The sequence below is a fragment of the Nicotiana sylvestris genome, chromosome 8 (genome assembly GCF_000393655.2).
Source record: "Nicotiana sylvestris chromosome 8, ASM39365v2, whole genome shotgun sequence".
In the NCBI taxonomy this organism is placed as follows: Eukaryota; Viridiplantae; Streptophyta; class Magnoliopsida; order Solanales; family Solanaceae; genus Nicotiana; species Nicotiana sylvestris.
The window spans coordinates 114,646,399-114,718,487 of NC_091064.1; the positions used below are offsets into that span (position 1 = coordinate 114,646,399).

Here is a 72,089-nt window from a genome sequence, read left to right on the forward strand (position 1 = left end):
GAAGCAAAGGTTCGGTCAAATCTTTTTCAAAAAAAATGCTTCACACGGAGTATTCGGATGGACAAAAATCGCTCACTTTATCTTTGCACGAAAACCCTTCGTGTCTTCGGGAAAAGAGGGGCAGCTGTAAGCACGTGATTTTTGCCCTATGAAAGAATTACTCCAAAAAAAAATTCAAAATAAAATAATTTTTCCTTGGTGTGCAATTTTTTTTGAATTTTTGTGTAATTATTTATATATTTGTCTGTGCATGTTTATTTGTTAAATTATTAAAAATACAAAAATATGTCACATTTTACATGTAGGATTTAATTCTACAATTGTTAGTAATTAATTTTGTTTTACAAAAATTGAAAATTACAAAAATAGGCATCTTTTGCATTTTTAGCATTTAATGTCCAATTGTACAATATTATGCTTAATTATTACTTAATTGTGCGTTAATTGTTATTGTGAGTTAATTTGCGCTTTTATAACTTAATTTAGTTCTTAATAATAATTTAAGTATTTTTATAATTTAGTTTTAGAAAAATAAAAGAAGAAAAGAGAGCAAAAATACAAAGAAAAATCGGATTGGGCCACTTCTTCAATTGTAAGCCACAGGCCCAAAAAATTGTCCAACCTTCCCCACGACCCGGTCCATTTCAAACCGGGTCGACCCAGTCCAATACCAAAAACCCAACTCCCCCTCTTCATTTTTCATTTTTTCAATTTTTTACCAAAAACAAAACAAAACAAAACCCTAAAAAAACACTACCTACCCGCCCCCCTCTCTATCTTCTTCTCCAAAAAAAAAAAAGCTCCAAACAAACCCATCAATGGCTGCCCTTCCCCCGCCTCTTCTCCTTCACATCACACACACACACAAAACCATGGCAACGCAACACACACACACACTCGCTGCCCGTGTTTCTTCTTCTTCTTCTTCTTCAAGATCACGAGGGTTTCTTCTTCTTCAAGTTCACATTGATCGTTGCTTCTTCTTCTCCTTCGCCATTGCTGCTGCGTTTCCACTGCTCCATCGACGACGAACAGCTCGTCGACCTTCTCCAAACAGACCCAGCTGCTTCTGCCTTCTGCTTCATCTTCATCTTCATCTCCTTCGTCAAGCTCGAAGCTTGCTCGACGTCCCCAGCTGCTGCCTCTGCGTCGACCTTCTCCAAACGACGAGCTGCTTCTGCCTTCTGCTTCATCGACCTCCATCCCCAGCTGCTACTGCTTCTTCTTCGCCGCATCCAAACAGTCCCCATCGCCATCACTACTTCAGCTGTGTTGCTGCTGCCCGCTGCTGCTGCTCACGCTTCTGCTTCTCCTTCTGCTTTCATCTTCTCTATCCAAACAACCAAACGACCTGCTGCGTCGTCCATGGCTGACCCTACTATTTCTGCTTCGCTATGTCCAAACAGACCCCATACAGAAATGGGTTCGTCGCTTCAGTCCGGTTCGAAAACGAGACTCAAACCATCTCGTTTGTTCGAGCTTTGGTTGGGGTCGTCAAAACAGTCCATACGAGTTCGTCGTTGGTCAGTCATTGTTCGTCGTTTCGATCTGGTTAGTGAGTTTTGAGTTTCATTTTGCCCGTATTTTTGTTTTGATATTCTCGGATCTAAAATCGATAAATGTTCGATTCTTGTTTTGTTCATGTTTATCGTTGAATTAATTTTTTTAGTTTGTTCATGTGTTTTGTTGATTTAATTTTCAGATTCAAATGGAAATTTAATTAATTATTTTTCATGTTTATTTCATGTTAATTTTGTTTATTTTTGTAAAAAGGAATTGTTAGTTTAATGTTTGTTAGATTCAAATTGAAATTTAATTAATTATTTCTTCAATTTGTTTCATGTGTTTTATGTATTTTTCAGAAATTGTGAATGTTGTTAGATTCAAGTTTAATTTCATAATTGTTTCTTCTTCGGTTTTGTTTTTATTTTTCTAAAAGAATTTAGTTGTAATAGGGAAATATGTTGGTTTAATTGTTAATGTTGTTAGATTCAAGTTTAATTTCATAATTGTTTCTTCTTCGGTTTTGTTTTTATTTTTCTAAAAGAATTTAGTTGTAATAGGGAAATATGTTGGTTTAATCATTTGAATCCGTCATGTTTTGTTGTTTAAAATAAATTTTAATGCATGTTTATTCTTTGTTTGAAGTTCATCCAGTAATTTAATTTGAGTTTGTTTTGGTTTTTGATTTGTTGATTTAGTTTGAATCATGTATTGTGTTGTTAGTATTGTTGTTTCCTTGCTCATCCATTTTTGGTCTAAGTTAACCAGGATTGGTTCCCAATATGGTTAATTTATTTCCATTAATTTGAAGTTGAATGATTCATCTGTGTTCATATGGTTTGTTGTTGAGTTTGTTTAAGAAATTGGTCTTATTGGCTATATTTTGGTTGAGTTTGATTAATTGATTGGTTATAGCTGATGGGGTAAAATGGTAATTGTAATAAGGTCGGAGGGGTAGTTTGGGAATTGTACATTTTGAATAATTCTTTATGTTAAGCATGGGGGACAAATTGTAATGGGGTGTGGGTGATATAATTGTTTATGTTAGGCATGGAGGACAAGACATAATGGGTTGGGAATAATTCTTTAGTTTAATATAGCGGGGGACAAAACATTAGATAGTGGGATTAAAAGGGGTATTTTGGGAATGGAAAATGGGCAGAATTAACTAAATTAATGGACCGTTAGTCAAGCACTAATAAGACAAAAGTTTATATATTAGTTTAATGTTAGTGGAGGACAAAACCTTATATCATGCCTTAATTTAGGGAATAAAATAAGGAAAAACATTCCTTAGTGGGATTTTGTTGAAAATGGGCAGCTTTTTTGGGATTTTGGTCGGGTAAGTGAAGTTTTTCAAAGGAGGACTAATCTGTTTTGTTATTATATATACCTAAGAGAGGACAGAAAGAGGGGAGACAGAAAAAGAGAGAACAGAAAGAGGACGGACAGATAGAGAGAGAACAAAAAAAGAGCTGAATATTTAAGAGAGAAAGAAAATTCTGAAAAATAGTAAAACTTTCAAGAAAAAGAAAAGAAAAGAAAAATACAAATAAAAAAGGAGCTGGAAATTAGAAGATAGAGTAGTACACACCTGATAAATATTCTGATATACGGGTTTAGAAATTAAGGGTTAAACATTAATTAGCCTTTCAAATCTGAAAATTCCCTTGGTTTCTGTTCGTTGTTTGTTGTCGGTGTTTCTGGATTTTATTTTGATTTTCAAATCTGTTCCTGGGCTGTTGTTGTTGTGCTGTATTATTATTACTGCTGCTGATTCTCATCTTCATCTTCTTTTGTTTCCAATACCAGGTACACGACTGTAATACTAGCTATTGCAAGCTAATAATGTAGAAGCATGAATACATATGAAGAATGAAATTTTGAAGTTTTAATTTTGTTTTTTTTGTTCCTTTTATTGATTGTATTTAAGCTATTTCATGTATTACTGAATAATAATTGGAATAAGGAAAATAACATAAGTTAGTCTTTAATGAATCGGTTTGGCAAAACGGGTTAATTCACTAGTTATGAATGTTTCAAGATTATCAACAGTAGGTTAATCATGAACAAGTAGCTAATTTAGCTAAGGCATGAATTTAAATTAAATTTCGTAAATTAGACATTAAGGCATGATTTGAGTTCAGGCAAGATTAGAAGAACGTTTAAGTCTAATAAACTTTCTAATAAGCTTTAGTAATTATGGTTAAATCTAGTTTCAAATGGTTGTGAATAATTAATCTCAATAGTTTTTTTTATAACAATGCTGAGTTTTAATCTAGCTGTATTTGATTCTTTTGAATATTAGTTGTCGGATTTTTATTTTATTTATAATTTCGAATTTTTTGAGTAAAATTCCTTTTCATCAATATTTGTATTAATCTAGCAATTAGTATGTCATGCTTTCTTAAATAAATAAAATAAAAACTCGTAATTAATTAGGATTTTCTTTCTTTATTTTAGAGACTAATTTTAATAGGAAAAATGTAGTCGCTTTAGGATTTGTCCATTTAAAAAAAATGAGACGAGCCTCGCCAAATAATACACACAGATTGTGGGGCCCTCACAAATGCATGCGTTAATTACTTAGAATTCGGGATCGGCCGCTTAGCAAACTCCACGGCCTTATCCAAAATAATAAATACGCTAATTGCTTTAGGCGCGCATTTTAATAATCTTACTTTCTTAAACTCGGGTGTGCATTTCATGCGACCCAAATCCAAATCCCAAAACATTGAATAAAAATGTGTTCGGGATTGCGGGTGCATTTCATGTGACGCAATCCAAAGACATATTTTTAAACGATGTTCACATTCTTTTGAAATATAATAATAAAAGCGGCTAAGGGATAAAATTTGCACATAAGTTTATAATATGTATTATATCAGATAATCAAGCCGAATATAACAGTTGAGCGACCGTGCTAGAACCACGGAACTCGGGAATGCCTAACACCTTCTCCCGGGTTAACAGAATTCCTTATCCGGATTTCTGGTTCGCAGACTGTAATACAGAGTCATTCTTTTCCTCGATTCGGGATTAAATTGGTGACTTGGGACACCCTAAATCTCCCAAGTGGCGACTCTGAAATAAATAAACAAATCTCGTTTCGATTGTCCTTTAATTGGAAAAAACTCATTATACCCTCGCGGGGGCGGAAAAAAGAGGTGCGACAAATACATTACAATTCACCTCCAGAAGAGTTAATATAATTGAGAGAATATATACTCAATATTTCGTATTTTAAATTTGCTCCTGAAGAAGTAACACAATTGAAATTGCCTCCTGAAGTGGAAAAATATTATGAAGAGGAGTTTTCGTGTGCTTAAACAATTGTTTTACATTGTTTATTTGATTGTGATTTTCTCTCATGACACCAGCAGTGTCTGAGCAATATTTGATAGTACAAAATGTATCAACAACTCCTGAAGAGCTAAATGTTTGCCTAAAGAATACATGACACCAGTAGTGCCAGATAAATATTAGATTGTGGATAATAAATGAAGGCTCTCGAAGAGCTTATATACAAATATGTCATTCATATTATATGATTATGGTCAAAACATATGTTGTAGTAAACCTGAAGTTTACTAATACAAATGGCTATCATATTGAGACTACAAATGATTGGAAGATTGATAATCTTCATGTTTCCACAATCATAGGGGGTAAAATAATATGTATGTGAGAAGTTACCCGCCTTATTCTTTAATTTGTACTATATCATGTATCACAGTAAACCAGAAGTTTACTAAAGCAAAAGTTTATGCCATAGTAAACCAGAAGTTTACTAAGAGATAGCACATGACATGATAAACTTGAAGTTTTCATTTGCCATTTTTAAATGAGCTATTTGAGAATTCAGATAAGCATATACTAAAGAACTAGAAGATTCTTCAGGAATTCTCATGTGTTGCTTGTTCTCATAATGAATTGATTATACCAGCTAAAGTTGGGACTAAGACCCCTGATTCTGAAATATATAAAAGGTGAATATGGGCCCGTTCACCTATCATGTGAACCACTTATAGGTGCATATATGAGATGGTTACATGTGTAATTATTGTCAACCTGCAGTTTGGCATTTGGAATTGCTTTTCTCGATTAAGAGCATAATTTTCAGATTATGAAATCAAGACAGTTCATCTTGATAATGCTGGTTTATATCCAAGCTGGTTTAGCATTGAATACCTCCTATTAATGGCTAAACCATTGCTTATGAGAACAAAGCTTCATGTGTTGGTCTAAGATTTTCTAAATTGCATATAGCAACACTTGTATGCATCAGATCAACAATATATGATAAGTCCTCCTTTCACAATTGGTTTAGGATCAAAAACCAAATATTTTTACCATATTTTGTTGCGTGGTATATGATTAATTTTTCTACCATAATACACAAAGATATGTTTCTCAAAGATGATTTGGGATATATGTTAGTTTTTCTAACATTTTGGGGATGGAATAAACAGTTGAAAAATATGCTATATGAATCGAATTATCATGATCCTCACTTAGAAGATAATTCAAGTCGAATGCTAAAAGCATTTGCTGATCCAAAATTAAATATCATATTTCAGCTACAAATGCTCCTATTAAAATTAAAGTCCCTGAAGGATAGAGTTTACTGTACGCATGAAGCGTGGTAGACCAATCGGTTCCAAAGGTAACAATCCTTGAAAAATAGTAGGAGCTAATGATCAAAATGATCATAATGAGGAGGAAATAAGCTCTAGAAGAGCCCACGACATAACATTTCATGAAACTCCCGAAAAAGTTCAGGTACCTGAAAATAAAGAAAGTGATGAGATCTCCACAAGTTATGTCGCTTCGGAACTGACACAAAATGATCGTCGACGATATATTTAATACAATATAGTGCACAATATTGTAAAAGATTGTGAGGATCGGACTAGCAGTCCAGACACTTGAAGATGTCATACCATTTAGATACAAGTCTTAACCTATATGACTTATTTGGCTAAATCTATATGAAGATCCTTGAAGGATTGAAAATGCCCGAAGCATATAATTCAAAGTCTTGAGAAATGTACTCGATCAAATTATAAAGATCTTTGTACGGTTTAAAGCAATCTGTGCGCGTGTGGTATAATCGCCTCAGTAAATATTTGCTGAAAGAAAGTTACATAAATTATGTTATTTGTCCATGTATTTTTATAAAGAAAATGTCATCAAAATTTGTTACACTTGCTGTTTATGTTGGTGACATAAATCTTATTGGAACTCCGGAAGAGCTCCAAGAGGGTCTTAAAAATACTTTTACATGGACAAAGTGTACCCATTAAGTACACCAATGAATATTCAATCACTTGAAGTGAATAAGGATCCGTTCCAACCTCTAGAAGAGGATGAGGAGCTCCTTGGTCCTGAAATACTCTATCTCGGTGTAGATGGTGCACTTATTTATCTTGCTAATGCTAACAAAAGTGGTGCAGATCGTATTGGTAATGCAGATGCAGGTTATTTATCCGATACCCATAAAGCTCGATTTCAAACCGGCAAACAGGGAGTGCATATGATTGAGATCAGTGATTCATTCGAGAAACATATGGGTTGGAATGTGATAAAAGACCTACAATAATATACGAAGACAATGTTTCATGCCTTGCACTATTAAAGGAAGGATTTATAAAAGGAGATAGAACGAAGAACATTTCACCAGAATTATTCTACATACATGATCTTCAGGAAAATTGTGACATTGATGTGCATCAAATTAGTTTAAGTGACAATCCAACGGATTGTCTTTACCAACATCAATTTTTGAGAATATGGTATACAAGATTGGAATGCGGAGACTCAAATATTTGAAATAAGGTTTTCTTCAGGGGGAGTAAAATGCGCGCTGTACTCTTTTCCCCTTACTAAGGTTTTTCCCACAGGGTTTTCCTTATAAGGTTTTTAATGAGGCAGCCAGCAATGCGAATTACTAAATATGTGTACTCTTTTTCCTTCACTAGGATTTTTTCCCACGTGGTTTTTTCTAGTAAAGTTTTGATGAGGCACATTATCTTTTAATGAACATCCAAGGAGGAGTGTTATAAATATATTATATTATGGATGTTCATTTAGTACTCCGTTGTAAATAAACTTCTGAAGAAGCTTATCCATATGTGACTCCACCGTAAATATGTTTATCTATTTAAGTACTCTATTAGAAATAAGCTTCCTGAAGAAGCTTATCACTTCGATACCCGGTTATGGATAAATATTACCCCGATAGAAGATTATCTATACCGGGTATAATAAGCTTATCCTTTCAGTACCCAGTTATGGATAAACATTACCCCCGGTAGAAGATTATCCATACCTGGTATAATAAGCTTATCCTTTCAGTACCCAGTTATGGATAAATATTATCCCCGGTAGAAGATTATCCATACCGGGTATTATAAGCTTATCCTTTCAGTACCCAGTTATGGATAAACATTACCCCAGTAGAAGATTATCCATATCGGGTATAATAAGCTTATCCTTTCAATACCCAGTTATGGATAAACATTGCTCTCAGTAGAAGATTATCCATATCTGATATAGTAGCAGCTTACACAACAACTTCCTTTCTTCTATAAATAGAAGAGATTTCAGTTCATTATGTACATCAGTTTGAATTCTAATAATGTATCAGTTTCTCTCTATACTTGTCTTTACTTTATAATCTTTATTTTATAACAAAATATGATTTTTGAACATTTTAATATTACCCATAACTTTTATTATTCTTAATCTGACCCCAACTCCTTTAATTACACGTTTTTATTAACCACAAAATGTGTCTTCTATTCTTCCACAACATTGAGAAATCTTTTTTACCACTTTTTTCCAACTCGGTTACCATATTTGAGAGGAGGAAGAACCTAAAAATTTCCCCCCAATAACCCCCAAGTGCCTCAGTAAAACCAACAAAACTACGACTTTGCCATTCTCTCCAAAAAACCTCCATTGATCTCAGTCCTAGGGTTTTACGAAAATCCAAAATAAATCAATGGCATCATCAACTCGGATCTTCGGTAACTGCTGTCGAGCTCTTTGTGGTGCTGCTAAGACTTCCGCATCCACAACCACAACCACAACTACAGCTACGGTGACGAAGAGCAGAGGTCGGCCCAATGGAATACTGAAGCCGCAACCAGTTTCCCCTGCTCTCGGAAAGTTCTTAGGTAATTCTGAAGCCTCCCGCACTGATGCTGTCAAAAAAGTTTGGGAATACATTAAAACCCATAATCTTCAGGTCCGTTTCCTTTTGCTCAATATCACTTCATTCTTTCGCAGTTCATTAGTAAACTTTATGAGCCTTTATGTTAATGATCTCATTTAGTATTCGTTTTCTTTTTTAATACTTTTTGTTAGTAGAGCATGGTAATAGATATTTTTACTCAAAACTTTTCTTTTTCCTCTCTTAATGATGGTGGTGTTAGGGCCAGCTTTCCTTCTCCCTCTTACCAACATAGATACCGGGCAACTTCGCTACCAAGGATTAGGCTGACGGAAAGAAATTACATACTATTATTTTTTTTGCCCCCATTGAGATTTGAAACCGATACCTTATGGTTCTCCTCCCACTTCGTTAACCGCTAGACCACACCCTTGGGTTGCCTTAACTTCTTATTTTTGATTGTTTCCAAATCGAATCATTTATGTTGTATCCTTTTGGAGATTCTTTTCTCCTGTTAATTACTTGGATGAACTTGAGAGAAATTTATGGTGGTCCATGAAGACATTATACTTCTATTTTGTGTAAATAAACATTTCTTTTTCAACCACTGAAGTTCAATCAGTCTTTCAACAATGCCTCTCTCCCAAATTTTGCCTATGACAAGGTCAAATGTGAAATTTAGTGCTTATGTACTTGTTTTGCAAATATTTTTGTCTTAATTGTCTTTGCCGAGGTAATCATTGTTAGCTATGCATTTTATAGTCTAGCTAGATATAATGAAAACTTGCATTATTTGTGGACAGAGGAATAGTGGACTAGTTGTCCAGTAGGCATCAATTGGTTTTGGCTACTATTCTGTTATACGATGGCTGGCGTTTATTGATTCTGTGGAAGCATAGCTGATGTATAGTGCCTGCTTCCAAATAAGTGCTACAAGGGTGTGTGCTATGCATCAGATTGGTAAAGTGTTACAAATTAGAGTTCTGAGTGTTGTAATTCTGAGATCTTCCTTAGATGCATGAGTGGAATCACAATGAAGGCAACTATGATTATCTACAGGTCCACTTATGCTTCTAAAGTTTGTTTCTTAGTTTCTTGTTTGAGATGAAATTACTTGTCGGGAATGCCAGGATTGCCTGGACAGAGTTTTTCACCACTTTTTGAATTTGGAATCTGTGCATAGGTCATAGCTATTAGCTGCATGTGACTGGGAAACTTCATATCTGCTATCCCTACCTACAGGGGCCTGCAGTAGGCTGTTAATGCAAAACAGTGCACTATGACCTTGTAGAGGGATTTTTGTAATCGTGGCACCCGCTTCCATTTATGACCAGATGATTGCCATGGTTCATCAAAGTATTCACTATTTAATTGCTCCTTTCACCCGTACAAAAATAAATGAAGAAATTATGTTTGGCATTTGCATCCAAGGGTATGGCGTAATGGTCAATGAGGTAGATGAAAGCCATGAGAGACCAAAGTTCAAATCCTAGCAGAGACAAAAAATACTAGTAGGTGATTTCTTTCCATTCGTCTGAGCCTTGGTTGACAGAGTTATCCAGTATCTGTGCATGTGGGAGATTGCAGGTATCAAGTGGAATTTGCGTAAGCTGCCCCAATCACCACCATTATAAAAAACATTTGGCGTTTGGGAGTTGATCTCTCTTGTCTATGACTCAACTCAATGACCAAGAGATTTCTGATGTGTACAAGAAGAAATTGAGTTTGTCAATTTGATCACTGCTAATTATTTTTGTTTCCAGTTTTTTCCTTTTTGGTGCAATGGTTTTCTTGTTTCAGCTGAAGTAAATGTTAATCACCTCCCTTTGGTTTAATTCCTGACGCGGTGCTTGTAACTTTGCTATTTGCAGAATCCTGCAAACAAGAGAGAGATACATTGTGACGAAAAGTTGAAGATGATATTTGATGGCAAGGACAAAGTTGGTTTTCTAGAGATTGCGAGGCTATTAACCCAGCATTTTCAGAAGGCTACTTAAGTTCCAGTCAGGCGGCAACTTCTGTAAACATTAGGCACCTTCTGGATATCGAACTTTGTTGTTTACCTAGCTGGCTAGCTTTTTTCTGTTTCTAGTAGCTCTTTGGTTTTCCTTCACCCTGGTTTGAGTTACCAAGGGGGTAGATCAGATGCTCTTTAAATCAAGTGTTTTGAAGATGAAACGAAAAGCAACAGGGTAATGGTAAAACTAACACCATCGTTGTTAATCCACCCCAAAGATCTCTCCATGTTCCTTTCACAATTTGAAGTTAAGCTAGGTATGTGGGATAAAATGCATTTGGAGCACAATTTGTACTAGTTGAAATGTAAAATTCTTGTTGCAGCAATATCAGTTCTCGTCATTTTGCTGATAAAAATGTTAGCCTATTCATAAGTGTTTTTCCCTGGTTTAGCTAATTGATATTCAGAGCCCATTAGTTTGACTAATCCAGATACTAGGGGTAGGGGGTTACCCGGGTTAAACGCTCCTTATTAGAAGGTTCTTCATTCATGTGTCTTGGACTCGAGACCTCTTGTTAAGGGTAAGAAAATCAAATCATCACACTGCATGTTTTAGTGATTATGCAACACGAGAATGTCTTAGGGAGTCACGTATCCTAGTACTTCTCTCATACAAGAATGCCTAGCTTCGGAGTTTTGATGACATATGCCAATACATCAATGTTGATTGTTGACGACATATGCCAATACATCAATGTTGATTGTTGACAACAAAGAGCACACAATAGTTAGTTATTACACACACATATATACACATACACACATATATATTTATATATGTATCCACACACACAAAAAAATATAGATACTGCATGATAAATAGATTCAATTGAACCTTTCAAACACTTGACTCCGCTCAGCTCCTAATAGGCAATTTTGCCCCTAAGTTGTATTTTTAAATTAAGCGATGATGTCACATATAGTAAAATACTTACTCATATTTAGTAGTATTTTTATTGAACATAATAACTTATAACTTTAAAAGGTAAAAATTCATTTGAATATACATTATAAATATATTTATGAAAAATAAATGTCTTAGCATTCATTTATAATTTTTAATAGGTGAATTGAAAACCTTTTCATTGGAAAAGAAATTGAAAACTTTTGGCGATTAGGCAAAATACCTAACGTACATTATTAGTCTTCTTAATTAAACGAATATAGCCTTTTACTTAAACGAATATAGGCTTTTTTCCAGGTGAATCATCCATTATTGTAGAATTTGATTCATCAGCATCTCTAAGCCTTCATCACAGGGAATATTTTATAGTGTCTACCTTCACCTTATACCCATTTTCTATACTAACCACTCACCAGTCACCACCTACCCTATTGAACGAATCCCCATTTACAAAGACGCCACGCAATACAAGTGTTAGAAAACAATCAGATAGTGTCAGTCAATGGCTGCCGAACATGATCAAATGCCAGTGAAGGAAGAAGAGTATCTGGACGTCCTTACTAAAACTGGAGAAAAAACTGGCATCTCTAAGCCCAGGTACCAATCCCACATCAAAAAAGAAAAAAAAATCATATGGGTTATGCCGAATTTTGATCAATTTTTCATTTCTTATTAGTTTGAATTCTTGGTGCTGATTGGAGTTTTGATTAAAATAGTTGGGTTCGAACGGACAGAATGATGTATTCATTATAAATTGACTACTTTTACTCGTCCATCAGCCTACTTACTGCTATTGGCTTCTTTTATGCTAGAGTGTGGCAACTCAGCAAGTTCTCACTGACACAGTCGTAAAATATATGCGGTTAGAGGCAGTGCTGTTGAGTAGGAGAAAGCAGCTTCCCATCTGTTGTAGTTTCTTCCAAAAGAAATAAACAGGAGAAAAAGTAAATTGAATCTTGACAAGATAGCTAATTTGTCAAATTGACTAATAGAATTTGATATATTTAAGCACATAGTTCCCTAAATATATCACGTTTTAATGATGTCTCAATACCAATTACCATAATTGTACTACTTGTTCAGAGGGGATGTTCACAGAGCTGGAGACTACCATCGCGCTGTTCATGTATGGATATTTGCTGAGAGTACACAAGAACTACTCCTCCAACGACGTGCTGATTGCAAGGATTCCTGGGCTGGTCTGTGGGATATCTCAAGTGCCGGTCATATATCTGCTGGAGATTCATCTCTTATTTCAGCAATGTATGTTCCAGCATGAAGCTGAACTTTCTGGATATAGTTTCACATGAACTGGGTTTATTTTTCCGAGTTTGCTTTCATCTGTTGATGCCTCAGGCAAATTCTTAAACATAACGTTTTCTGCATGTTCTTGAACCATTATTTGGTAACTTTTGTCCCATGATCGTAGATTGTCTCGTGGCGTCACTCAAATTTCAGTGATTCTGTATTCTCCTGCCTCTTTGTGTTGCTGTTTTTTTCATCTACCAATGGATTTCTTTTTCTTCCTTATCTTTCTCAAATAAAAAGAAGAAACCATATCTTGAACCAACTTTCTATGACGAGTGAAATGAAAGACTCTTTGCCCTCTATACTGTGAATCTTTTTACCATCATAAAGCTTTCTGTTTCTCTCTCTAAACTTTCTAATGGAAAATGCTGTATCTGATATTGTTTCACAATGAATGGATCTCGCAGCAATGACTCCTCTGATTTGCTATCATGCTAATTGATACAAACACGTCCCGTGCTGCATAAAGTGGAATAGCTTTTGCTGATGTAATTTCACACTTCACCAAATGCTCAGCTCTTACAACTTTCTTTTTTCTTTTGTTAAGTAATGGTCAGCTGTCACAATTTTGCAGTGCATATGATCATTCAAGTGTCAATGATTTCTTCCTTATAACAATGCAAACTGCAACTTCTAAACCTCTTTAATTATGAAGAAATACAAAATATGTTACTTTTTGTAATACACATTTATCATACAAAGAGAGTTTTTTCATCCCATAACCCACTTTGAAATGCTGAACGTTCTCTTCTGTGCTATTGCCTACATACTTCGCATGAGCACTCTCACTTCTGAATGCTTTTCTGCTGGGGCTTGTACTGTTGCTTACTAATACATTCTTGCAGGCGAGAGCTTCAAGAAGAACTTGGTGTAACTCTTCCGAAGGATGCATTTGAATTAATATTTGTTTTGCTTCAAGAGTGGTTGGTATACTAAAGCTCTAATTCATCATGTCTTCTTATTATACAGTATCAAGCAGACTGCCTGTTAGCTTCAGAGCTATGAATTTGTTCTTCTACTTGTTGAATCTTCTTTTGTATCTTCTGGACAAATGTATGGTGTGTTATCTGTCAACTGGTAAATAAGATCTCATTACATAATGAAAACATTTTTCTTTGCAGTTGACGAATACAACTGAGTTACCTAAATGTTAATTTTGATAATGATGTTTGCTATTTCGTATGCACCTTGAGCTGCCAGGGAGCTTGATGGCGTATAGAAGTGGGGCAACCAAAGAAAAGAAATATTGATAGCTACACTGTAGGAATGTTCATAAGGTTTTAATCCTATCAGTTTTCATTATTAACACTACCGCTAATTAGCTCCTAATAGATCGAGCATGTGATACTTTTGGCGATGTGTTTGAAGCCCAGAGTTAACAAAACCTCAGTCATTAAATTTGCGGTCCATCTGCCTAATATGAGTTATTGGTGCTGATTTTTTTGTTTGATCCGGTAGACTAGACTGTAGTATAATTTTTTACAGGGATAACTCAAGCATGTCTATAATATGTGATTATTACCTTAATATAAACTAATATTTCAAGCACATATCTATCAAATGATGCTCAAATTTCTGTGTCCATTTTGCCCAAAATTTCCAGGGCTTTTATACATATGCAATTTATTGGACTTTAACTATTTTTTTTTTTTAACTATTAGAGGACTCTCTTGATAGTTTTTTATTTTTTTATTTTGATAAATCAAATACTTTGTTGATAGTTATATCATAACCAACTAGGAAGGAAAGATAATAATACATACTCTAGAACATGTGCAATCATCACTTCAATAATATTTTCTCAAGTTATTGTTTTTCGAAGCATGAGATTCTGTTGGTCAATGGAGTACGCTTAATGTCCCATTAAATTGCAGCACTATCAATGATGGAAAGTTCATCAACAATGAATACAATGATGTATATCTAGTGACAACAATAGATCCAATTCCTTTGGAGGCCTTTACACTTCAGGTTAGTAGTTCTGTTTGTCGTTAAATTTTGTGGTAGTTGCTCAGATTGCCTGAGATTACTATGTGTTCATCACGTGGTATCTCATGTTTTGCCTTAGGTTTATTGTTCTTTAACTGGAAATGGAATTCCTGCAATAAGAATGAATGTAAAGGAACTAAGCTGTCTATAAGTGTAACGTCTTCACAGTTTTTGTCTTTTATCTTAAATGTGTTGGAGATGAATTCTTGAAATTTTATAGATTATTCATTTTTTTAATTTGATAAGGTAAATAATTTTATTAATGATGGGAAAATCTCCCATTTACACGCAATATACCAAAAGGTATAGAACCTATTGAAGAATATGGTTCTCTACGGAAGCATCCAACTAATGAAACCTCATGGGCGCACAAAAAAAAAATGAGGAGGTGATTTTTGGATACCAACCAACTAGGGATGGCAATTGGGGCGGGGCGGGGCGGGGCGGGTGAAACTCTTAACGAGGCAGGGCAAGGGATCAAGTAAATAGGGCCGGGCGGGGCAGGCTAGGGCAAACTTTAATTTTTGAATTTTTTTAATGGGGCAGGGCAGGTGGCAGGTCAGCCCTTAGTCCAAATAGTGGGCCATTTGGTAGCTTGAGGTCCAGTCATTCCTTGCTTTCTGTAACTTTCATTTCTTCTTTTGTTTTATAAATTGGTAAATTTGTACTTGAATATGTAATATTCTGTGTATGTAACTACGTATATCTCAAAAGAAATAATAAGCTCATGCCAAAAAATGGTGATAGCTTTGTAAAATATGGTGTGTGGTTTTCGATTTTTTCATCTAAAGCTAAAAATAACCTCGTCAAATATTTATTCATTTAAATTAAATGCTTGTCTTTCATTATAGTATCTTTTAAATGTACAATAATCACCCAACGTTAAATGAAACAAACTTTTACTCATTTCTATATACTTCTTTCTCTATTTTGTTTTAAAAACACCAAAATGAACTTATTAGACTTTAAGAACATCCTTATAATAAAACATGCTCTCAGGCACTACTCCCGAGGCATCTCTGTACCATGAATCCTAGGATTCTATCAACACCCACAGATAGCCACCCCATTGTGACCAAAACCCAGAAAAAATCTCCGACGAACAGCCTCCCACGCGCCCTCACACGCAGCCCACTTCCGGCGATCTCTATGCCACGCACCGGCGCGTGAGGCAAATTCCGGCCAGATCTCGACTGGTCGCCTTCAGACAGCCTCTTCACGAGGCTATTCCGAGCCTACCCATCTAACTTTCTCCAAAATCCGACGACTTTCACTATTTTCCGGCGACGGGGGAGGTTTTTTTCCGACCAGATTTCAAATTTTCTTCTTCAGTCAGCCTTTTAGAAATGATGGACTCTACAGTGAGAAACTCCTACTTCTCTCTAGAATCTAGAAAATTGGAAAAAATGTCTTTTATCAAAGCTGCCTCTTGGCCAACCCTAGAACTTGAGGGAAGATGTCATCGAAAGCTCGACGTAGGGCAGGAGCCGCACTTCTCGCTGTCTGAGGAGCAACTCTAAGGCGCAAGGGTTTCTTGAAATCTTGTCTGATGGGATGTTTCTCCAAATGGGTTGGTTCTCTAGAGGCTGTTAGGAATTGGGCAGTTGATGCATGGAACGTCAATAACGGGCTGAAAATAACGCAACTAGGGGATACATAATATCTCTTTCCATTTCTCGACGAATCTCAAGCTTCAGAAATTCTTTTTAGAGGAAACAGATGGTTTGATGGGAACTTTTTACACCTAGTCAGATAGGTGGAGCACGATGGGTGTCTCGACCATCGTTTCACCGGCGAAACATTGGTGGTCAACATGGTGGGTCTCCCGGTACATCTTTGGTGCCTTGACCTCTTCAAGAAGATTGGGGAATCTGTGGGGGCTTTATTGATGTCACTTGCAGCCTACATGATCTATCGCGAGTGAGGATTGTGGTGAGGAAAGGGGGCAGAATCCCTGTTTCCACTGTGGTGGAAGATGGCTACTTGAGTTATAGGGTGTGGTTGAGCCCTGAATTTCGCCCTATCTTTATGCCTATGATAGTGGCGGAAGAAAAGGGAAGGTCAAATAGAAGGGAAGGGAAGGGAAGGGAAGGGAAGGGAAGGGAAGGGAGGGAAATCAGTCTCTGAGGGGAGGGGAGGGCTCACCGGATCAGTGGTCTAAGCCGGAATCAGATGTTAGATCGAGAAGAGACGAGAGGTTTGAATTTGGGAGAAGAAGACAAAATTTCAACAGAAGGGGAAGACGTGAATGGATTAGTGATGCGGGCTGGAAAGGTAGAATGGGTCGGTCATCTTCTAATTATACTAGGGCCAAACAAGTTTTCATCAAGTATAGGCCTGGGCCTCCTCACATGGGCCCAACAACTTTACCTAATTCTATTAGAATTGATCCTAAGGGGCCAGATTATTTCAAGCTGCGTCTGTTAAGGCTCCTAAGCATATGGGAATAGTCGTTCTTCCTTCTTCTGCCAATGGTGCTACGCACAGTGACATTTTTGCACCGAGCTCTAGTGGCCTTCGCCCTTCTTCGATGGCCGTTGTTTCAGGGGCGGCACCGACTATAGATGGTGCTGTTATTCCATGGCCTCCCGCCTCTGATGGACCCAGCTCCATCGCCCCCTCATCTGCTCCTGGGCTTAGTTGTGTTGAGGCTACACTTCAAGTTTCTTCTTCTTCTGGGAAGATCGTTGAGCATGCCCCATCTGATGTTAGTGCCAGACCAGTATTTCCAATTAAGATGCCGCCAAGGGCTCCATGCTCTCCTCCTTCCTGCTACCCTACTAGTGTTCCTGGTCATTCCTGTAGCAGCGGGGTGCTAATTTCAGAGATTGATACCCCTCAAGGAAATGGCGAGATCCTTTCGGCACCTAAAGTTCCTATTGCTAGCAATGCTATGGTCTTGTATTCCTCCGGTAGGGGCAAGAAAAGGCTACATATAGAATACGCCTGTCCAGTCTCGTCACAGATTGGAGGAGGGGATATGTCTTTCTGGATGGAGGATAAACTATTAAACTTTGGGAAGTTTCTAGGTGTTTCTTTTGAAGGGAAGGAAGATAGGGTGTTAGAACTGTTGAGGGAGATTGAGCAACAATCTTGTTATGATGGTGCAAGGAGGGAGTTGGGTCAAGGTGTTAAGCAAAATAATTTAGGGGATGTAGTGGTGTACCAGAGAAGGGGCCGGGTGTGTGACAGAGAGGAAGGGAGCTCGGTCAGAGGGGGTGGGGCGAATGGGGATATTGTTTCTTATGGAAGTTAAGATTCTGTCATGGAATGTGAGGGGGATGAATGACCCAAACAAAAGGGCCATCATCAAAGTGGGAGTTAGAGAGTGGGGTGCTAACCTAGTTTGCTTTCAGGAGACAAAAATGGAAGTTTTGTCGGATGTGATTGTGAGGAGTGTCTGGGGACGTAGTTGGGTAAAATATGACTGGGTTCCAGCAGTGGGAAGTGCCGGGGGCATTCTTCTAATGTGGGATGATAGAAGCTTGGAGGTAAAGGAGATTAAGAAGGGAGTTTTTTCTTTAGCAGCTCTTGTCAAAGATTGAGTGAGTGGGGATTTGGGGGTGTGTACGGACTGGTAGGAGAAGGGTTCAAGGTGTTTTTCTGGGAGGAATTGGCCAATATGATGGGGGAATGGGACATTCCATGGGTTCTCGGGGAGACTTTAACACTATTAGATTCCCGGAGGAGAGATTAGGATGTAGTATGATTTCGAGGGCCATGGAGGAGTTTTCTGACTTCATCAATGATCACTTTCTCATTGATCTTCCTCTGTCATGGGAAAGGTTTACTTGGGCCAGGGCGGAGGATTCCAACTCAAGGTCTAGATTTGATAGATTTCTGATATCGCCCTCCTGGGATGAGCTGGTGCCGAATGTGCTGCATATTCCTTTACCTAGGCTGACTTCGGATCATTTGCTTATCTTGCTAGATGGATGCAGAGGGAGGGGGTGCGTGCTCCCTTCCGATTCGAGAACATGTGGTTGAAGGTGCCAGGATTTGGTGACAAGGTGAAAGAATGGTGGACAAGCTATGGGGTATCAGGGACACCTTCATTCCGTCTTTCGAAGAAACTTAAATTGCTCAGGGGAGATATTATTAGGTGGAATAAGGAGGTTTTTGGGAGGGTAGAGGTTAAAATAAGGGAGCTTATGCATGAATTGGGGGATCTAGAGAGAGGGGAAGATGTGAGGGAGTTAGATGAATCTGAGAAAGAGAGATTGGGGGAGGTTAAGAGGGAAATAGTCGAGTTAGCAATAGCTCAAAAATCGAGGGCGCTATGGTTAAAGGAAGGGGACTCGAATAGCAAATTTTTCCACAGGGTGGCGGTTGCAAATCGAAGGAGAAACTTCATAGAGTCCTTAGTTGTGGATGGGATGAGGATTGAGGAAGACGAGGAGGTAAAAGGGGCGATAGTGGGGTTTTATGAGAACTTATACAAAGAGGAAGTTAGTTGGAGGCCGACTTTAGGGGGAATAGAGTTCAACCACATAGGGGAGGGAGACAGTGAGTGGCTAGAAAGGGCTTTCGAGGAAGAGGAGGTGCACGAGGCTGTGTCGAGTTGTGCTGGTGATAAGACCCCCGGCCCTGATGGTTTCTCCTTGGCCTTCTTCCAGCTCTAATGGGACACCATCAAGGGGGAGTTGATGGAAGCCATTGAATACTTCCACGTGAATGGTGTTTTCGAGAGAAGTATCAATGCTTCTTTTATTACTATTGTGCCTAAGAAAGAAGGTGCATCTTGTATCAGTGACTACATGCCTATTAGTCAAAGAAGGTGCATCTTGTATCAGTGATTACAGGCCTATTAGTCTCGTGGGGAGTATTTACAAGATTATTTCTGAAGTGCTTTCCAATAGACTCAAGAAGGTTCTTGACGTGTCTGTTTCGTGCTCCCAGAATGCGTTTGTGGAAGGTAGGCAGATCCTAGATGTCGCTTTGATGACAAATGAACTTGTAGACTCCAGAAGGAAAAATAGAGATCCCGGCTTACTATGCAAGTTGGACCTTGAGAAGGCTTTCGACCATGTCAATTGGGAGTTCCTGGATTTCATTATGATGCGGATGGGGTTTAGGGCAAGATGGAGGGGATGGATCAAGTTCTGTATTTCCTCAGTCAGATTCTCTGTCCTGGTTAATGGTAGCCCGTGTGGTTTCTTTGGCAGCTCCAGGGGTCTCAGGCAAAGTGACCCCTATCCCCCATGCTATTCATTCTAGTGATGGATGCTTTGAGTAAAATGATAGATCGAGCGGCGGGCGGAGGCTTCTTGAGAGGATTCTCAGCTCCGATCGGGGTGGCCACTGCCCGAAGAGTCTCTCATTTGCTTTTTGCGGATGACACCTTGGTTTCTGTGATACCGATATGGATCAGTTGACCTACTTGAAGCAGGTCCTGCAGTGGTTTCAGATAGTGTCAGGTCTCAAAATCAACCTCGGCAAGTGTGAGAGTTTTTCCCGGTGGGTGAGGTTGCTAACATTGATGCTTTGTCTTATGTTCTCAGATGTAAGGTGGGCTCTTTTCCCACTACTTACCTGGGTCTCCCATTGGGCGCTTCGCATGAGGATACTACGGTTTGGAATCCAGTGATCGAAAGGGTTGAAAAAAGATTAGCAGGCTGGCAGAAACGATACTTGTCAAAAGGCGAAAAGGAAGTGCTCATTAAAAATACTTTATCGAGTATGCCCACCTATTACTTGTCCCTGTTGCAAGCTCCTGTGAGCATCATAGAAAAACTGGAGCGGCTTCAAAGGAATTTTCTTTGTGATGCAGCGGATGGAACTAGAAAGTATCATCTAGTGAATTGGCAGACAGTCACTTCCCCAAAGAAGTGGGGAAATGGAACTCATGTTGTCACTGAAGGATTCCCAATTCTTCATGATGCTCCTCCACATGCCACACCCGAAAGGTGTTGTGATTGCCTTGGTCCTCCAACCCCCTTCCGTGGAATCGTACTTATCTACTATGACCTCCCTCCATAGAGCATGCTCTTCTATTCCATCAAAAACACTCCTATTCCTCTCGTTCCAAACAACCTACATGAGTGCTAGAGGAGCAACATCTGCGCCTTCCCTTCTGTCTTATGAAGTCCCAACTAAAAATAGTTTCTTTCACCGTGTCTGGCATCACCCACTTTAAACCAAACCAACTCACAATTTCCCCTCACAAATAAGATGCTATTCAGCAATGTATAAGGAGGCGATTCACATTTTTTCCTGATTCTTGTTACTCCTTAGCACAATCTTTGTGCTAGGTACTACTTTTATCAATATTATTACGTACACATTACCTTCTCCAGACCTCACTTGTGGGATTATACTGGGTTTGTTGTTATTGTTACCTTCTCATAAAAAAAAGTTGCTAGGTTCAGGGGGGTCTCGAACTATTCTGCCTTCTTGGTACCCTGGGAATCCATATCAAATTATGTGGGAAAACCTACTCCTCCCTAGTTAGAAGCTTCTTACTTAACAGAAAAATTACCATTTTCCCGTAACCCCATCTCCATGCATCATGTCTATCTTCGGGAACTTTTTGATTGTGAAGCATACCGAGCAAGTTTTGAGAATCTTCTATCTTTCAGTTTTGCAAGTTCCTTCTAAACCTCACATCTCATTGTACTTTCTCCTTGTAGACTCCACCACAACCGTTGGACATGCATCTTCTTTTGGCTTGAAATATTGTACATATTCGGATATGTGATTCTCAAAGCGTTGTTCCCGCACCACCTATGCTCCCATTAACTTATCCTCCTCCCATCCCCCACCCTAAATGAGATGTTGTTATTAGACTTTTTCTCGCCCCTTTTAGCTATTCCTCCATAGCCCACACCCATAGGAAAGTGAGATATTTTTTGTCCTCCACCCCTTCTAAATCTCGTACTTCTCTGCAATTACCCCTCAATGTTGTCAAAGGCGCGCTTAAAGCGCGCTTAAGCCCTGAAGCGAGGCTCAAAACATGTTGAGCGCTTCGCCTCGCTTTGTGGGTGCTTCACTGTCACATCAAGGCTCTTAGGCATACTTTTCCTTGCCAATGAGTGTGATCCTGAAAAGGCGATACTAGACAATTGATATTTCACTTTATCGTAATTTTTATTCAATTTTTTTGTCCATATATTTGTTATTTATGCTTATAATTATTGGTCTTGACTACATATACATATTTTTACGTTTTCTCAGGTTGCGCCTTTTTTCATTAAAGCACACGCTTTATTTGCGCTTTGTGCTTAAACCCCCAATGGACCTTAGAGCTTTTTTGCACTTTTCGCCTTTGATAACACTGCTACCCCTTTCCAAAGAGTATTCACCTCTACCCCAAATCTCCATAGTCACTTACCTAATAGTGCCTTACAACATTTCAGTGTAGTAACAATTTTCCAATTGACAAAGTGAAATTTTCTCTCCCCGTTAGCACCGTCCCATGGGAAGTCCCTTTGAAGTTTTTCCAACTTGCTTGTAACAGTAGTTGGGGCGTGCAATAAGGACATGAAATATGTAGGTATACTTGATAGAGTACTCTTAATCGATCGACACTTCCTTTCCCCCTTTTGATAACTACCACTTTTGCCAACCCGCTAATCTCTTTTCTACTCTCTCTATGACCGGATTCCAAACTACTTGGTCCTTAATAGATGATCCTCATGGGAGTAAGGATGGACATCGGTTGGTTCGGTTTGGTCGTGAATGGTATTGCTTCGTCATATCGGTTATCAGTTTATAAATATACTACATCGATAACGGAACCGATAACATATCGGTTATCGAGTATCGGTTAGTCGGTTATCGATCCTTATCAGTTCGGTTACCGGTTTACCCGATAAGAATAAAAACTATCCAGCAATCTCACTGCGAGCGGGCATAATTCACAGAAAAATAATAAAATCCTAATCTTGTAAATACTAAAGAATCAGTGCAACAAAAGAAACAAATAGAAAAACTAAAAATCTTAACTGAAGAATTAAAATGAGAAATTCAGAAAAGTTTAAAACTTACTCTAAGGATTAAGGTCAGAAGATGAAGAGTAACTACCGAGAGAATTGAGAGAATGAAGCCATAAGGTGGTTTTATATATTTAGTGGGTAAAATTATAATTTTGTGAAAGCTTATTGGGCTATCGGTTAAATCGTTTATAAATTGGGCAAATCGAGACCCGAACTGATAATGCACTAGTCAAATAACATTAAACCGTTATCGAACTATTTATCCAATAACCTGATATGGATAACCCAATAGCATTTTATCGGTTCGGGCTATCGGTTATACCCGATATATGCCCAACCCTACATGGGAGACCCAAATAAGTAGTAGGAAGAGCTCCAATCATGCAATTCATCACTTGTGCTAGACCCTCTATATTCTCCACCTCACCAACCAATATAATCTCACATTTTTTGAAATGTTCTTTAGGCTTGACACCTCTTGGAACCATGTCAAACACTTGTATTAAAAAAGACAACTGAGTATTATTAGCATCACAAAAAACTAAAATGTCATCCGCAAACAAAAGATGAGACACACTCATGGTAGCTTGTCCACTAATCGCTGCAGAAAAGCCCTTTAAGCAACCCCCGAGCCACAACTTTGTCCATCATTTTGCTCAACACTTCAATCACTAATATGAACAACACAGGGGAGTGGGTCACCATGTCTCATTCCTCTCGAGCTTCCAAAGAAATCACATGGGTTGCCATTCACCAGGACAGAAAACCTGGCAGTAGAGATACAAACTTTATCCATTTTCTCCATCTAACACCAAATCCCATTTCCTCATAATGAAATTAAGAAACTCCTATATAACATGATCAAAGGCCTCTCGAGATCTAATTTGCACAAGATCCAAGGTTCGCCTTGCTTTATTCTCGAGTCAACAACTTCACTAGCCACGGGAGCAGCATCAAGAATTTCCCTACCTTCCACGAACTATCTTCATTATATTTTCTTTAGGATAAGGAAAACCTGTGGTTACCTATAGTGTAGTGGCAGTATGAGAAATATGAACATATTTGGGTGGTTAACCATGCAAAGAATAACAGACTTGACGAGTTTGTTCAAGCATATTACAATAACTACATTTTGGTCAAGATCTTCCAAAACGACCTCTTCCTCATCAATCTCTATAGTTTGACATGTTTTGTTTTCCACTGTCTGAGATGCAAGAATAAAAGAGTCAACTCTTTGTGATGAGATCACTGTGTCACTGGGTGGTGCAACAAGGCGCAGTAATCAAGAGAATAATTCATCAATCATAGGAACAGTAGGACTAGCCAAAATATAGTCATATACTGAATCAAGGTCTTTAGGAAGTCCAGCAAGTGTAAGGTTAGAAACATCTTCTATCCGTGCTCATGATGTTTTTCAACTCTAGCAGCAACTTCTCAAATTCCTCCATGACTACCTGTACCTGTCCCAAGTAAGTAAACATATCCAATTCCTATTTTCTTAAGTTTATCATCCAAGATATCACATCATAAAAATGAGATATGTCATTAGTGTATAAGGTGAGACCCTTTTCCCAAACCAAATAACATATTTGGAATGGACGAAACAAATGCATCAACTTGAACTCAATTGATCACCACAAGAGACGACATAATTGAGTATCAACCTTCTCCCAATGTGCTTTGGCCTTTCCATCTTCCTCACTTACCTTTTTGGTTATGTGATCTTGAACACCTTGAACCTTGCACCATAATTCAACCGAGGAAGCCTAAGCTAAATAGTTTGAACTTCCCATTGAGGGTTTAGAAGTAATCATAGGACTTGAATTTCCAACTTTCACATTTTTTGGAACTAAAAGCATCAAATCCGAGAGATATGGTTGGATTGAAGAGAGGTCTAGGATGCTAACAAGAGAGCAAATCTGAGAGAAAAACACCAGAAATTGCCGAAAAAATCACCAGAAAGCAAAAACAATAATGGAACCTGCTGAAAAAATTTGCATGCAAAGTGGGTCTGAAAGGATTAAACACTTTTCAGATGCTTGATACGACCTTGAAAGAGTAAAAAATCTGCAGAAACAGTGAAAAGCCCGAGAAAATCAAGTGTACTACTAGAAAAACACTGTTCTGGTGACTGAAAAAATAGTCAAATCTCTATTGGTCGAGTCGGAAGAGGCAGGTGACCACAACCAGAGAAGAATATCGTTAAAAATCTGGCTGGAAAAACTTGCACGTGCCAGCATGTGAAATAGACGCGCTCGCCGGAGCTCTAGCTTCTGAAGGCACGTGCATGTGGTGTTTGTTGTTGGAAGGTTTGACTGGGGTTTGCTTGCCGGAGGATGCTGAACCTTGTGGTGGTGTTGGTTTCGCACAACATTGGTAGAAATTGAGATGACGTAAGTAAGCGCTAGAAAGTTGCTAGAAATTGACTGACTTTCCCGGATGTTTCTCACTAATTCTCTGATACCATATGAGAAATATGGGTACAGAAAAATATTTTTGATAAGCATCTATGTTGCTTGGACTCTCCGAAAATGTGGCAGGATACGTGTCGGATCCTCCAAAAGTAGTGCATTTTTGAAGGATCCGACACGTGTGCGGCTACATTTTGGAGAGTCCTCGCAACATAGATAAGCATCTCAACTATTTCCTTACACTGAGCCTTATTTATACATTTACTTTACACAGTACATACTATACTACCTATGTTCCAATGTGGGACACTAAGCCTACTAATACATACATGCACTATCTAATAGCTTGAAGCTCCATTACCATAGCTTCTGAAAGCTTGTTTGTTGACTGAGAAAATATGCTCTGAAAAAGTTAAAGTGCCCGTTTGGACATAAAATTTGATGGAAGATTTTTCCAAAAAAATTTTGCTTTTTTTCGAACTCAGCGTTTGTTCATAAAATTTTCAATTTTCACTTGAAGATGCATTTTGGAAATTTTCGAAAATTTGAAAAACTGCAAAAAGCTGTTTTTCATAATTTTCACTCAAATCACTCACAAAACTTCAAAAACAACCCAAACTGAAATTTATGTCCAAACACAACACTAAATTTCAAATACCATTTTCACTTGAAAAAAATTTCACAATTTTTTTCGAATTTTACAATTCTTATGTCCAAACGCCTACTAAGTGTCTCTTTTTTAGCTAAATTCTCTGTTGCACCAAAAGTCAATTGTGACATTGACATTTCTTTCTTGGTAGGAATCAGAGGTTTCAGCTGTAAAATATCTCTCTCTTGAGGAGTACAGACGAGTGCTTGCTCAAGAGCATCCTGACTATGTGCCTTATGATGTGAATGAGGAATATGGTCAGCTCTTTATGATAATTGAAAAGAGGTATGTCTTATATAACGTAGAAAACGTTTTTGTATATAACTGCCTAATCATTTCTTCTTCTAGAATGGTTACTTCAGCTTGCTGTAAATTTAAGCGCATTATGGTTCCTTTCAGGTTCTTTTTAATATATTTTCAATTTTTTTGTAGTTCAGTGATGTTTCTGTAATTAGTTCAATACATTTCTTATTACCTGTTTTCTTAGTTTCATATAGCTTATCCATAAATTGTGCACGAGATTGCGCCCAATGTTTCAAACTTGGTTTCTTTCCCTTTTCGTTGTGCATAAGCCTTATATATAGTTGAAGGTTTCAGGTTTCTTTCTTAATAATATTCCTGTCCCTGTGGACTTTATTACTTTGTGCACCTGAGCTAGCTGCTATGGAATATCTACAGGTACAAGGAAAATGCTGAAGCTAGAAGTTTAACTCTTGACAAGCAGCTAAACCGCTATGCTAGTACTTCCCTCTCTGCAGAGGTTTCAATTCTAAATCTTTTGCATTATTCTCACAGTTAATCTTGACCACAAACTCTGATGAAAAAATGCTCGCTCTCCAAATTCACTTCTTTTTATATTGTGCGTGCGTGTGTGCTGGTGGTGGTTTTTTTTGGGGGGGGGGGTTAATTTTATGGGCGTGGCGTTTGCTTGTTCATAAAAGAGCATATCTTTATATCTACATGTCATATTCTTCTCTTCTTGGACTCTAAGGAAATTAAGAAACTCAGTACAGAGCATCTATTGTAATTAGTGAACTTCCGATTGTTTGGCTCTAAGCATTATATATCTTAGTTATCTTAAAAGCACTTATAAGTTAATCCAAAAAGGGAAGTAGGACTACCATTTTGGTGAGGAGGTGATGCCTTAAGTAGTTTTAATAATTTCACATTCCTTGTTGCCAGTCCATTTTCTGTTATTGATCTGGAGATTTGACGAACAGGTTTAATATTACTCATTGAGCTTTTGGGTTTTGACATTGACACCCTAGATACAATTGTGTAGTTCTTATGTTTAGTATAAATCTAAGCAAAACTAGCCGGCTAATAGTGACAACTTACTGCCTATAGTTCTGAAAGGGTGTCAGATTTCAGCTGTTTGCATATTTCTTCTAGAGAGTGACGGAATCTCATCTTGTTGGGTATTGCACACTAAAGAAATGATCATTCGTTAGGTCGTTTCTTTTATTCTTTTTTTTTTCTGGGTTCTATCGGTTAATGAAATTCTGCTCTGGTCTTTATGGTTTTTTTTTTATTTATTTATTCCTCTATCTTCTTTGTGTGTCTCTGTCTGTCAGAGTTACACAATTTAATTAAGGACAAAATTGAGTTAGTGAAACAGTTATGGCTTCTCCTAAATGGTGGTCACTGATGCCAGCTCTTTTGGACAGTTGACTGGGCTGACTGCAGCAGACAAAGAAGCCTTAACTCTTCTGGTCAAAGCTGCAACAATCATGGACAAGATCTTTTATCTGCAGGTATAATCACAGCGTCTTTTAGTCAGAGTTCAAATTCTGATGCGTAAGAAGGTTGAGTGAGTGTATATTAGTTCAGATTTAGCAAGTACTCTACTATGTTTCTGCAATTAATCTTTGTTAACCACAATTTTAGATTTATTTTTTTGATGAAGCAAGAAGTTAATTTCTTCTTTCTTTTCCCTTTTTGGTGTGGGGTTGTCGGTGGTGCTGTATACTCTTGAGGACATAGCCTTAATAGATTGCAGTATCATCACTGTCATGACTGATATGCATGTTGTTGTCATCTTCAATATGGAAAGAATGTGCTCTAACATTCCTAGGTTTGTGTGATGCACAGCAAAATGAATCATAATCAATCTGAAGGACGGGATTTGGTTGTCTCAGTCAAAAACAGGCTAGTGTTTTTTGTTGGACTAAATCAATTTTCAAGTTAGGTTCAAAATGTATATATTTAACCATATATATTGAAGATCCTGAAAATAATTTAGATACGTTAAAATTGAACAAATTTTTTGATCCTGGTACCTTAGACTAGTTTAAAACCTTGTGTTACCAAGTCTTTGTTGTTGTTTCATTTCTATGAAATTAGTAAACAGTTGACTTTCTTCGTGGACATGGGCACGGCAGTTTAAAACCATGTGTTACCAAGTCTTTATTGGTGATTCATTTCAAAGAAATTAGTAAATATTTGACTGTGATTCATTTCAAAGAAATTGATGTAGGTTCTCCATATTACCTGTATACTGCTCGTATATGGTAGCTTTCTCCCAACATCAATAATACTATTTACCTTATCTAAAAATGGGTGGGGGACGGGAAGTGTGTAGCAAGTAAAGAGAGTATCTCATTAATTTTGTTGAATTGATCATTAACAATGTTCAGGAGGGGTTCTTACATAAGAGCTTAGGCTAGGTCAATATGGTAGTTAATTATTCTCTGTGCGTACTGAGGTGAGCAATTATTCCATAAGTAAATACAAATATTATACGGCATCTTCCATATATTTTCCTTACTCAAATTCAATGAATATGGGTATGTTGGTACTAGACTTGTCACAAAATATAATACAACAACATACCCAGTATATTCCCACATGTGGGTTTGGGGAGGGTAGTGTGTACATAGATGTTACCGCTATCCAGTGAAGGTAGAGAGCCAATGTCACAAAATACAATAATCTAGATAAGTTGTGAATCTAGATAAACGTGACATCTCTAGTTCTGATGACTTTCAATATGTTCCCTCAAAGTTAAGCTGGTGAAATAACTTGAATTTGCAAATCAAAGTTGGAAAGCCAGGTTGAGTATGGCGGATCGCTTTTATTTCCTTGTCACTGCAGTCAGACAAAACTAACTAGCTAAGCGCATATCCATGGGGAGGGAATTAAACTTTTTTCCTGGAACAGTGAATCAAAATTTAATGTTTAGAGGATGAGCGCAATATCCAAACTCTGATATTATTAAGAAATAGAAGTATACAAGACCTTTTCGAAACTGTAAAATTTAATGTTAAAAGGAAGACCTCAATATCCAGTCTTTGATCCTGTAAAGAAAAGCAAAAAAGATGTTCTGAAAAATGGTTTAACTGAAAAGTCGCAGGAAAAATGGCCAAAATAGTGGTCGGAGGAGACAGTTCCCCAGAAGGATCACCAAAAATAGGCATGGCGAATTCAGAACAGTCATCGAGAGTGAAAGTGGTACTGCTAGAAATGTCTCATAACAAAGACCAGAATATTATGAAAAAGAATAATAAATTTTGAGTAGATGAGAAGTTAGTTACGTCTCTATGAAGATTGTAGAAGTTCCGAAATCATGCGAAGATAATTTTTTTTTTTTCAAAAAAAAGGAAGATAGAAACTTGTTGAATTGATGATTAGCAATGTACAAGAGGAGTTCCTTATATAGGAGTCCTAGGCGATGTAAATATGACAGGTAATTGTGCTCGAGGCCTAGTAAGGTAAGTATTTATTCTTTAATTAAATATAGATTAACTTTAACCATTTTACACTTTTGACATATGACCTGTGATTTTGAGGTTCAACTTAAATGATGCCTTACATTTTAAAGGTGCCTTCATAACTCTTCTAATATTTTATCCCAGTCCCGTGTTATGTTCTTCAACCTAGATGAAACTGATCCATTATAAACTTCACAGTGAGAAATAAAACCAATCTGTGTCATTTATGCGATGTTATCAACTATCAGTGCTTGCAGTGGCTCATAGAGAACCTTTTTTGAATTTCTCCTATTCATTTGCTCCTTTCATTTTCTTATTCCACAACATAGGTTTGGTATAGCAATCCATCTTTGAGAGACTGGTTAAAAGAAAACGCTGACAAATCACAGTTGGACAAATTGAAATGGATGTACTACGTAATAAACAAAAGTCCATGGTATGTTCCCCTTATGAAAAGTTATGCCCCCTTTTTGATCCTTCTTCCTCTCTGTGTTTTTGTGTCTTTATTTGCTTCCTGTGAATATGTATGTTTGAACAGGGTATAAGTGAATGCAATGACGTTATTAGTTGAAAGTTTATATGGCAACAAGTCAAAGAAAATGGGCATATTTCGAGTCACTTTTTTATTAGGTAAATGTTTTATTAAATATGGGAAATATCTTGTATACAAGAAATATACCAAAACATAGCAAACCTACAAAAAAGTACTGCTTTCTGCTTAGGGCTACCACTCTTTTATACAGACTAGAACTTCATGGATACATTTAAAAAAAGGTGATTCCTTATATGTATAAAATCGGCTTCTACCTCATCAAAAGCTCTCCTATTTCCCTCCGGCCGTGAGACCTCAAAAAGTGCCAGTTAGGCAACACCCGAAGCCCTGTGTATTCTCTTCCTTCTTCTATAGGCCCAGCTGAAAAGCATCTCCTTTACTGTATGCAATATTTACCACTGTACTCCAAACCAACTCAATACTTCCCATCACAGTCGTGTTGCCACCTTACGATCTCTGGGTATCATTGCTGCCATTTTTGTATGTACTGCTTATCAAGTAGTTGCCTCAGGATTTCCTTATCGAAGTAAATTTTCTGCTGGGTATCCTTCGAACTTCTATAAGGCTTATCTGTAATAGATTCTTGATGCCAGTTAATATAACTCCTTAATTAAAAAAAAAAAGAATTATCTGTACTAGAGTGTTTCGCTACCAGCACTATTTGTTATGATCTGTTGCAGTATACCTCTGTATCATAATCCCCTGCTTTGAACGCAAATGGCAATTTCGTTTCTTTTGGGGCTTCATTTATTGCAAGGTGACTATTGATTGGAACTTTCCGAGCTCACTCTTGCATTGTTAGGTCTTGCCTGGATGAAAACGAGGCTTTTCTGACGACTGCAGATTCAGCTGTCAAGCTTCTTCCGAACGCACCAAAGCCTGTACCAGGTTGGAAGGGTCTTGAATATAGAACAGCATTTCCTGCTGCAAAACCTCCTGGTGCAAATTTCTATCCACCAGATATGGACAAAATGGTATACCATGACAGTGCTTTCTCATATGCTTAAAAATAGTCTTTTGTCTACAGTCATTTTTCTAAACCATTCTCAGCTCTGAATATCCTTGGCTGATATTAACCAAGAACATACATGTAGTCTTTGCCTTTTTGTTTTTCTTTAAGGAATTCAACTTATGGAAAGATAGGCTTCAAGAAGATAAACGGGAAGAAGCAATGGGCTTTTTCAATGTTATTAGAAGGCATAGTGAATCACTGTTTGAAGATACAACATCCCCCAAAACGGAAAATGTCACTAGATCTTCTCATGATCTGTATGTGGTTCCTTATTCTCAAGAGTACAACTCTCTTCTTGCTGAAGCAGCCACCTTGCTTTGTGAAGCAGGAGAAATGGCCAGCTCATCTAGGTATTCAATTTGTCTTAGGTATTTAATTATTTTGAATCTTGGCATATACATGTTGACTTGGTAACTTGCTCTTGTTTTCAGTTTAAAGAGACTTCTTTATAGCAAGGCTGATGCTTTCCTTTCAAATGACTACTATGATTCAGATATCGCCTGGATGGAGTTGGTAAGGATGCGATTACTGCTTCTCTGGCTATAGTGCATATTTCTGGCACTATTTAATTTTATGAAGATCTATCTTGATGACTTCTCTTTATTTTCTTTAAGCTGATGGGTGGGCGTTTCTTATGCAATGGCTAAGAAAGCCTATCAGATGAAATTTAATATTACACAAGACTACTTCTTTAACTGTAACAGTTTGAGCAACTTTTGCAATTGATTTCTCGAACTATTGAGTAAGATAGTACTGGCAGAATAGAAAGCAGCAAAATTAGTCAAATTCATTACCAATGAATTGCCACCTTTGGTATCCGAACTTTGGGAATTGACATTAGCTATATCCTTGATATAATGAAATCGTTTTCTTCCTTGCATATAGTTGATTTTCTGCTTATTTTTGGGCTCTCATTTATTTAATTTTTCTTTTTCAAATGCTTCATGAGCTAGGGCTGAAATAGCGAAGTTAGGATTATCAATTCAGTTGTTTGTCTTTACTTTATTTATTAGGCATAGAAGAAGTATAATGTTAAAAGTTTAAACAAGGTTGCCAATCGGAAAACGGTTCATTACATTTGCAGCAGTAATGCTCCCTCTGTATATATTCCTACTGCACTTCCTTGTTGCTGGATATTCAATACAATTCCTTTAACAATAAATAAATAAATAAAAAAACAATTGGAAAGGGGAAGCATGAAACTTATTAACCTGATATTGGTGCCTGCACTGTCCTTAACATATTTGTTTGAAGTGTGGAACCAATTTCCTCCTTAATGTGTTGGTTCTTCCAATTCTGCCCAAGTTAAATGCCTTGATTTCGGGGGAAAATGCCATGATGAGTTTCAGCTTGCTATTTAAGCAGTGTGTAGTATTTATATATGCTTTTGTTCTAGGTTTGACAGTCACTATTAGAGCTGACAGATTCTTTTGCTTTCTAACTTATGAAGGACTCCAAGTTAGATGTCACCATTGGCCCATATGAAACATATGAAGATTCACTTTTTGGATACAAGGTATCAACTAATTTTGAAACTCGATCCTTGCTTACAATTTCTAGTGTGATTCGGATTTGCTGCCGTCATCCAGAATGCTCAAACTTACAATTGGGTATTGTACCACATTGGCTTACTGTTTGATAATGAGGGTCAAACTTTTGGATCAGCTGGTTTTGGAATGCTGAACAGCGCAGACCCAAGATTGAGAGATTGAAATCATTATAAAAAAACTTTGGTTATCAAAAAAAAAAAAATCATTATCAAAAAACTTGTGCATTATGCCATTTAATGTTGTCCTTAGTTTCTGATACAGTAGTTAATGTATATAAATTCAATGATCCCTGCCACATGCATTTTTCTTCTATGGTAGTCGCAGATACAGTACTTACCTTTGACTTACTTTCCTTTTGGGAAGCTCATTTCAGTTTAGGGTCTTATGGAACTTGACATTACATTGTGTAGCCACTTTATAGGTGATATATCCTAGACTGTATCCATGTAGCAGCTCATATGCTGCAGTTATTCGAAATAATTGATTTAATTTTGGCATGGACAGAGCTTCGGGCCAGTTTGATTCATTAGCTCATTACAAGAAAGTAGCTTGTAAATGATGGATCCTTTCGTAATGTGCAGCACAATCCTATATCTTGACTCTTTTGATAGTAATATAATCTTTTGCTTGCTGATAATAAAATTGTTGTCGGAAATTTGGACCTTGTACATTTTTTCTTATGATACATATAGCTAATGTAATCTTATCCGCTAGGCAACATTTGAGGCATTTATAGGAGTCCGTGATGACAAAGCAACAGCTCAACTCAAATTGTTTGGTGATCATCTGCAGGTGCCTATAGATCCCCATTCTATATCAACTTTTGCTCCATAATATCTTTATTTCCCCCGTTACTTGCTGAAAATAAGCTATTCTAGGTTTTGGAGAAGAATCTGCCAATGGACAATATTTACAAGTCAGAAAATGTTACAGCTGCTCCCATCAGGGTTATCCAGCTTCTTTACAATGCAGGGGTGAGTCTTTTTTATTACATCGATGAAGCTTCTTTTAGATCTTTTTATCCTTATGAAACTCATCTAAAAGAAAATGTTTCCATAGCTTTATCTCACAAACACTGAATTTTTGGGAACAAAACGCCAGATAAAATCTTACATGTGTACTGCGAGTTTGTGTATGTGATCCAAGTCTTCACAAAGTAAGATCTGTTCCCAAAGTTGTAGGGATTATTCCTTTCAAGCTTTCTTCTGAGTAAATCTTGACATCTCTGCTCCTTTGCTGGATGAGTTGCAACAGTATTGCACATCATTACGACTGAAAGGAACCTCTATGACATGTGCTTTTACAATTTAAAAGAAAAGAAAGAAAGGGAGAATGAGCAATGAAGATTTAGGGATGCACCGAGAGGAGTAAGTTTTATCTTTTTTTAAAAGAAATTTAATATCAAGCTCTTTTTCCATGTAAAAATAGGTGGAAATGGAGGAAAGGATACTTTTACTGATGAAAATTCTTCTAGCACCAATGAAGATTTTAAGACTATAAAGTCAGTTAAGAAAAGCAGGGGTGGGGGGAGGATGAATAATCTTTTTCCTTTTTGGGAGTGAAAGCAAGCTAGGCTTTTATTAATTTCAAAAGACAGCACTAACAATTGATGAAGAAGAGATGACAGTTTTTTTTTTCTTTCCTAACTTTTGTAATGTTTTGCATCTTGTTGATATCAGTAATGACATCTCTTATTGCTTCTTAAAAAAATTGATTTTCTGGACTTTTCAATGACGGATAGGGCTCAATTCTTGTTTAGTTGGATTTCTTTCCTTGAAAACTAGAGTCAGACTATTATTTCTTTTACTAAAATGCCTGTAAACTCAGGTGCTGAAATAGGAACAATGTAACATATACTTGGATTAGGAACTTGAAAGCTAACCCAACATATATTTTGTGAGAAGTTGCAAATTGTTGTTTTTGACTGCACACGAAGTGAGTGCTAGCCTTGTCCGAACTGATGCTAAAAAACTTTCAAAAAGAAAAGCATTGTTCTCTGTTCTTACAGCATAGGTAGTTCCTGCTTGGCACCTCTTCTCTTTCTCGCCAAAAGCACAGTATACACAAGCGGGGAGCAAAGACCACTAAATTGGTCACTTCAGGTTTTGGGACAATTACTGTTTAGAGTTTCCTTTCTTTGGCAGGATGTGAAGGGCCCTCAAACAGTTGCATTTAATCTTCCAAACGATGAACGTATAGTTAAAGATCGAGGAACGTCAATGGTCATGCTTAAGAATGTTTCAGAAGCAAAGTACAAATTCCTTCTCCTCCCTTTTCTGTGATTTCCTATGTCACTGATCAAACAAACAGTAGTAGGCACCTGTGACATTCTTATATTTAGAGATTATGTACTTTCGCTGGTTCTTTGATCAGGTTCAAGCTTATCCTTAAACCTATAGCTGATGTGTGTATTATGGAAGAACAACGGGATCTTGTGGATTTTGAATCTTTCTTTACTCACACAATTTGTCATGAGTGCTGCCATGGAATTGGACCTCACACAATCACACTTCTGAATGGGCAGAAGTCGACTGTCAGACTAGTCAGTATTAACCTATGCTTTATTTCTCCAAATTTATGTCCTCATTGTTCTGTCACTTTTCTTCTGATTGTTTTTTTTAAATATCAGATTCCATCTCATTGCTTCTGGACAGATTTTTCTTTTTTCAAAATACTCCTGTTATCGTATCATCTTGACGGAAAATTCCTTTTTGTTAATGACCTCATCTTGACATAAAATTCTCCTGCACCATATTATAGGAGTTGCAAGAACTTCATTCATCACTGGAAGAAGCAAAGGCAGATATTGTTGGGCTTTGGGCTCTTAGGTTTCTAATGGACAAGGTAATAAACTAAATGGCAGCTGATTAAGAGCTGTTCACTCTTGCATATAGAGTTAGTATTTTGCTTGAAGACTAGCTAATTTACATTGTTTTTCTTAGTTTTTTCTGTTTTTGTGGTTTATTGAGGAAAATATACTTTAGGTTAATTAGATTATTTCTTGGTGAGAAGTAGAATATTATAGTTTAACTCTTGGAAAAAATGTTACCTTTACTAATTGGGCTTTTCTTTTTTCAAAATGTGTCTTCATAGAGTCTTAAATAGAATATGAATCTGATTGGCAAAACAGTGTTATGTGTGGCGACTAAAGAAATTACCATGGTCAAAACAAGATACATATAAGCTATCAGTAATATATTTATTGATTGTTCTATAACCCGTCACGGAAATCAGCATTTTACTATTATCTTGTTACTTCGATATATGTAGCTTATGTTTTAGAAGGTCTCCATATGGATTACATCTTTATTTGGGAGACTTTTGCTTCTATTTAAGGTGGCCCATAGACCCTCCAATGAAGCCTAGTTTGTCCAATCCTTGTCGAAACCAAGTAATTGACCTGTTATGCATGTAAATACTGAGAAAATATGCTATTCTCTCTGATGAGCTTCTAATGGTTTGTAAAATTGTTTAGCCTAGTCACTCTTTTGGGCTCCTTTCCTGGCCCAACTTATTCTTTTCTTAAATTTACAATCTGGAGTTTAGAAAAGTATCTCTCTGCCATTTTCTAGTGTTTGCAAGAAGGAGCTGGGGATCATCAGAAAAGTGGAAGATATATTTAATATGTCATAGTAGTGTATGAACCTGGTAGAATATTACTTGTAAGAGGAATTTTTTATGCTCTATTAACTATCTTATTGCCTTCCCATGTACAAACTTGTGGCAAATATATGTTATGTGGCTGGCTGGAGGTTACTATAGTAGAAGTTCATAAGATCTTTCAATTTGAGAATGATACTGGCATTATAATCCTTCTCTCCCTTATGATAATCAAAATCAAATGACAATGATCTTTGTTCTTATATGGCCTAGGATTTGCTTCCGAAAAGCCTGGCCAAGTCAATGTATGTCTCTTTTCTTGCTGGATGTTTCCGCTCGGTACGCTTTGGATTAGAGGAAGCTCATGGGTATGCGTTGTTGTCAACTTGTCATCCTCTTTAGTCTTTGACCTTCCACATTGTATGTTCTCACCGGTCTTTAATTTTTCAAACACAATCAGGAAAGGACAGGCATTGCAGTTTAACTATTTGTTCGAGAAAGGCGCATTTATTTTGCATCCTGATGAAACATTTGCCGTTGACTTTGAAAAGGTATGACATAATAGGACTCGCTGTTTCATTTTCACTCAGTTCTTCCAGTGAAGTCACTGATTCGCTTCTATTCAAAGGTTGAAGACAGTGTTGCTAGCTTGAGCAGGGAAATTCTCACAATACAAGCAAGAGGCGACAAAGAAGCTGCTAGAACCCTTCTTCAGAAATATGGTGTGATGACACCATCACTGAAACGGGCACTGGAAAAGCTGGAGACTGTTCAGGTATAATCCCTAATTTTAGTTATGAGCAATAGCTACACCAGTAATTGAATGCCTATGCAATTTGTCTAAAATTACTTTTGTCTAATTCCTGACATATAAGTCTAGGGTGCCTCCATACTGTTAATTTTAGTATTTTTAAGTGTACTGTTAATGCATGGAAATTCGACCTAGATGGGCATTTGCTGATGAAACATCATAATTTCTGTATTAAACATGACCGTACCCATCAAAAGGAAAGAAGCCTGACCTTATAATTGAGCGTCTTCGGTGTTCTCAAGCGGCTAAACTGCAAGGATTAACTTAAATGGAGTATTAGTAGTATCTGCAATCGCAACATATCGGCTCAATGAAATTTGTGGTCTAAGGTCAACCTTAATAAGAGGCCTTAAGCTTGTTTAATAAAATTCATATATTTGAGACAATGGACTTACTTTGTGATCTATAGATCAGTCAAACGGGACAGAGAGAAATAGTTGATTTATGAAAACTGAGTTGCAGTTAGAAAAGAGAAATTGTCAGAAATAGAAAAAATGAATAAATGTACACAGGAGGAAAATCATAATCAAAAGAGGAAGTAAATATATTGATTAACGTGAGAGAGATTGCGAACAACCTCAACCAAATCCCAAAAAACAAAAAAATTGAAACCTTTTATTATTGATATATAGTATCATATATCTGACAGTAACTTTTAGGCCTTTAATTTTTTAGGCCTAAAACTAGGGTTTCCTGGGAGACGGCCCCATGGAGAAAATACTGTGATAAAATATAAAAGGCAACTGTTTTCTACTTGTGTCCACAAAATTTCTGTTCTCTAGTTTGGTGTCTCAATGCAATGCTAAAATCTTGGTTTAGGCCTTTGTATATATAGTTTGCATGAAAAGGGGGGAACTTAATTGTGAAAGGACAATATTTGTCCTAGACCGACTATTGATTGTGATTCAATTTCGTGTAATCTTCTAATTGTTCTATTTAAACTGATGGACTTTTCATTGGAATTTTTGAAGGATGCGTATCATTTGTTCCTCCTTTTATTTTTCAGGTTCCGGTGGATATTATTCCTGATTTTCCCATTGCTAACCAAATTTTACGCGATATCAATTGAAGAATCTATTATTCCACCTCACTTTCTTTTTTGTCACGGAAGAGGCAGTAAAGGGAACCCCCCCCCCCCCCCCCCCGTGGCTCTCACGTAAAAGTAATTTTCGAGGGAACTTGCAGTTCTGTGATAGATGGTGAGTCTCTCCAAAACCAGTATTCATAAGCAAAATAAGATTGCAAAGCATGTAATTGATTTATCATGAATACAGTTACAATGTTTTTTTTTCCAAAAATTATATCATATTATTTTCTCTCATACGTGCTGTGCAGACACATACTTCTGCAAATGCAAATGCAAATGCAAATGGAAATGGTCATGGCCTACGCTACGTGATGATATGATGTCTTGTTTTCTTTTTTGCAGTTTTGAGTAATGCATAAGCTTTTTTCCTCTCAAACTAATGTACTTTGTATTACCAAGAAACGTGAATAAGATGTTGAACTTTGTGCTTTGCAAACAATAACAACAACAACCCAATATAATCCCACTTAGTGAGGTCTGGGAAGGGTAGTGTGTACGCAGACCTTTGTGCTTTGCGTAGCTTTTTTTTTTATTTACGTGCTATTTGAAGTTAGAGCAAGACTAGTGGGTTGAGTGAGTATGTATGTTTGGAGCAGAGATTTTGCTACTGCCAGTGTAAAATTCTTATGTAGGGCGGCAATGATGCTTTTTCAGTGCTAAATTGGATCGATGTTGAAAATGTTGTTAGACCATATTAGAGAAATGAATAGTAATTAGTATAAAACAAGTAGTCTTCAATATTTTGTTGCAAAGATTTGAGATCATAGTTTTAACATTTGGATTTTAAAGAATTGAGCACATAAAATTTGGTCACTTATATAATGAATAATGATAAAATCATCATAACAATCCCGAGCTGGAAGAAAATTTTATTTTCTATGCATTTCTTGAAATTTTCTTCCGCTTATTCGATAGCAACAAAATTGATCAATAAGTTGGTAATATAATATTAGTATCATGACGACCTTGTAGGAAGTGATGGGGGAAATTGGTGTCTCTTTAGTTTCAAATTTTAGTTCTAACCTTAACACGAGAACTAAGATTAGACATTTAGAAATTAGAAGGTAGAAAGAAATTAAGCAGATTCTTTTTAATGGAGAGTAAGATAATTAAATTTTTCATGATTACAGGAGGTGACTGAATTAACCAATACGAGAGAATGCAATGTAAAGCCGTTAGACTAGAATGATTAAGCGCTTGCAATGCAATGTTATTTTGGTTCGTCAAAAAGAAACCTGAAAATCTGAAATATTTCGATTAGCCAAAACGAAAACTGAAAATTAGAATAACAAACCGAAAAAAGCGAACCATATAAAAAAGGGAAACTTACGCAAATGTCCTAAATAAATCTCAACTTACCAACCTCTAGCTATTAGTCATAGACTTACTAAAAGTAGCCAACAAAAATTAAAAAACCAAATAATAGGGTTCTTTCTCTCAAAAAATCACATACAAAAATCACCTTCCATATTTTTAAGCGTGATTAGCAATACTAGATACAAGACGGAAAGAAAATTTCATGGATGAGGTAGCATTGATTGCATTTCGAGACGTGGACCCGGGGTCCGGGTTTGGGTGAATTTCGGGATTTGGGTCTAATTTGATAATTTTTCATATGGAATTGGTTCATTGGCCTATATTGATTGCATTGTTATGATTTTGGTCAGACTCGGGATGTTTGGAGGCCGATTCCAGAGGCAAGGGCGTTGCGGAGTAGGGATTTGACCAGTTCGAGGTAAGTAATGATTGTAAATCCTGTCTTGAGGGTATGAAACTCCGAATTTCACATTATTTTACTACTTTGAGGTGAAACACATGCTAGGTGACGGGCGTGTGGCGTGCACCGTTGGGTATTGTGACTCTCCATTCCGTAGAAAGTATAAAGTTGCGTATTTGATCGAAACTATATGATACTTATGTAATTTAGAAAGAATTTCTATAAATTGGGCTGAATTCCATATTTGGGCCTTGTGCCAAAGCTGTTTGGACCCTAGGGGCCTTTTTCTTATTATCCTCTTACTGTTTTGATTTAAAAAAATTTACTAAGTCATGCTATGTTTACTGATTTCATAACTCAGTCTTTATTACTCTGTTTTGATGCATAAAAAATGTTATTTTGGGCTGAGCACCTTGTTTTACTGATAGCCCGAGTGGCTTGATAGGTTTATGACTGAGTGAGGCCGATGGCCTATTTTTGTGAGGATATTTATAGGATCGGGCTGCACGCCGTAGCATGTTGTTACTGATTCATGATTTATGCCATGAGGTGGCTTGCTATGAGGCCGAGGTCCAGATTGATTTATGCCACGAGGTGGCTTGTTATAGCGTTTAGGCTGTAAGAGCCCCTCCGGAGTCTGTACATCCCTAGCGAGCGCGGGTACCCTGAGTAAGTGATATGATGTTTTGCCCGAGGGGCTATTCTTGATTCATGTTGTGCCCGAGGGGCTATTTACGAGCGATTGTAAGGTATGCCCCAGGGGCTGTATATGAGTGACAGTGATATTTTTCCGAGGGGTTGTTTATGATTCATGTTTGCCCGATGGGCTGCTTATGATTTATTTTGCCCGAGGGGCTGTATACGAGTGAGTTTTGCCCGAGGAGTTGATTATATTTTCACCATTTTTACTCACTATTTCATCGCTTTATTTGAAAACTATTGAAAGACATTTTAAAAGGTTTTACTGAAACTGGATGTAAATGAGCTGAGTTGGTTCAAAACCCTGGTTTTAAAAGCCTGCTGTATTCTACTGAGATTTCATGATATAAATTGTATATGTTTTATTGCTCGTCACTACTGCTCAGTCTTTATTTACTTTTATTACTTACTGAGTTGGCGTACTCACATTATTCCCTGCACCTTGTATGCAAATCAAGGGGTTGCTGGACGTGCTTGTGAGTGTTGATTTCATCCGTCGCAGATCTGTTGGAGTTAAGCAAGGTAGATGCATGGCGATCGCATCCCTGCTCTTCTCCCTCCTATCTTCCTATAAATGTTATTAGTTGGTTTCCAGACTGTATTAGTCTTAGTATTATTGGACAGTTCTTAGTAGATGCTCATGACTAGTGACACCCCGATGTCGGGGTTTTCTTTCCACACTTGGTTATTCAAATTTATCTTATAAAGTTTTATTGTTTAAATAGCTTGAAGAAATATTTAAATTGAAATATCGAGCTTTATTGGTAAAAGAGTCGGCTTGCCTAGTTCCACGATAGGCGCCATCACGACAGGGTAGATTTGGGCCGTGACAAGATCAAATGGTATTCTAATAAAAGTTAATTTAACTTTTGGGTATCTCACACAATGAAGAAGCAGTGCTCAATTCTTCCATTATCCCATTGGTCGTTAGCATACGTGGTATGAAACATGTGTTATGGTGTTCTCACCATATATTAGTGCATGTGTCTTATTCTTTTACTCATTTAATACCGTACGGTTCTTGGTATAGACACCTACAAATGTCTAACTCGTATTTCTAACTTCAATAATTCTCAATCCATATTCTTATAGAAACTCGCATCTGGCTTACAAAATAAGTCATAATCGAATGGTGAAATTTGTAAGTTTGACGAGTTGTCGAGATCGGCCTTTACAAGTAAAATATGACCTCACACTATTCAAGGTTTTATGAGGTCTCATCTCTTCAAAATTCTCAACATAAGAGGTGATTGCTCGTGTGAGAAAGTCAGTCTCGCAACTTGTTCGACACACTTTATCAATAAAATAGCATGACATGCATACGAGCTATGAGCACAAATTCAAGAGTCAAATATTGATAAGCATATTATAATAATCAAGTCATTTTATAATACATTAAATATGTTCATATCCTTCGAAAACCTACAGCCATAAAATGTTTCTCAAACAGGTCTCTTGATATCGTCTTTGCAAAATGATTAGCTATCATGCTTCGCTTAGGAATGTACTGTAAATTTATTTCTTCACTTATTATTGTGAGCACGTAATTTTTTCCCTAATGCAAATTACTTCTAAAAATATTCCAAAATAGTTTTTTTAATTGTTTCATAGAATTGTAGGAATTTTTCTTTTATTTTATCCAATTTATTTTGCATTTATTTGCATTGTTCATGCATATTTAGAAGTTTTTTAAACCATAAAAATCATAAAAAATGTTCAATTCTTCATCTCATAGCATTTTAGATCTTAATTGCATTTAAGATTTAATTACATTAATTAAATGCATTATCAAACGAAAATCACAAAAAATACCATAGTCATTTTTACATTTTTAGCTTTTAGTTTTAAATTAGTAATTTTCTTTCATTAGTTCACATTGTTAAATTAATTAATTAATTGTTAGATAAAGTAGCAAAGAGGTTAATTTTGCAATTTTAGTTTACCTATTATGATAGTTTAATTAGTCGCTATGAAATGAAAGAAAAGAAGCAAGGAGAAGGGGTTTGTTTTGAGACGGACTGGGCCAACCCGTGAACGGCCCACATGCCGAAAGCTCCACATCACCCAACCCAATCTCCACCTCTGTCGGGTCCAGATTCCCCCTAACTAAATGAATGGGTTTTAGTAACGCTAAATCATGGTCATCCATCTAATTTGATCCTACAGTCTAGAACTGACCTTCCCCTTCCCTTAAATATGTCCGAACACCCCACAACCCTTAGATACCCCTTCATTTCTTCTTTCAATACCTCTCATCTCTCTCGCTCTAAACCTAGCTGCCCCAAAATACATCCCTTGTAGCTCAACTCCAAACACTCCCAACTTGTCACCATATAATCCCAAACACTCCCTCATCATGAACCCACCATCAATTTTCCAAAAGCTCTACCAAACTCGTCAATTTTCAGATCTAGAAATCACATAAAACCCAAGTTCGCCCATTTTTGTTTGTTCGTTCCAATTTGGTCATTTGAGTTTGAAATCGACATCAGTCGATTGCTCTTGATAAAAGCAATCGATCGATGGCAGTTTTTAGCTCATCGCCTGGCCATCAGAGTTCTGAAAAATACCATCGATCGTCATTTATTTTTCTTTCCTGTTAAACCTGGTTTCGTTGGTAATCTCTTTGGCCTTTTCTTTCTATGTTCAAGTTAATTATGCTTTAGTTGGTTTCATTTGCATCAGTTTAAGTTTAGTGATTATGTGCACAATTAGCCATTATTCATGCCTAAATTAGTAGTCAACTACACGTTTTATCTGTTGAAATATTAATTACTGTTTATTTTATTCGAATATGAGGTGGTGGTAAATTTGTTCGTAGCTAAAATATTTCAATTTGCTTTTGAGGGGACAAGGTTGTCTTGTGTGTTACGCCTGCCCATTGGGGTCAGGTACCAGTGGTTATGGGCTTGTAGCTAAAGGGCCAAGCGTGATTGAAAGAGAGGTAAATAACAAAAATATAAAATGAGGGAAATAATAATAAAAAAAGAAGAAGAATCTGAAGGGCACAACTGTACCAAAATATGTTAGGAAAAGATACTTATCAGCTGACACATTCTCTAAAAAAGGTCCCTAATTTTTTTGCATAAAAGAACACATAAAATCTCATATTAGACACACTTTCATTCTATATTTTTTTCGGAGAATTAACACTCATCCTTACTGATTTTTCATTCGACACACTTCTTTATCCTTTCGTCCGCACTCACATAAGAAAGTGGACAGAAAACAATTGGATTTCAAGGCTTTTGGTTGAGAAAATTGTCATTCCCTTTGCTGTATTGCTGCTGTTCAGAGTTTGATGGGCTTCTTCATTTTCTCTTAGCCTTTATTTGGCTTTTCAGTTGATTCACCTACTGCCTAGGTATTTCTCACGATTTTGTACAATTAACACAGACGCGAAGCATATACTCCAATATCTGAATAGTACGCTCGGATTGTCCGTCCGTCTGAAGATGACATGTTGTGCGCAACTCAACCCGCATACCTAACTCATAATATACTGCCCTCCAGAAATGCGAGGTAAACGGCGTACCTCGGTCAGAAATAATAGACACGGGAACACCATAGAGATGAACTACCTCATGGATATAGATCTCTGCCAACCGATTCGACGAATAGGAAACTGCTATAGGAATGAAATGTGCTAACTTAGTCAGCCTATCAACAATAACCCATACTGCATCGAACATCCTCTGAGTTCATGGGAGTCAAACAACAAATTCCATAGTGATACGCTCCCACTTCCACTTAGGAATCTCAATCTTTTGAAGCAAACCACCAGGTCTCTGATGCTCGTACTTTACCTACTGACAATTCAAACACTGAGTTACATATGCAAAAATATCCTTCTTCATCCTCCTCCACCAATAATGCTGCCGCAAGTCTTGATACATCTTGTCAGCACCTGGATGAATGGAATACCGGAAACTATGGGCCTCCTCTAGAATCAACTCATGAAGTCCATCCATATTAGGCACACAAACTCGACCCTGCATCAAAACTCCATAGTCCCTAACTGCAACCTGCTTGGCACCTCTATGCCACACTATGTCCCTAAGGACAAGCAAATGAAGGTCACCATACTGCCGCTCCCTAATACGCTCAAACAAGGAAGATTGGGCGACTGTACAAGATAGAACACGATTGGGCTCAAAAACATCCAACCTCACGAACTGATTAGACAAAGCCTGAACATCCAAAGCAAGCAGTCTCTCACCGACTGGAATATATGCAAGGCTACCCATACTAGCCGACTTCCTACTCAAAGCATCGGCCACCACATTGGCCTTCCCGGGATGATATAAGATGGTGATACCATAGTCTTTCAGTAGCTCCAACCACCTTCTTTGCCTCAAATTTAGCTCCTTCTGCTTGAACAAGTACTGTAAACTCTTATGATCCGTTAACACCTCACATGACACGCCATATAAATAATGCCTCCAAATCTTCAGCGCGTGAACAATGGCTTCTAGATCCAAATCATGAACAGGATAATTCTTCTCGTAAATCTTTAACTGCCACGAAGCTTATGCAATAACCTTGCCATTCTGCATCAACACCGCACCAAGCCCAATACGAGATGCATAATAATATACTATATATGGTCCTAAACATGTGGGAAACACCAACACTGGCGCCGTAGTCAAGGCTATCTCGAGCCTCTAAAAACTCGTCGCACACTCGTCCGACCAGTCAACCTAGTCATTGGGACTGCTATAGATGAAAACCCCTCCACAAACCGATGGTAATAACTCGCCAAACCCAAGAAACTCCAAATCTTTGTAGCTGATGTGGGTCTAGGCCAGTCCTTGACTGCCTCAATCTTCTTAAGATCCACCTGAATACCCTCTGCGGATACGACATGACCCACGAATGCAACTGAACTCAACCAAAACTCACATTTCGAAAACTTAGCATACAACTGACTGTCTCTTAGAGCCTGAAAGATGACTCAAAGATGCTGCTCATGCTCCTCTCGGCTGCGGGAGTAGATCAAGATATCATCAATGAAAATAATTACAAAGGAATCCAGATAGGGCTTGAACACCCAGTTTATCAAATCCATAAATGTTTTTGGGGAATTTTGATTGAGGCCAACCCTGCACTACTATGGAGTAGCGAGAGAGGTCGAAGCAGCTTTTACCCGATTAAGGTCGGGATCGATTTCCACAGGGAGCTAGATATTGGAGTCAGGTGTCTATCTAAAGCGGAGTTGTGTATTTGCTCTTAATTGCACTTTTACACATTTTTGGTTTGATTTATAATTCTAATTTTATAAAACTACAATTCTCAATTAAACTAAATAAAGCTAAGGTTTAAACTAATGCGAGTTTTTCAAATGATTAAAAGTTACTAGGGTAGTGACTTTCGCCTAGGTGGTCAATTGACGGATTCTTGAATCCAAAGCTAGATTGTCACATTTGGGGAGTATGAGATAACCATTGCACGATTCTACTCACTCTATACCTCTCGGTAGTTCGAGTGATTTTGCTCGAATTGACTTTCTCAAGACCAATTGGGTATGCAAATTTGCACAAGCAATCAAGGTTCAAGTCGGGTATTACTATCTCTAGGTTTATACCTTTAATTGGGGCTATCGATCTCTTGAGTACGCCCCAATTCCTTGTTAGACTAATTTCATGGACTTAGGCTCTCTTTCTCAAGAAGAGCCAAAGTCTACTAGGCATAAACTAGTGTTTGCAACCACTAATTCACAATTAAAACCCTAAATTAACCCAAATATCAAACACCTATAGACAATTAAGCATCAAAACACAAAATCCATCAATTACCCATACTAGGGTTGAGCCATAACCCTATCTTATGGGTCTAGCTACTCATAATTAGAGAAGAAAACAAAGTAATAGATGAAGAGAAACTCATAATAATTAATTTCTAAATTAAAATTGAAGATTCAATGTTAAAATCACGCTAAAATTACTCGAAATGGCTAAAAGGAACGAAGTCACGAGCGTATCTCTCAGTACGAACTATCTGATAACCTAAAAATGGGAAAAGAATCTATTTATAATAGGCTGAAAAATCTGGACAAAAATACCCTTGCGGGGCTAGTGCGGACCGCACAAAAACGAGTGCGGCCGCACTAAGGCTCTGAACTTGAATACTCAGCTCTCTAAACTTGGGCAACGCGGACCGCACGAAATCGAGTGCGGCTGCAGTGGCTTCCATTGCGGTCCGCACAAAAAGGACAGCGGACCACATTGAGCTTCAAGCTCCAAAACACCACCTCTCTGAACCTTGGCTCCGCGGACCGCACTAAATCGAGTGCGGCCGCAATGATCCTAATGCGGACTGCACAAAACCCTTTGCGGCCGCATTGCCTATTGGCTAAATAACAACCTCTCTGAACTTCACTTGTGCGGACCGCACAGAATGGTGTGCGGTCGCACTGGCCCTGTTTTACTGAGCTTTGTCTTGTTTTGGTACTTGTGCAAGTTTCACTCCTTTTTGAGCTGGTTTTTGACATCTTGTCACCTTGTTGATCAAACCTGCAATCAAGCACAACTTGTGAGCCTTTAGGACTATTTTGTGCACATTTCTAATCAAAACTTAAGCAAGAAGGAGTGTAAAATGCATCATATTTCCTAGTTATCAACTCCCCAAACTTAAGCTTTTGCTTGTCCTCCAGCAAACAAAATAAGACCCAGCCCTTAAGGGAAAATCCAAGAAATTTAGTTGTCGTAAAGTGAACTCATCTAGCATCAATTAGGACTAACAATTGCCCTCAATACAAATGAATCATTAACAACATTTACTCCTTTAAACACCATGGATTAAGTGTGACACAAGAGCATCAAGAGTTGACTCAACACATCAAAGAACTCTTTCTATTACTTTGGTCATTGTGGAACCCAAACTCACATATCCTCAACTCTCCCTAAGCAAACCTCACCTTTGGGATAGTGGCACTCAGAACGAGGTTAATGGAGACTCACTCATCTCTCTCGAGGAAAAGTCACAAGTCCAGCTCTAAGTACCATATGCTTGCCCCTTATTTGAGTCCAATGTAAGTTTTATTCAATTCAAGATCATATAGGGCTTTTGTGGAGACATAGTGAAGGTTTTTGGTTCAGGGTAGGAAATGTTTGGTCTAAGTAGGTTCCATCTTCCCTTAAGCACTTCTTTTGTTTCATTTTGGCACACATTCACTTGACTTTTTAAGTCATTTCACTTCTTTCTAAGGGGTTAGAGAGACACACTGTCACTCTTTCTTGTCCATTTCAAATCTTTTCTCCTTTCTCAACTTTTCACACCTTTCATTCTTTGCTTTTCTTGAATCCCTTTATTCATTTCTATATTGAACATTCTTTTTGTCTTTTTTTGCTTTTCTTTCATTTTCATTGCCTTTTCTTTTCTTCATTTTGTACCTTTTTACCACTTTGTTGCAATCCTCGCCTCTTCCCCCAAACTTATACTTTTTTCATGTGCTAAGGAAAGATCGGGTGCCAAGAGAGGGTATCTTTTAGAACGGGTAAAGGCTTGTATTATGGTTCTTGAAGGAAAAAGGTCTAAGGCTCAAAAGGGTTGACTAGAGATTTTATCATTGTTAGGCTATGGGAGTGTTCAAGCTACATTTGGATCAAGGAGAGCCTATAATCATGTCTCAAGTTAAAATTCACTTAGGATTTCGCCTCAACAAATATTCAGGGAAAGTTCTAGACCAATGGCTCGGGACTTGGACTTGCAATGCAAATTTCTCACCACACAAGCTATGGGATCGCTAAAGATACAGAGTCGGGAGCCCACAACAACCTTAGATAAGATTTGAGCACACAATGGTTCCGAAAAACCACTTGATGATTATCGGCCAACACAAGAGTCTCAAGGTCACAACTTTCACCATCCTATACACAACGATTTGTTTTTGACATAAGATCAAAGGCAAATGTGTTATGCCCAAGTGAAGCTTTGCTTGAGGCACTCTTAACCACTAACTACTAAAAAGCAAAAAAGAAAAGAAAAATAGACTCAAACCCTTAAGAAGGTAGTCATGCCATCCATCATCGGGAAGAGACACCTAGTTCACACAAACTCCACCTTTGGAAAGAACCGTATCATTAAGAAACCAAAGGCTTATTGTAAAAATCCAAAATAAGAAGCTACGAACATAAATAAGAAGCTAAGAAAGAAAACTGCGGAAAGTAAAATGAATATTTACAAGAGGGGATTTAATCGAATATACAATAGGAGAATGAATATATACAATGTAACATAACTTTTATATACAGACCCAAGATAAAAAGTAAGAAAAATGTAATGAAGTGCCGAAATTATATACATACCAAAAATGAAAAATAAAGAAAGAAATAAAATATGTCATATATGTATAGTCATCCAATCAAATCAAAGTAGGGACTACCCCCTCAAATGAAAGCTAGCATTGTCCTCAATGCCAACTAAGCAAAATAAGCACCAAAAATAAAGGGAAGAGGATACAAAAACTCCCTATGGCCCATCTATCTACATGGGATCCTAAGTGGTTCCTGGGTCCTCTATAAGCTCGGGAACCTGAGACTGGCTCCCTACGACCTATGGCTCTGCTGGGACCTGTTCCTGGACCTGGATTGAGGCCTGGGATAACTCTTGGGGCTAGCTGGAGGAATCTCCCTGCGGGTCCTCCAACGGTATGACTGCGTCATCTGGACGGGGAATCACCCTCTTCCTCTTGGGAGGACTTTCTGACTGCACTAGCTGGGGATGGGCTGCTGGCACCGAGTCATGTAGCAATAAATCCAAAGGCAGGTGATCTGCCTTCAACCTGTCAACCTCAACCCACAACTCCTTCACGGACTCCTTGGAAGCCCACGTCTTCCTCATCTTCTTGCCCTCCCTAGCAAGCTCCTTGAGAGCTTTCCCATAAGAATCCACAGCCTCTGTAAGCACTTTATGAGTGTCAAGGATTTTCTTCTAGTTGTCCAAAATATCCTTGAGGGCGTCCTCAATAGCTTGTGGGACCTATGGAGGCGTAGGTGCCGACTGAGCTGCCATGGTAGAAGTAAGGACAGACAACTTAGAGGAAGATATCTGCATCCAGTTTTTGATGCTGAGAAGGGCCTAGCTCAGACGGTGGGCAGTCACTGGGTAGGGCAGGATGGAGGGTATGTTTGGAACTACCGAAGTGGATGGACCAGGGGGCATGTCCGCTGAGGTGGAAGAAGGCTGAGTATGAGCCACTACCACTACTGGCTCTTCAGACTGTCTAGTTGAAGCAGTTGTTATTCCCTTGCAGTTCTTGCCTTTAGGGTTGTCATCACCCTGCATGTTGTACCATGAGAACGGTGCCTTTGCTTTCACTTCGACATCAAATTTCCGCTTTTCTACCTCTAGGTCCCTAAAGTACATGGTTAAGAAGCTGGGGAAGGAGTAGTTTCTATCACCTTCACTCACTACCTGCGTAATAACCTGAGATATCACATTCCCGACGTTAATCGGGTACCCCACCATAATTGATGCTACCAGTACCACCCGGTGAAGAGGGAGTAAGTTGTCGTGGGTAGTGGGGTCCAGTCTGCTGCACACGAATGTCTCCCACCCTTTATCCTCGAAATTCAAACTTCTCCTTAAGATTTTCACTCCCGCATTCAACCAATCGAGGGTGGTACCTGGGATTACCAAGTACTGTGCCAACCAAGGACGGGCCTCCTCACCTAATTCTATCTTTTCCAGATACAATTCCTCCTTATTGAAGCCCAAGTAGTCATTTATTGCTTTCCCTCAAATAGCACTTTCAAATTCCGCACCTTGGTCACTTTGGTGCCTTTCTTGATGTGGGCAGCATTGGTGTAGAATTCCTTGACCAGGTACTCGTTTGCATCCACACAATTGCTTAAGAAGTACTCCCAACCCACTCTCTCTCTAAACTGTCTTCTCACATTGGGGTTGTGAGGCAATAGGTCTCTATCCACAAAAATTTGCTTCGGAATCAATTTCCTCACAGGCCACCATTCTCTGAACTTATGGTAGGCCACCTCACTCACAAAACGGTCTTTTCACACCTCCGGGTTTCTAGTTCTCTCTACTCCTCCCACCTGAGGTTCACCCCCTTATCCTACTGTCTCTTCATCTCCTACTACCTCTTTTTCTCCTTCTGCACCCTCTCCAGATAATAAAGCTGTGGGAGAGGTGGAGTATTCATTTCCACTACCGGCAGCTGAGCCCTCAGACGACTCAAAAAATACACACATTGAAGCTTGGGCAGTGGGGGGAAAGTGGAGGAGTGTCTCTCAGTCTGTTTCTCTGGCCAGTCAGCAATGTACTCTGGCACTAAATCTAATGATGCCTCCTGGGAGGGCTTGTACTCACTCCCCGATTGATCAATATCCCTATCAGCAGCTCTAACGAGTTTCCTTGTGTTTTTTATGTTTTGTCGGGCTTGGGGAGTCAACTTTATCATCTTTTGTTTCCCACCCCGGGAGGACTCTCCTTTACCTGCTTGTTTAACACCCTTGCCTCTTTATTTTACCATTGTCTACAAACAACATTCATTAGACTTGTTAGTATCTAGAAAAGCATTGTGATTTACAGTTGTAGAAAAATGTTGTAGACAGTTAAAACTTGTAGAGTGCGGACCGCACAAAATACAGTGCGGCCGCAGAGAGGCCAATACGGACCGCACAAAATGGAACCGCGGTTCGCACAGAGGTAGGGTTCAGACTACCTACTCTCTGAATAAATGCACCGCGGACCGCACAAAATGGCAATGGGTTCCGCATTGAGGCACCGCAGACCGCACAAAATGCAATGCGGCCGCGGTCCTCAATGATCAGGTTTCAGAACTTTTAACAATGCAGTCCGCCCAAAATACCATTGCGGATCGCACAAGGACACCGCGGACTACACTAAATTCCACTGCGGCCCGCACTGAGTACCAAAGAACAGCACCAACCTAGGGTTCATGAAATGTTCAATTTAAGTCCATGTTTTCACTTATTAAAGAGTCTCTAAGTGTTTGCCTTATGTTTTAACTACCTAATCCTAATTTAAACAAGAAATTAACTAACCTAAGCTACCAAATCGAAAGAAATACGGGAAAGGCAAGAAGAAAACACAAGAAAAACAAAAACTAAAAGAAAATAAATAAATTAAATGACTAAAAAGAAGTTAAAGTTACCAGATGTGAGAAGTACTGAAGATTAATCGAGACTATGCAGATGAATTCGTGCAATTTTACTGATGAACAGTGATTTCTAGGGCTTTGAGAGTAAAGGATTGAAAAGTTCAACCAGTGGGCCTCAGGTACTATTTATAGAAAAAGTCCCGGGGGCCAGCTTACCTACCCACCGCGGACCGCACAAAATGCAGTGCAGTCCGCACCACACGAAATTGTACAAGTTTGAGAAGGCAACCATTGCGGTCCACACAAAATGCTTTCCGGTCGCAGTGGTCCACCGCGGACCGCACAAAATGTAATGTGGCCGCAGTGGCAAACTTCAGAGAGTGGGTTTTTACATCCATCATCCGTGCGGTCCGCACTGATTTTTTACCCCCGCACTAAGTTCTTTGTAGCTCACAAAATGTAGTGCGGTCCGTATTGCAAACTTTAGAGACTTGAACAATTTTTTTCCACTTTGTCCTGCACTGCATCAACACAATCCTGTAGCATCTCACAACCAGTCAGTCCAAAAATAAATCCTATACTACAATGAAAATCAAAGAAAAATAAGAAGAATAAGACATGGGTTGCCTCCCAAGAAGCGCCTGATTTAACGTTGCGGCACGACGTAGGTTACCATCAAATCATTTGAGATGAAGAAGTGTCGCCACGTGGTTGTCATCAATTTTCCCAAGTAGTGCTTAACCCTATGCCCATTCACTCTGAAAACTTCCCCATTTTTGTTCTTTAAATCAAGTGCACCAAACGGGGTCATACACACCACTTTAAAAGGTCCACTCCATTTTGACATAAGTTTTCCCGGAAACAGACATAACCGAGAGTTGAACAAGAGAACCAAATCAGCCACTTTGAACTCTTTGCTACGAGCATATTTATCATGAAGGTACTTCATCTTGTCCTTGTACAAGGAAGAACTGGAGTAGGTATGGAATCAGAATTCATCAAGTTCATTAAGCTGCTCCACACGAAAATTGGCTGCAACATCCCATTCAAGATTTAGCTGACTCAAAGTCCACATGGACTTGTGCTCTAACTCAACCGGTAGATGTCAAGCTTTCCCAAACACCAACCTATACGGAGACATACCAATCAGAGTCTTGTAAGCAGTCCTATAAGCCCATAGAGCGTCATCCAACTTCTTTGACCAATCGGTCCTATTTGCATTGACTGTCTTTGACAATATGCTCTTGATTTCCCTATTGAAGACTTCAACTTGATCACTTGCTTGAGGATGATAGGGAGTAGAAAACTTGTGATTGACACCATACTTTGCAAGCAAAGTGTCAAAAGCTCTATTGCAAAAATGAGACCCCCCCCATCACTTATAATTGCACGAGGAGTACCAAACTTTGTAAAAATGCTCTTCTTAAGAAATGCAACAACACTCCAGGTTTCATTGTTGGGCAAAGCCACGGCTTCAACCCACTTTGAAACATAGTCAACCGCCACAAGAATGTATGTGTTCCCACACGAGCTAACAAACGGGCCCATAAAATCAATGCCCCATACATCAAAAATATCAACCTCAAGAATGGTATTGATAGGCATCTCATCTTTCTTCAAAATTCCACCCGCTCTTTGACATTCATCACACCTCTTCACTAGTTCACTTGCATCCTTGTATAAAGTTGGCCAATAAAACCCACAACAAGGAACTTTGGAAGCAATCCTCTCCCCGCCATGATGGCCACCATAGGGAGAGGAATGACAGGCCTCCAAGATACTCAATTGCTCTTCCTCCAAGACACACCTTCGGATCACACCTTTGGATCACACCATCCGTGAAAATCTTGAACAAGTACGGCTCATCCCAATAGAAATCCAAACTATCTCGTTTGAGCTTCTTCCTTTAGTTAGAAGAAAGCTCACACGGGATTATACCAATCACAAGGAAATTAGCAACATCCGCAAACTATGGCATAACATTCACCGACACCAAAAGGAGTTGTTCGTCGGGAAATGAATCATTGATCTCTAGGCCATCACGAGGCCTCTCCTCCTCCTCCAAGCGGGACAAGTGGTCCGCCACTTGGTTTTCACTACCCTTCCAGTCCACAATCTCCAAATCAAACTCTTGAAGTAACAAGACCCATCGCATCAGTCTAGCTTTGGAATCCTTCTTCGTCATCAAGTACCGGAGTGTGGCATGGTCAGTATGGATTATGACCTTGGCATCCATGAGATACGGCCAAAATTTCTCCATTGCAAACACAATAGCCAAAAGTTCTTTCTCGGTCACCGTGTAGTTCACTTGAGAATCATTCATTATCTTGCTCGCATAGTACACCAGATGAAACATTTTGTTCACTTTTCGACCCAAAACCACCCCAACCGCAACATCGCCCGCATCACACATGAGCTCAAAGGGCAAGCTCCAATTAGGTGCGGTAGTGATAGGAACGGTTGTCAACTTATACTTGAGAAGTTCAAAGGCTTTCATACATTTTTCATCAAACACGAACTTGGCATCTTTTTCCAATAACTTTCATAAGGGATTCACTACCTTCGAAAAGTCTTTGATAAATTTCTGGTAGAACCCTGCATGCCCAAGAAAACTTCTAACTCCCTTGACATACGTAGGGGAGGGAGCCTTGAAATCACATCAATTTTTGCTTTGTCTACCTCAATACCATACTTTGAAATTTTATGCCCAAGAACTATGCCATCTTCCACCATAAAGTGGCATTTCTCCCAATTGAGAACAAGATTGGTTTCTTCACAGCGGGCCAAAACTCTACCAAGATTCTTCAAGCACTCATCAAATGAATCACCCACAACACTAAAGTCATCCATGAATACCTCCAAAATGTCTTCCACCATATCAGTAAAAATGGCCATCATACACCGCTGGAATGTAGTCAGTGCATTACACAACCCAAAAGGCATCCGAAAAAAGGCAAAAGTCCATATGGACAAGTGAATGTGGTCTTTTCCTGATCTTCCAGAGCAATCAAGATTTGGTTGTACCTAGAATACCCATCCAAGAAATAGTAGAAGGCACACCCAGCAAGTCGGTCTAACATCTGATCAAGAAAAGGCAAAGGAAAGTGATCCTTGCGGGTCACTTTATTCAACTTGAGATAGTCCATGCATACCCTCCACCCTGTGACGGTTCTAGTAGGAATCAATTCATTTTGTGAATTTGCAACTATGGTCATGCCACCCTTCTTCGGTACACATTGCACCGGTGAAGTCCAAGAGCTATCAGAGATGGGGTACACAACCCCGACATCTAACCACTTGATCACCTCCTTTTTCACAACTTCTTACATTTCCTCGTTCAACATCCTTTGATGCTCCAAGGAGGGCTTTGCATCATCCTCCAAAATAACCTTGTGCATACAGAATGCGGGGCTTATTCCCCGAATATCAGCTAAAGTCCATCCAATTGCCTTTTTCCGCTTTTGAAGCACCACCAATGTGGCATCAACCTTCATGTTAGTAAGACAAGAGGAAAGAATAACTGGCAAAGCAGAACTAGGGCCTAAGAACTTATACCTAAGGTATGGAGGCAGTGGTTTCAACTCCAACACCAGAGGCTCCTCAATTGAAGGTTTTGTTGGTGGAGTCTTCCTATTTTCAAGGTCCAAAGAGAGTTTCCTAGGCTGATAAGAGTAAGAGCCCATTCCATGTAAAGCATTCACACACTCCATTCGGCCCTCATCATCATTGACATCAAGATTCAACAATACGGCCTCAAGAGGGTCCTCCACATTGATCATTTCACTGGTGTCATCAACTATCACTGCCGTGACAAGGTCCACAAAAGAGCACACCTCGGAACTATTGGGCTGCTTCATTGACTTGCATACATGAAAGACCACTTTTTCATTACCCACCTGGAAGGTGAGTTCCCCTGCTTCCACGTCAACTAAGGCCTTCCCCGTAGCAAGGAAAGGTCTCCCCAATATGATATGAACTTCATAATCCACCTCACAATCCAATATCACAAAGTCAACTGGCAAGATAAATTTGTCCACCTGGACGAGCACATCATCAATAATACTCAATGGTCTCTTCATCGTTCTATCCACCATTTGTAATCTCATGGAAGTCGGCCTCGGTTGCCCAATACCCAAAGTCTTGAAAACTAAGTAGGGCATCAAATTGATACTATCCCCCAAATCACATAGAGCCTTAGCAAAATCCGGTCTCCTAATGGTGCAAGGAATGGTGAAAGCACCAGGATCTTTAAGCTTCGGGGCCATTGAATACACTATTGCACTAACTTGGTGAGTCATCTTTATAGTTTCACAATCTATAGACCGCTTCTTTGTCACCAAGTCCTTCATGAATTTAGCATAGACCGACATTTGTTCAAGAGCCTCTACCAAAGGCACATTAATGGATAATCTCTTCAGCATGTCAATGAACTTTTTAAACTGATTCTCATTTTTCTGCTTCGCGAGCCTTTAAGTATAAGGTGGAGGTGGCCATGGCAAAGGAGCCTTGGCTTTAGGCACAACCGGCTCCGGCATGTCTATTACGTGTTCCCTAGATGGGTTCACGTCATTTTGAGTTTCCACCTCGGCATCTTGAATATCAATCCTTACTTCTTCACTCACGTTCTCATCAATCACATTTTCAACCACCAAAGGAACTTCATCTTCTTGCAACTCAACATCATCACTCAAAATTTGCTTTTGTTTGGATGCATTCACATCACCGCCTCATCCACTCCTTGTAGTTACCGCCATAACATGATTGTTCCCACCCTTCGAGTTCACTACCGTATCCCTTGGTAGAGCACCCTTAGGGCGAGTATTCAAGGACTGTGAGATTTGGTCCAACTGAACCTCCAAATTTCTAATGGAAGTGTTGTGGGAAGACAACTGAGCATCGGAATCCGCACTCTTTTTCATCATTTGTTCAAACATCATTCAATTCTCCTCATATCATTGTTAGAGGAACTAGGACCTTGAGATGGAAATGGGGGTGGATTGTTCGGTTGTTGGTACATTGGGGGCCTTTGAAAGCTTTGCTCTCGGTTTCCTTGGTTTCCATTATTCCAGCCACCTTGATTGTTGTTACCACCCAATTGTTGTTGTTAACATTCCAATTTCCTTGATTTTTTTGATTGTTGTTCTGATTATCCCAGTTGTTGTTTTTGTTGTTGTTCCCCCAATTACCATTGCCTTGTTGTTGTTGATTGCCCTAATTGCCTTGGGGTCTCCATTGTTGTTGGTTGGAAGAATTGCCCCTTTGGCCTTGATAATTGTTCACGTATTGCACCTCTTCACTTTGTCCATCATAACCATCATCTTGAAATCCACCACAATCATTGTCAAATTGCTCTGAATTCCCTTGATTCTGTTGACCTCTTTGTCTTCTTTTGTTGACAAGCATGTTGACACCCTATATTCATTCACTTGGCGAGGATTTTGAACTTGTTGCAACTGTGCCTTTGCTAGTTGGTTCATAGTAGTTGTCAACTCAGTTATAGCCTGCCCATGATCATGTAACTCTTTGTGCAAATGAGTGACCGTGGGGTCACCCTGGGGGCACATTGGCTCTACTTTGCCAAGCAGAAGAAGTGTCAGCCATCTCTCAAGAATGTCACAAACCTCATCATAAGACAACTTCTTAAAGTTGCCCCCAGTAAGTTGGTTCACTATGCATTGATTTTTTGTGTTAATGCCCCAGTAGAAAGTCTGTTGGATCATCGTCTCAGTCATATCATTGTTGGGGCATTCCTTCACCATTGTTCTATAACGCTCCCAAATCTCATGCAAAGGTTTGGTGGGTTCCTGCTTGAAGGCCAATTTCTCATCTCTCAATGCTGCCATATGCCCCGGTGAGAAAATTTTGCAATGAACTTGTACGCCAACTCATCTCAAGTAGTGATGGAATGGCTGGGGAGTCGTTCAAGCCAATCCAATCCCTTCCCTCTAAGTGAAAATGGGAAGAGTCTCAATCGTAGTGCATCCTCAGACACATTAGTTTGCTTGCTCCCCCAACAGGTATCCACGAATCCCTTGAGTTGTTTGTAAGCATTTTGATTGGAAACGCCCGTGAAATACCCACGCTGCTCCAGCAATGTCAGCATCACATTGGTAATTTAAAAATTGCCCGCCCGAATCCGGAGCGGGACAATTGCACTTGCATAGCCTTGGTTTGGAAGCACTCGAGGAGCCACTCTTGGAGCTGGTAGGAGAGGGTCTGGAATATTATCATTAGCCTAGCGGACTCTCCTTTGTCCTTGAGGCACAATAGGGATCTCATCTTCAACATTGTCATCTACTTCCTCCCCCGGAGGAAGATCTCCAAAAGGTGCATTATTTAAGTTTGTTGTCATTTTGTACCTGAAGTTGTGACACAAACAAATTAGTAAACAAAAGGAAAAAAGAACAATACACAAAACTATTTAGATAGACAGCCAAAACCGTTAGCCCCCCGGCAACGACTCCAAAAAGTGATCAAGGCCAACCCTGCACTACTATGGAGTAGCGAGAGAGGTCGAAGCAGCTTTTACCCGATTAAGGTCGGGATCGATTTCCACAGGGAGCTAGATATTGGAGTCGGGTGTCTATCTAAAGCGGAGTTGTGTATTTGCTCTTAATTGAACTTCTACACATTTTTGGTTTGATTTATAATTCTAATTTTATAAAACTACAATGCTCAATTAAACTAAATAAAGCTAAGGTTTAAACTATTGCGAATTTTTCAAATGATTAAAAGTTACTAGGGTAGTGACTTTCGCCTAGGTGGTCAATTGACGGATTCTTGAATCCAAAGCTAGATTGTCACATTTGGGGAGTATGAGATAACCATTGCACGATTCTACTCACTCTATACCTCTCGGTAGTTCGAGTGATTTTGCTCGAATTGACTTTCTCAAAACGAATTGGGTATGCAAATTTGCACAAGCAATCAAGGTTCAAGTCAGGTATTACTATCTCTAGGTTTAACCCTTTAATTGGGGCTATCAATCTCTTGAGTACGCCTCAATTTCTTGTTGGACTAATTTCATGGACTTAGGCTCTCTTTCTCATGAAGAGCCAAAGTCTATTAGGCATAAACTGGTGTTTGCAACCACTAATTCACAATTAAAACCCTAAATTAGCCCAAATATCAAACACCCATAGACAATCAAGCATCAAAACACAAAATCCATCAATTACCCACACTGGGGTTGAGCCACAACCCTAGCTTATGGGTCTAGCTACTCATAATTAGAGAAGAAAACAAAGCAATAGATGAAGAGAAACTCATAATAATTAATTGCTAAATTAAACTTAAAGATTCAATGTTGAAATCACACTAAAATTACTCGAAATGGCTAAAATAAACGAAGTCACGAGCGCAGCTCTCAGTACAAACTATCTGATAACCTAAAAATGGAAAAAGAATCGATTTATACTAGGCTAAAAAATCTGGACAAAAATACCCCTACGGGGCTAGTGCGGACCACATAAAAATGAATGTAGCCGCACTAAGGCTCTGAACTTGAATACTCAGCTCTCTGAACTTGAGCAATGCAGACCGCACGAAATCGAGTGCGGCCGCGGTGGCTTCCACTGCGGTCCGCACAAAAAGGATCGTGGAACGCATTGAGCTTCAACCTCCAAAACACCACCTCTCTGAACCTTGGCTCGCGGACCGCACTAAATCGAGTGCGGCCGCAATGATCCTAATGCGGACCGCACAAAACCCCTTGCGGCCGCATTGCCTTTTGGCCTGAATAAAACCTCTCTGAACTTCACTTGTACGGACCGCACAGAATGGTGTGTAGCCGCACTGGCCCTGTTTGACTGAGCTTTGTCTTGTTTTGGTACTTGTGCAAGTTTCACTCCTTTTTGAGCTGGTTTTTGACATCTTGTCACCTTGTTGATCAAACCTGCAATCAAGCACAACTTGTGAACCTTTAGGACTATTTTGTGCACATTTCTAATCAAAACTTAAGCATGAAGGAGTGTAAATGCATCATATTTCCTAGTTATCATATTTGTCAACCCAAATGACATCACTAGAAACTCATAATGCCCGTACAGAGTGCGAAAAGTGATCTTAGGACATCGGATGCCCTAATCCTCAACTGATGGTAGTCAGACCTCAAATCAATCTTCGAAAACACCTTGGCACCCTGAAGCTGATCAAACAAATCATCAATCATCGGAAATGGATACTTGTTCTTGATGTTGACTTTGTTCAACTACCGGTAATCTATGCACATACTCATCGATCCTTCCTTCTTCTTAAAAAACAATACCGGCGCACCCCAAGGCGAGACACTAGGCCTAATAAAGCCTTTATCAAGCAAGTCTTGCAACTGCTTCTTCAATTCCTTCAACTCTGGCGGGGCCATGCAATATAGTGGGATAGAAAAGCGCTAAGTGCTCGAAGCCAAATCAATGCAAAAGTCGATATCCCTGTCGAGTGGCATCCCCGGCAGGTCGGCAGGAAATATATTGGGAAACTCCCGAACAACTGGCATAGAATCCATAGTAGGAACCTCAACACTAGAATCATGAACATAAGCCAAATAGGCCAAACACCCCTTCTCGACCATACGCCGAGCCTTCATATAAGAGATAAACCTGCTAGTAGAATGGCCAGGAGTCCCTATACACTCCAATCGAGGAAGCCTTGGAAATGCTAAGGTCACGGTCTTGGCGTGACAATCCAATATGGCATGATAAGGTTACAGCCAATCCATCCCCAAAATAACATCGAAATTGACCATATCAAGAAGTAGGAGATCTACACTAGTCTTAAGACCTCCAATAACAACCACGCACGAACGATAGACATGGTCTACAACAACAGAATGCCCTACTACCGTGGACACATACACGGAAGCACTCAAAGAATCACGAGGCACAACCAAATATGAAGCAAAATAAGAAGACACATAGGATTATGTAGACCCTGGATCAAATAGAACTGAAGTATCTCTATTACAAATCAGAACAGTACCTCTGATAATTGTATCGGAGGATTCAGCCTCAGGCCTGGCTAGAAAAGCATAACATCGGGGATGGGCCCCGCCACTCTGAACTACCTCCCTGGGACGGCCTCCTACTGGTTGTCCTCCACCTCTAGCGGCCTGACCTCCACCTCAAGCTAGCTAACCCCTAACTCTAGCTGGTTGAGCGTGCGGTGGAACACCCAGTGCCAGAACTATGGCACGAGAATGCTGATGTTGAGAACTGCTTGAGGCTCGAGGGAAAAATCTAGCAATGTGCCTCGGGTCACCACAAGTATAACAAGACTTCGGTTGCGGAGACTGCTGACCCTGAAACTGACCCTGACGGCCGGAGTAACCACCCTGAAAACTCTGGAGCAGAGGTGAACTGATAGGAGTTGATGGTGCACTGTAGAGTAGCTGATCAGAATGCTGCACATGATGGCCACAGCCACCTGGAGCACCGTGAGAAGTCTGAAGTGTTGAATGAAATGACTTGGGAAGATGGCCTTTACCAAAAAAATCCCTGCCTCCAGATGATGTACCACTGAACCTGCCAGAATGACGAGGCCTCTTGTTAGACCTTTGACCACTCCCCTGAGCTAAAACCATCTCGACTCGCCTGGCCACATTAGCCGCATCTTGAAAAGAAACCTCGCTTCCTGACTCATTAGCCATCTGCAATCTGATAGGCTGAGCGAGTCCCTCAATAAACTCCTCACCCTTATCCTCTCGGTGGGGAGTATAAGAAGATCATGAAGAGCCAAATCAATAAACCTAGTCTTGTACTGGGTGACAATCATAGAACCCTGCTGAAGATGTTCGAACCGCCTGTAGTACTCCTCTCTCTGAGTGACGGGAAGGAACTTCTCGATAAATAGCTGAGAGAGTTGGTCCCAAGTGAAATCTGGTGACCCAGCTGGTCTGTCCAAACAATAATCTCTCCACCATTTCTTGGCGGAACTTGACAGACAAAAAGCAGCAAAGTCGACCCTATTGGTCTCCACTATCCCCATGTTCCGTAGAACCTCGTGACAACTATCCAAATAATCCTGGGGATCCTCTGAAGATGTACCGCCATAGGTAGTAGTGAAAAGCTTGGTGAACCTGTCCAATCTCTACAAGGCATCAGAAGACATAGCTGATCTGTCACCGGTCTGTGCCACAACACCCGACGAAACAACCCCAACTAGCTGAGCTGCTAGAGTCTGAAACTGGGGAGCCATCTGCTCCGGAGTACAAGTAGCGGGAGTCTGTGCTCCTCCCCCAACCCGAGAGATGGTTGGTGCTACAAGAAGTATGCCTGCCTGAATGACACTCTCCATAAGGCCCACTAGACGGACCAAAGCATCCTGGAGTACTAGGGTAGCGATGAACCCTTCTGGAACTTGAGCTGGGCCCGCTGGAACGGTCTGGGCCGAAACCTCATCATCAAACTCTACCTGAGGCTCCACCGCTGGTGCTACTTCTCGAGCTCTGGGCTGAGCCCTGCCCCTTCCTCGGCCGCTATTACGGCCTCGGCCTCGTCCTTTGCCCCGCGTAGGAGTTGTCACTGGAGGCTTAGGCTGCTGATCAACTGATGAAGCAGTACGCGTTCTCACCATCTGCGAAAGAACATAGTAGATGTCCAATTAGCATTAAGAAATCAAATCGCATGATAGAGAAGAATAGATGTGAAGTTTTTCCTAAACTCTGTAGCCTTTGGGGATAAGCACAGACGCCTCCGTACCGATCCCTCAGACTTTACCTAGCTGGTTCGTGAATTGTGAGACCTAGGCAACCTAGTACTCTAATACCAACTTGTCACGACCCGGATTTTCCACCGTTGGGATCGTGATGGCGCCTAACTTCTGAATGTTAGGCAAGACAACAGATACGCTTCTAACACCTTAATCATCTAACCAAAACAGTAATGAATAATAATTAAAGCTAAATAGATGTGAAATGCAGAAATTTTATAACAGTTCAAAATTCTAAAACATGACTACCCCAAAGATCTGGTGTCACAATCCACGAACGTCTAAGAATTTCTGCAAATACTGGTTTAAAGGAAAAATACATCTGCTTTTTGGAATGAAAGAAAACATGAACTAAGATAGAGGGAAGGGGACTCCAGGTTCTGTGAACGCCGGCAAATCTACCTTGGATCTCTTGTGGACTGAAGGCAGCAACCCCAAACTCTAATCAGTATGGTACAGTATCGAGATCTGCACAGAAAGTGCAGAGTGCAGTATCAGTACAACCGACCACATATACTGGTAAGTGCCGAGCCTAACCTCGACAAAGTAGTAACGAGGCTAGGACATGACAAACAACATAAACCTATGCAGTTAAACAATATACTAACAGAATAACAAGTGATAAAAGTTGAGCTGGAATGAACGGGAAGGAGCAACATGCTATGGGGGTTCCAACATACAGAAGCACAGCAGTAAAGGAATCTAAACAACTAGTACACATGAACTGATAACAACAAATAAACACAGCAAACAAAAAATGCACGGCATCACCCTTCGTGTTTTTACTCTCAATCCTCACCATGCAATCAATGATAGAAATGTGCGCGGCATCACCCTTCATGCTTTATCACTCTTTCTCACCATATGAATAATATAAATGTGCACAACATCACCTTTTGTGCTTTATCACTCTTCCTTACCATAAGAAACAACAGAAACAATAACAACAAGGCAAGGGCATCACAATCACACAACTTCGTTTCATCATTTAATTTCTCGATAGAAATCTCAACTCGAGCAAATACTCAACCAATATCCAAAAGCAGGAAAAACATAATAAGGCTTGTTTAACATGAGTAATAATTGGTTTAAGCAGGAACAATACGTATAGACAAACACAACGGTCACAAGTATAAGACTCACTCGCATGCTATGACCCGACAACAACGTATAGATACTCGTCACCACACCTATACGGCGTACTTAATAACTAAACAAGTAGCAAATAAGGCAACAACACCTAATCCCTCAAGCTAAGGTTAGCCACAACACTTACCTCGATTCTACATCCGATCTCAAAGCTCAATCATAGCTTTTCCTCTCACCCAAGCCTCCGACCCAATAGAATCTAGAAAAAATCAAACGATTCAATTTAAGCATTAGGAACTACCCACAATAGCAAGGAATTCAACGTAGGTCATTTTTTAAACCAAACGATTATGTTTTACTAAAAATATTGACCGAAGTCACCTTAAATTAATTTTAAAGGTAAAACTTAGTATTTTTCTCAAATTTTCACACAAAGGCTTTCCGGAAACGCGCCCGAACTATGCACGCAAATAGAGGAGGAAGGAAATTAGGTTTTGAAGGCCTCAGAACCCCGAATTGGGTTCAAAAATACGAGATGACCTTTTGGGTCATCACAATTAAAGTGATATTATTCAAAATGGGATTATTTATTTAATTAGAGTGGCCACTTGGGATAATTATTATGGTTTCCCAAGTCACCAATTTATTTTGAAAATTTCCAATCGATGAAGTTTGGCTCTATTTAGGGTCCACGAATACAGAAGACCGGGTAAGGAATTCTGTTAACCCGGGAGAAGGTGTTAGCATAATTGCTCAACAATTAAAACTTGGTTTGATTACCTGAATTATTACATGTTTTAAGACTTATGTGCAATTTAACTTTCTAACCGCTTTTAAATATTTATTTAATCACTTTTAGCATTTATGGAATTTATTTAAACAAGTCGCGATGTCGCGCACTCATTTGTTTTTGTACATATTGTGAATCATTCCAGTGAAACGTACCCGCGATTGATTTGCAATTTGTTTATTTTTATTATTTTGAAGTTATGGTCAAGTCGCGTGAGAACGCGCACTCGATTTGGGGTTTACGTATCGTGACCATGCCATAGAAACCATACACATGGCCACGCTGATTTGTTAATTGCACCTAAAGAAAATTACGGTGTTTACGAGTTATGCCTTTCCTATTGTTGGAGATTAAATGTAAAAGCCCAAGAATTATGGAAATTTATGCTGGGGAATATTATCTATTTCAAAAGATCAAATACAGCTTTGGTGTTTCGCTATTGGATGAACTTAAAGCAAACTCGGATTATTTTACATTGTTGAAATCCCTTTATAACTTTGATCAAACTAATAGGAAAATCCAACTGATTAGGCATTCGAGAAACTGCTTTGGTTTGTTATTAGGAGATACTAACTTGATTGGGGACAAATAAACCATTAAATCTTCACGGTAGTATTGTTATGGCCAAAAACTATGAATTGGGGCTTAATCGAAGTCCTGATTCCTAATATTTAGCAACTAACATAGCAAAGGATGGGTTAATCTTGGTCGTATTTATCAATAACTAGGCCTTGCAATTTTGCTTTGAATAGCCCATTAGGCGAACTCTAGTATTTGAGCTTAAAGAAACAAATTGACATAGGTCCACAGATGCGGGCCTGAGTGTAGCCAGGCCCAAGACACGTGACAAACCATTATAAGAAATTAAACAGTGGCTCAGGCCCAATAAATAACATGACAACAATTATGAGAAGTTAAACGGGTTTTACAAAGTCTTAAAAATTATCGTACTTTAACGAATTAAAAGGAGCTATATTCATGCCTTGATTGCAATAAACTATGATTTGAAGATGGAACAAAACTAATACAATGACCTACATTATACAAAATAATATCTGATTAATTCTAAGCTTCCATTCTATGAGCTTCCTTGATGAGATCTGTTTCCAGTGTGGTTTCCCTTCTTCAAACTACTTCCAAATTTACAAAGACATAGCCATTGGGCTACTCTTCGTAAATTGGTTTGGCTATTCTAGTAATCCAACAGATAGAAAATATATTAGGCTTTATTCAGCTATTATTAGTAATCTTATTGAAACAGAAGTCGTTAGTGGAAGGTGTAGATCATCATCAGTAGTGAACAATCAATACAAAGGTCAATCCAAGAAGGCAAACTAAACAGAATTTTGTACCTAGCATGCTAGATATATAAGACTAAACACACAAATATCATTACAATTAGGCTAGATCTGCATAACAGAAGAATTCAATAACGAAAACCAACTAGTCACTTCATGGATTCGAACTAATATGCTGAGAATACAACAACAGGCCAATAAAAAAACAAACAAGCATTCCTTTCACAATTCATTATCACATCTTTTTCTTATATCGCCGCATGAGCCTTACATTTAGATTTTTTTTGAAATATTTTTTCCCAAATAGCTACATGTACTTTAGCCCCCTTACATCGCTGTGTGGCTTCAAGTAAATCCCTTACTAGTAACACACACACAAATTCCCACCTTATGTCACCACATGCACATTAACCCCTATCCTTATTCGCCGCATGCACATCAATATCACAACACAATAACAACTCATACCACAAGTGCCCATATGCCATAAATTTCCAAAATCAACAATACCAAAGTAACCACAACATATATTCCAGGGATCAACCACACTGCGAACAACAACAACAACAACCCAGTGTAATCCCCCTTAGTGGGGTCTGGGGAGGGTAGTGTGTACGCAGACCTTACCTCTACCCTGGGGTAGAGAGGCTGTTTTCAAATAAACCCTCGACATCCTTCCCACCAAGAACTTCCCACCTTGCTCTTGGGGAGACTCGAACTCACAACCTCTTGGTTGGAAGTGGAGGTTGCTTACCATCAGAGCGATCCCTCTTGTCCTAAATAATAACACAATGCGAACAAGAATCTCAATAATAACAAAATGAATGAGAATTACTCAACAAGGAAAGATATCTCAACAATCAACAACTTCAACCTCAATGTGATAATAGCTTTCATAACTTCATCTTTAATAACTCAAAATGAAGGTATTTCCACGAATGGACAACTTGTAGTAACAACTACAAATAAGAATAACTCGACAATAAAGGAGGTAACATGACAATAAGGGAGATAACAAAGGCAATTAAGGAGGTTCGTGGGATCAGTTCTTGCCGTTAGTGGAGTTTGCGTACTACAATAACTATCAATCAAGCATCTAGATGGCTCCCTATGAGGCATTATATGGTAGACGGTGTCGTCGCCGGTTGAATGATTTGAGCCAGGAGAGGCTCGGTTATTGGGTACAGATTTAGTATAGGATGCCTTGGATAGGGTTAAGATTATTCAGGATAGGCTTCATACAGCTCAGTCCAGGCAAAAGAGTTATGCCGACCGTAAGGTTCGTGATGTGGCATTTATGGTCGGAGAGTGAGTGTTGCTTCAGGTGTCGCCCATGAAGGGCGTGATGAGATTTGGAAAGAAGGGCAAGTTAAGCCCTAGGTTTATCAGGCCTTTTGAGATCCTTAATTGAGTGGGAGAGGTGGTTTACAGACTTGCATTGCCACCAGGCTTATCAGCGGTACATCCAGTATTTCATGTGTCCATGCTTCAGAAGTATCACGGTGATCCCTCCCACGTATTAGATTTCAGCACTGTCTAGTTGGACCAGGATTTGACCTACGACGAGGAGTCGGTAGCTATTCTAGACCGGCAGGTTCGTCAGCTGAGATCGAAGAGTTACCCTTCGGTTCGTGTGCAGTGGAGAGGTCAGCCTATTGAGGCAGCTACTTGGGAGTCCGAGTCCGATATGAGGAGCAGATATCCCCACCTTTTCACCGCCTCAGGTATTTTTCTATGTCCGTTCGAGGACGAACAATTGTTTTAGAGGTGGAGAATGTGATGACCCAAAAGGTCATCTCGTGTTTTTGGACCCAATTTGGGGTTTCGAGGCCTTCAAAACCTCATTTCCTTCCTCCTCGATTTGCGTGCGTAGTACGGGCGCGTTTTCGGAAAGCCTTTGTGTGAAAATTTGAGGAAAATGATAAGTTTTTCCTTTAATATTGATTTAAGTTGACTTCGGTCAACATTTTTAGTACACAGACCTAGAGCCATGATTTGACGGTCCCTGAGGGTCCATAGTAAAATATGGGACTTGGGCGTATGCTCGGAATTGAATTCAGAGGTCCCTAGCACGAGAAATGAATTTTTGAAGAAAATTGTTAAACTAGAAATATAAAAGTTCATGGAAATTGAATAATATTTGAACTTATTGGTATCGGGCCCATATTTTCATTCCGGAGCCCGGTACAAGTCCGTTATAATACTTAAACCTTATATATGAAATTTGGTGAGAAACAGAGTTTATATGACGTGATTCGGACCCTCGGTTGTGAAAATATAAACTTTAAGTGTTCTTGAGAATTTTAGTGATTTTGATGCTAAATCCGTAGTTTTAGGTGTTATTCCAGCGACTTGATCGCCCGAGCAAGTTCATATGATGTGTTAAGACTTGTATGCATGTTTGGTTTGGAGCCCCGAGGGCTCGGGTGAGTTTCGGGTAGGCTATAGGATGTCTAAGTTTAGAAAAGACCTGGTGTAGGATAGTTGCAGAGTTGCAGGTCTCTGAACCTAAGAGTGCGGCAGCGGAGTAAAATTCGCGGACCGTGATGGAATTTCGTTGATCGCGGTGGGTAAGGCCAAATTTCCGCGGCCATGCCCAGTATTTTGCGGACCAAAGTGAGGTTCGCGGACACGCCCAGTATTTTGCGGGCCGCGTAATGGGGATCAGAGAGAGCTATTTCAATGAGACTTTTCATCTATTTCTCACTTTTTCAAAACCCTAAAACAAAAGAGGCGATTTTTCAAATACTTTTTTCTTCCCGAAATCATAAGTAAGTGATTCTTAACTCATTTCTTTCACTCTTTTACTTCTTTTTACTAGATTTCATCTTAGAATCTAGGGTTTTCTTGGTGGAATTGGGAATTTTTGGGTAGAACTTATGAATTTTGAAATTTGGGAATTTAGACCTCAAATTGAGGTCGGATTCCAAAACCAATTGTATATCTAGGCTCGGGGGTGAATGGGTAATCGAGTTTTGGTTCAAATTTTGGATTTGGACCAAGTGGCCCAGGTGTTGACTTTTGTTGACATTTTCAAAAATGACCTATATTGAATTCATTGCTATCGTGGGTAGTTCCTAAGGCTTAAATTGAATCGTTTTGTTGGTAATTTGGTAGATTCTATTGGTTCGGAGGCTTTGTGTGAGATGAAAAGCTATGATTGAGCTTTGAGATCAGCTGTGAAATCGAGGTAAGTATTGTGGCTAACCTTAGCTTGAGGGATTAGGTGTTGTTGCCTTATTTGATACTTGTTTAATTGTTAAGTACGACGTATATGTGTGGTGACAAGCATTTATACGTTGTTGTCGGGTCATAGCATGCGAGTGAGTCTTATACTTGTGACCGTTGTGTTTCTCTATTCGTATTGTTCCTGCTTAAACCAGTTATTACTCATGTTAAACAAGTCTTATTATGTTTTTCCTAGTTTTGGATATTGGTTGAGTATTGGCTCGAGTTGAGATTTCTATCGAGAAATTAAATGATGAAACGAAGTTGTGTGATTGTGATGCCCTTGCCGAGTTGTTATTGTTTTTGTCGTTTCTTATGGTGAGGAAGAGTGATAAAGCATGAAGGGTGATGCCGTACACATTTATATTATTCATATGGTGAGGGAGAGTGATAAAGCACGAAGGGTGATGCCATGCACATTTCTATTATTCATATGGTGAGGAAGAGTGATAAAGCACGAAGGGTGATGCCGTGCACATTTCTATCATTGATTGTATGGTGAGGATTGAGAGTAAAAGCACGAAGGGTAATGCCGTGCATTTTCTGTTTGTTGTGTTTATTTGTTGTTATTGGTTCAGGTGTACTAGCTGTTTAGATTCCTTTACTACTGTGCTTCTGTATGTTGGAACCCCCATAACATGTTACCCCTTCATGTTCATTCCTGCTTAGCTTTTATTACTTGTTATTCTGTTAGTGTATTGTTTAACTGCACAAGTTTATGTTGTTTGTCGTGTCCTAGCCTCGTCACTACTTCGCCGAGGTTAGGCTCGGCACTTACCAGTACATGGGGTCGGTTGCACTGATACCGCGCTCTGCACTTTTTGTGCCGATCCTGATACTGGACCATACTGATCAGAGTTTGGGGTTGCTACCTTTAGTCCACAGGAGACCCAAGGTAGATCTACCGGTGTTCGCAGACCCTGGAGTCCCCTTTCCTCTATCTTAGTTCCTGTTTTCTTTTATTCCGAAAATAGATATATTTTTCCTGTAAACCAGTATTTATAGAAATTCTTAGACGTTCATGGATTGTGACACCAGATCTTTGGGGTAGTCGTGTTTTAGAATTTTAAACTGTTATAAAATTTCCGCATTTCACATCTGTTTAGCTTTAATTTTTATTCATTATTGTTTTGGTTAGATGATTAAGGTGTTAGAACCATATCTGTTGGCTTGCCTTGCATTCAAAAGTTAGGTGCCATCACGATCCCGATGGTGGGAAATCCGAGTCGTGACATTAATTGAAAAAACTCCCTATTTTTCGAACAAAGAAGGTGTGACAGCTCTCTGGCGACTCTACTGGGGAACAAACCCAAAATCTCTGGTTTAGGGTTCAGAATTCGAGCTTAGAATAAATGTTATACTTGACTTTTATTTATTACTTGATTTTTATGTGTTTAAGTCTAATGTGCTAAATGCCGCTTTTTACCGATTTGATATTTTTTGGAGTGTATATTAAAATGTTACGAAACCCTTCTTCTCTCAGAGTCTTCTAAATCTTCTGGGAAGCGCACGCTGGCGTGCCTTCTTTTCTGTTAGAGTCATACCCTAATTTTAGAACGAGGATCGAATCAGTTGTAAAACCGGATGACCTTTTGGTTCCCGGTACGTTGCCCTCCCCCCCCCCAACTCGAATTGTCCGCTCGGGTAAGCCAGGTCTAGAAAAACACACCCCAGGATTTAAATCTAGAAAAACATAGCCTCATGCCAGATCCCTAGTAGGAACGTTTGTTTGCATCACGTGCATTTGACTTTGGGGACTCAACACAGGGGTTAGGTCTGTTTAGGACAAGTATACCCAAATTAAAAGACCATCCTAATGTATCTTACATGCTACTTGTGCATTTATTTGTTTCGGCTTGCATGTTGACTGACTTCTAGAATAGGGGAAAAAATAAAAAAAAATCAATAGTGAGGTAGGAGAGAGAAAATTCACCCAGTTCTGAAAAATCCAGAAATTTGAAAGATCCCGAAACTCTGCGGAAATTTTAAAAAAGAAAGAAAAAGGCCATTTCAAAATAAGCCAATGTTTCAAAAGTCATATTTTCTTGTTGTGTCAAAACTTACCAAACTACGTGGGTTTGATTCTCACTGGATGTGAGATACGTAGGCAACCTTCATCAGGTTTGGCCTAGTATTGCGAAAATAACCAAAAATATGAAATGCTGTAAATTGTCATAAATAAAGTCAGTTGACATCGTTTTTGTCCAAAATAGCCAAAAATGTCCCGAAGGGACGCCGGAAGGCCGGTTTTGCAAGAATAGTCATCTATGGTTCCTTTTCAATTTTTAGGCCACTTAGCAAGCATAGGGGTAGCATGTGGGCCGGTCCCGGCCCTAAACGGGTCAAGTGGGCCGGTCTCATGGGCCGTAGTCCCGGTCCCCGACTGGTCCTTAAATAAACGGGCTTAGCGGTCCCAGGCTAAACGATCTTTTTGTAGGAACCGGCCCGGGACCGAGCCCAAGAACTCATGGTCCGGGCTAAACGGGTCGGGCCCGTAGGCTAAGTAGGCTAAGTGGGCTTAACGGCTAAATAGTGATTTTATAAAAACAATTAAATAGAAATTAAAGACAAAAAAATGTTAAAAAAAATATCTAAGGTAGTGAGTTGTAAAGTTATTATAGAATTGTGACCTAAATATTTTAATTCAAATTTAAAGACAAAAATAATGTAAAAAGATATTCAAAGCAATGCCTTGTAATTTTATTATATCATTAGAAAATATTGCAATATCTTTCTTAGTCTTCCTCTCCCCCCTCCCCCCCGCCCCCAATGGAATGAGCACAACAAGGTGCTAATACCCCCATTGAGAAGAAAAAGAAACTAATCAAGGTGTGCCAAAATACAAGTTACATAATACATACTAATTTTTGTTCGTACAAGTTACATGGTATCTCTTACAAACTTCATAAATCCTTCAAGGTCCAAAGGAATTTCCATTGGTGGTGGTGGAAAAGTAGTTTGGTCATTGCTTCTTCCATTGTCGAGCGAAGCAGCATCCTCCGCAAGTTCAGCTAGTATTTCTTTGTAAGATTCATCTTCCTCTGGTTGTGATTTAGCAAGTCCAAAATTTCTTCTTTCTGAACGGATCCAATCTCTGAAAAGTACTAATTTTTCCAATCTCTCCCTCATAGACGCTCTATAATCACCGATTTGAAGTCTTTCTTGACTGAAAGCGCTCTCTGATGCACTGTTAAAGCTTGAATAGTTAAAATATCTCTGGCCATTATTGAAAGAACCGGAAAGTGTTTTTCTTTGTCCTTCCACCATTGCAA

General features: G+C 39.0%; 2 protein-coding genes across 4 annotated transcripts; both read left to right on the top strand.

Moving 5' to 3' along the window:
• Positions 1 to 8,364: 8,364 nt before the first annotated feature.
• On the top strand, positions 8,365 to 10,793 carry LOC104247105 (protein TRI1-like). Its single transcript, XM_009803054.2, has 2 exons — positions 8,365 to 8,755; positions 10,552 to 10,793. The coding sequence occupies exons 1-2, from the start codon at positions 8,510 to 8,512 to the stop codon at positions 10,675 to 10,677; spliced, it is 372 nt and encodes a 123-aa protein (XP_009801356.1). The 5' UTR covers positions 8,365 to 8,509; the 3' UTR covers positions 10,678 to 10,793.
• A 1,112-nt stretch (positions 10,794 to 11,905) lies between these two features.
• Positions 11,906 to 38,876, top strand: LOC104247104 (nudix hydrolase 3). 3 transcript variants are annotated; one of them, XR_011401386.1, is made up of 22 exons: positions 11,906 to 12,198; positions 12,685 to 12,864; positions 13,755 to 13,832; positions 14,784 to 14,880; positions 26,044 to 26,177; positions 26,571 to 26,652; positions 27,560 to 27,646; positions 29,932 to 30,038; positions 30,958 to 31,129; positions 31,276 to 31,517; positions 31,599 to 31,680; positions 32,618 to 32,683; positions 33,432 to 33,509; positions 33,596 to 33,691; positions 34,862 to 34,968; positions 35,091 to 35,259; positions 35,478 to 35,561; positions 36,591 to 36,685; positions 36,778 to 36,868; positions 36,946 to 37,092; positions 38,135 to 38,327; positions 38,464 to 38,876. XR_011401386.1 is itself a non-coding variant. In XM_009803052.2 (21 exons), exons 1-21 carry the CDS (start codon positions 12,104 to 12,106, stop codon positions 38,195 to 38,197), a joined length of 2,352 nt encoding a protein of 783 aa, XP_009801354.1. In that variant the 5' UTR covers positions 11,906 to 12,103; the 3' UTR covers positions 38,198 to 38,449. The 3 variants fall into 3 exon arrangements, 1 of the variants encoding a protein (XP_009801354.1); XR_011401387.1 differs by lacking the exon at positions 11,906 to 12,198 and adding an exon at positions 12,380 to 12,545; XM_009803052.2 differs by lacking the exon at positions 38,464 to 38,876 and having other exon boundaries at positions 38,135 to 38,449.
• Positions 38,877 to 72,089: the final 33,213 nt, after the last annotated feature.

Coding starts and splice junctions, on each gene's coding strand:
- LOC104247105 (XM_009803054.2), top strand. CDS start 8,510: ATGGCATCATCAACTCGGATCTTCGGTAACTGCTGTCGAGCTCTTTGT. Junction 8,756..10,551: donor TTAAAACCCATAATCTTCAG/GTCCGTTTCCTT, acceptor TGCTATTTGCAG/AATCCTGCAAACAAGAGAGA.
- LOC104247104 (XM_009803052.2), top strand. CDS start 12,104: ATGGCTGCCGAACATGATCAAATGCCAGTGAAGGAAGAAGAGTATCTG. Junction 12,865..13,754: donor TCATCTCTTATTTCAGCAAT/GTATGTTCCAGC, acceptor ACATTCTTGCAG/GCGAGAGCTTCAAGAAGAAC. Junction 31,130..31,275: donor CACCAGATATGGACAAAATG/GTATACCATGAC, acceptor TTTTTCTTTAAG/GAATTCAACTTATGGAAAGA.